Genomic DNA, 72,089 nt, shown 5'->3' with positions numbered 1-72,089 from the left:
GAATTAAATTATCAAATATGTTAATGACTTGAGGTTTTCAATCCCCACTATTTGTTTTCCAATAAATGCATGTGAAAATAGAACTGCAAAACAACTAAATTAACTTTGCTATCCAGATACAAAATCTTGTGAGTAATCCTGATCACAGACTCCCAAGTTCCTCATTTGCTTTTCATTATAATGATAGGAGGGATTTTGGAGAACTAGATATAAAACATTTGCCTTCAACTGACTTGACTAGCAGGTGCAGAATAATAATAAATCATTAATTTGGATGCTGAACTTAAAAAATGACACCCATCCACATGCAATGCACATTGTTTGCTGTTCTCAGTGTCACACCTTTCCTTCTAAGCCCTCCCCCAAACTGCAGGGGAATAAAGCAAAAAGCCACGTTACCCAGAATCCATTGCAGGGAAGGGAGTGGGAAACATTCTTGAAAGTCTGGGAGATGGAAGAGGAGAATTCTGTGACTGGTGTGGGAAGGTGTGTGGGCACCAACGTTATGCAATAGATGAAGGGGATTTGGGGCAGACATAGGAGTTCCATCTGAGAATTATCCACTTCAATGTTCTCTGGCTTAGTATAAATCGGTGCAGGTTTCCTGAGGCTTTCTGGAGTCCGGAAAGTGACCCTCACGGGCACTTCAGGAAGCTCATGTCAATGGTGAAAAACTCCCCATGCTAACTTCATTTCTCAATGCCCTAGAGGTGCTTTTTTCATAGCCATTGCAATAGTTTGGAAAACCTCTACTTATCCATTTAAATCCCTTTCCTGTATCGCATTCATCTCTGATCACCTACGCATGGGGCCCCAGTCTGTCACATATTGTTTCCTCTCGAGTGATACGAATAAGGTAGAGGAATAAGCAAAAAGAAGTCAAAAAATACTTATAGTATTTATTAATTGTTCTTTTAAATTAATAGGAAGATTTCCTAGTCCCAGGATCCTTATGGATGAATCAGATAAACATTTGTGAAAAAATACTGGAAAACAACCTTCTCCCAAGAAGACAGATGAATGGCCAACAAGCACATGAAAAAATTCTCTGGGAAATGCACATAAAAATCTCCTTGAGACATTGCCTAATCCCAGGGAGAAAGGCCAACATCACAATGTCCCAAAACTACAGATGCTGGGTGGGTGTAAGACAGGGGAATGCTTTTACACTGCTGGTGGAATGCACACAGGTACAGCTTTCCTGGAAAGAAGTATAGAAAATCCTCAATCTACAATGTAAAAGTAGACCCCACAATCCCATTACTAGCTGTCTACCAAGAAAATAAAAAATCATCTTATCATAAGAATAGGACATTTATACTCAAATCTTTATTGCCACTTAATTCATAGTCACAAATACGTGGAAACAATCCAAGTGCCCGTCGAGATCCATGAATGGATCAATAAACTGTGGTATATGTATACCTAAAGAAAGATGGAGACTTTATATCTTTTGTGTTTACCTGGGTGTAGCTGAAGAACATTCTCCCTAGTAAAGTAGCTCATGACCGGAAAAGCAAACACCCCATGTGCTCAATACCAATTTGAAACTATTAGATGAGCTGATTGTGGTAGGTCACGCCTGTAATCCTAGTACTCTGGGAAGCTGAGGCAGGTAGATTGCTTGAGCTCAGGAATTCGAGACCAGCCTGAAGAAGAATGAGACCTCATCTCTAAAAATAGCTGGGCATTGTGGTTGGCACCGGTAGTCTCAGCTACTCAGGAGGCTGAGGCAAGAGAATCACCTGAGCCCAAAAATTTCAGGTTGCTGTGAGCTGTGATACCATGGCCCTCTACCCAGGATGACAAAGTGAGACTCTTTCTGTCTAAAACAAATAAAAGAAAGAAAGAAAGAAAGAGAGAGAGAGAAAGAAGAGAGGAGAGGAGGTGAGGGGAGGGGAGGGGAGGGGTGGAGAGAAGAGGAGAGCAGAGGAGAGGCTACTAGATGAACAATTACAGGCCCACATAAGAGAAAAACACAATAAAATTCAAGAACAGAGGAAGGGAGAAGGGGAGGGGCATTCAGTAAGCTCCCACCTAAGGGGTACAATGTAGGGTACATGGCACACCTGCTGAGTGAAGGATTCAACTAACACTCAGACGTTACCTAACAAACACAAACAATGTAACCTAATCATGCGTACTCTTAGATTAATCTGAATTTTTTTAAGAGAAAAAAAGGGAAAAAAAGACGAAAATGTATTAGAAAACAGTATTGTTTTGTTGGTATAGTAATCACATCTAAGATTGTCTTCAAGGCTGCAATATAACAAATCTGTGAGCCTTCAGGAAGCAACTAGGAAGTGGGTATCCTGATCCATCATGAAATTGTTATTAAATTGTCTAAAATGTGATAGCATAATAACAGTAATCATATTGATAGCTAATATTAGGTTTTAAAAATTCTACAGGGTACAGGATACATAATTTTTTCATTACGTATTCAAAAGGAAAGCATTATTCTGTAGTTCTTCCCATCTGTCTAATTATTTTGACATGACATAAAAACTATGAATCCAACATACATGGAACATTTCACATAGTCAAACACTCAACTGTTTATGGCACCTTGAGAAGTGCCAAAGAGTGTAAATTACATGTTTCCTGATTTTACTAGTACTTCAGAGTGATTCATAATCCCTCTGTTCATCCAGCTGTCTTCCAACTCCAAACTTTGTCTCCAATCTCTCTAGTCTATTCCATCTAACACTGTGGTCACACCAGCTACGTTATCCTCATCTTTGCTAGACTTAACTCCTCAGTCCTGCTTCTGTACTTTTTCTCTCCATCCTACCACCACTGATCCGATTTGCAGTCAGCACACAACACATAATCCTGAATGCATAATCAGGATCACATGAATCACTTGCTTTAAACTTTTAGGGCTGCCATTTTCTTCTGTGATAAAATCTAAATTTCTTTTGGCCAGGGAAACCCTGCGAGATAGGGCTCCTGCTTCTCCTTTAAGCCTTGTCACATAACCCTCTGCCTTTTCCCTGACTACTCTGCAGCCACCCTGACCCTCTGTCCCTCCCTCCCTCCTGTGCTTCAGCACCTTGGCATTTGTTCTTTTTCTTGGGTAAATGCTTCATTTGTGTTTTTGGGGGGAAACTTTTGTATTTTGTAATAACTTTAAATTTGCATAAATATTCCCAGAGAATTATTAAGAATTCCCAGAGACACTTTTTACAGGTTAGGACACTCACATTCATAACTAAAGCGAAACAGTCACAATCATGAAGTGACCATGCATCGGATAGTGATTGAATATTGTTTTCCAACCCTTAAATCCTATTCAGATATTTCAACTATCACGATGGTCTCTGTTATATACGTTAAAGGACTAGAACCCAATCCAGGATGCTGTGACACATGTAATTGCCATGTTTCGTTAGCCTTTTAAAATCTGAAACTGTTCCTCAGGCTCTTCGTGTATTTCACATCTTTTGTGACAAGTTCGAAGAGTCTGGGCCAGTTACTTTGCAGAATGCCTTACATTGATTTGTGCTCTCCTCATTCCATTGTGTCAGAAAGTACATGAGGGCTAATTGTCATCTTACTAGTGGTGTAAAATTTTATCATCTGGTTGAGATCAAGCCGGGTTGCTCCACTGTAGAATTAATTAATGTATGTACATATTAACTCATAAACACATGAAAGATTTTTTAGAAATACGCTTTGACACTGTAAATATCCTATTCCTCATTAAAATTTCACTCACCAATTTTTTGATTCATTTATGATTCATGAGGGGACTAATTATTACAATTATGGTTGTCAAAGGCTGATTTTCCAATCCCAGCATTCCTTTTATACTTATTAATCAGTAATCTACTGAAGGACAACTTGCACTCTCTTCCACTTATTTATACGGTTATTTACTTATAGCCTCATATGTACGTATAAATGTTGGATTTCTTTTTTACCCAGAGTTAGAATTGTTACTATCATGATTGGATGATCTGGTTCTCCCATATGTGGTCAGTGGAAGCCCATTCAAAGATTTTGCTGTATCCTTTTGACACATCTCCATCATTCTTTGAGGATTTCCTTACTTCCATCCCAATAAGTTATTCTGAGCTCATTTAGTAGTTTTCCTGTCCAAATCCTGGTGTCAGCCATTTCTTCCAGGAGCCCTGATTCACAGTAATTTAAAAGGATATTTATATTGGGCAGTGTCTGTAGCTCAGTGGGTAGGGTGCCAGCCACATACACCAGGGCTGGTGGGTTCGAACCCAGCCTGGGGCAGCTGAACAACAATGACAACTGCAACAACAACAACAACAAAAATAGCCAGGCATTGTGGTGGGCACCTGTAGTCCCAGCTACTTTGGAGGCTGAGGCAAGAGAATTGCTTAAGCCCAAGAGTTTCAGGTTGCTGTGAGCTGTGACATCACAGCACTCTACCCAAGGCAACAGCTTGAGACTTTGTCTTAAAAAAACAAAACAAAAAACAAACAAACCATAAAAAACAATGGGATATTTATAAAGCAAGATCAGGGCTCCAGTGGTGTTCATTTCAAATTGAGCATCATAATTTATTGGCTGGTCTGTGGAAAGAGTTTGGAAAAATTTGTATTTGCATATGTATGCGTACCTGTATGTCTGTGTCTATTTCTAATTATTTCCCAGTGTTACTTTCGATTCTAGACTTCCCATTTCCATGTCTGTAACTCACATTTTTAACAGTGAGAAGACCGGCTTCCTCTATCCTTATTTTATGTGCTTGTTCTCTTCATCCTCCTCTATTGTATGTACCGATATTCTGACCGTCCTGGAGAAAGTTCAACACCTATGGAGGGGGAAGGGAGACAAAAGGAAAAGGGACAAAGAGGGACCCTCACCACGTCTTCGAGTTCAATTTCATTCCTGAGGTCTCAGCGCAAACATGCAATCATACTTTAAAATTGGCCCTTTTCACAATAGAATGTGCAGGACCTAAATAAAAATATGAGAAAACTGACAACCTAGTTTTTATTATGTCTTATTTTTTAAATGTGTCACCTTTTGGATACATGGCTCCAGCAAACGGGTTAAGATCTCAGGTTCTTTTAGACTTGATTCTGCTTCTTACTAGCTGTGTGAACTTGGGAAACAGATTTTATTTAAACTGGAGGTCCTAGGATGACATTAGCTAACTCGTACACATTTTGTGAATAACAAATGAAATGAGAACTATGAAGTTCTTGGTATGAGCTTTATCTGGCTTGTAGTAAACAGTCAAAAAAATGTATTATTGTTGAAATATCTTTTGGGTAGTACTATTATTGCCATCAAGTTCAATTCTTGTTAGTATTAGACTCCCCTGATTTTTTTTTTTTTCAGTTTTTGGCCGTGGCTGGGTTTGAACCCACCACCTCCGGCATATGGGGCTGGCACCCTACTCCTTTGAGCCACAGGCACCATCAACTCCTCTGATTTTTTTTCTGCAAGAATTTATGTATCTCCCAAGTCATAATCATACACTGCATAGTTAATGTTAAACTATAGGAAGATGATTGTTTCTTGAGAAACATGATACATTTATTGCAATAGAAAATAGTAAATACTTTTAACCATATTATTTAAATTATGTGAATGAGTTTATTTTGTTTGTCTGCCTACAAAAACAGGTTCTATTTATTTTCAAAGATAATTCATGGAATTTTACACATAACAGTGCACGTACATAAACATACAGAAGAATGGCTAATTCATCCTTTAACTACCTATGTTTTAATAAAAGAGTTTTAAAAATAGCTTTCTATTTTCCTCAATTGTTACTGAAATTTTAATGCATTATGTCAATTTTCTTGATGTTTTCTTTCATTTAGGAAAACATGTTTAATGATTGCTTATATTCTATTGTTAAGAATCAGTAACCTAGGTCTTTTCACATATTTATAAAGTTTCTGCATAAAATAAAAATCCATTTCACTTTTAAATTACATGATAATCTTTAAGCTTACACCTTCCAAAGTACCAATTATTACTTGGATATAGCAGAAATGAAAATCCTTGACAACCTATTAATATGGAAATGTACTACTGCCCTCTTATGGAAAATACTTGAATGACACTCAGTGCTTCACCTGTGTTTTATTCTGTTTAAAGTGGAAAGAGATATAAATATGATTGAAACAGTATGATTGAGTTTATTACACTTTGTTCTGTTCGCTTACTATTTCGCTTCTTGATTTTTTGACTACAAAATATTTTTAAATTTTTCCTTTCTAGAACTTTCTTTTTCCTTTAAGCTTATCAGTATAGAATTTTGACAAATTTATTTCTTATGCAGTGTCCTTTAAACTTGTCAGAATTGCAACAATATATTTAGTGATGAACTGAAATATAATAGGTAAGCATTTAAGTTTGAGCATTGGAAAAATACTCGTTTTAATGTGTAAACTAGAGTTGCTTAACACAGAAAACTGGATATAGGTTGAAAATAATAGTTCACACTATATAACATGTATAATTTGACTTGCATTTTTCTAGATACAAAGAATTACCCACTGTTAACCCACTGTAGGGGTTAATGTAGAAAACAGAGAACATCAATATAGTGTGATTGGTACTGTAAGCAGAATCCCTTAAAAGAAAACACCAACTAAGTTGAGAGATGAGTTAGCCAGTTTTCCCATCATTCTTTAGTTATTATTGTGTGTAAAGGAGTGTGTTAGTAAGATGCAGCAAATTATTTTTGAAAACAAATAGAACCCTTTCATCATAGATAGGCTAGCACGATTCATTTATTCACATCATTTTAAATAATATACTCAAAATTACATGCTACATAAATCTAGTTCTTCTAAGGGAAATAATAAAGTATGGCTTTCACTAGTTTTCTTCACGGTTCTAGAGAAAATGCAAATAACTTGAACATTTAAAAGTATAATGCTAGGCCAAGATTGAGATTCTGTCTCAAAAAAAAAAAAAAAAGTACAAGTCTGATTATTTTTGTTAAACATCTAAGGCTTGAGAGTTCATCAATGACTCAGGCAAAGTTGCCGTGCCTGGCCGATCAGGAAAGGACACGGCAGACCAGGACAGGAAAGCGAGCACTCACAGTCCTTCCTTCTATCTAGTGCCTGCCGTTCATTAATCATATCACACAGATAATGCCTTTCATCCTATTAAATATATAAATTTATTCACATACAAGTATTTTCCATCTCTGATGATGTCAGAAATGTATGACTCTATCCATTCTATTATCCAAAAATTATTTTCATCGATTTCATTCAGAAATAGCATCACCTTAATGCCGAGAATATTTTCTTTCTATACCAAAAACGTTTTATGGCCTTGACATTACTTAAAATTGGATGATCATAACAAGAAAATACTTTAACTTTAATCATGTAAATTATTGTATTCCTATAAAGCAATCGACTTATGATATTTTTGGTACTTTCATTCAGTTATGGAAGAATCAAGGCAAAATCTCAGAGTTAGTATTTCTCATGGCTAACCGTGCCTTTGTTATGAGAAAACAAATAGAAAATGGAATTCTTCAACCCATCACCCCATCCTGTAGGTGGGTGCTCACTCTGCCTAAAAATGGAGAAACGGTTTTGTTACCAGGCTCGGTTAACCTGAAAGGCTATTCCATGCAGAGCACTGAGGGTCAGATCCTAACCAGGCTGAGTGAGGCTACGTGCTGACACCTACAGACACTTCATTCATTCCTAGAGCCTACTGTCATAGATAAGGTGGGGAATTTGACTCCATGGGCCCTCTCAAGGACCCAGTGCCCTCTGTGCACCCAGGGAAGTGTTGACTAACTGTAAATTGAGTCTAGAGTAAAAATGCTTTGACGATATAACCACTTTAAGAAAGGAAGATACTGTGTAACTTTGTAGGCTATGAGAAGGAATCTGTTTAATGTATACTCTGATGGGTAATAGCGTTGCTAATATTTACTTTTACAGTGAGAATAAAAGTAACAAAGGGAAAGAGGAGGGCAGAACTGTTCCTTGAGGAGCTATCCTCACTGGTCTCTGGAATTGCTAGCTTTTCTGTAAAGTAGAATATGTTCCAGCTCCATCCATGTAAACATGAGGGAGGTAAAGTCTCCATCTTTCTTTAAGGCTGCATAATATTCCATGGGGTACATATACCACAATTTGTTGATCCATTTGTGGATTGATGGGCACTTGGGCTTCTTCTATGATTTAGCAATTATGAATTGGGCTGCAACAAACATTCTGGTAAAAATATCTTTGTTGTAGTGTGATTTTGGTATTCTGGATATATACCTAGTAGAGGAATTGTGGGATCAAACGGTAGGTCTATTTTTAGATCTCTAAGTGTTCTCCAAACATCTTTCCAAAAGGAAAGTATTAGTTTGCCTTCCCACCAGCAGTGTAGGAGTGTTCCCTTTTCTCCACATCCATACCAGCATCTCTGGTTTGGGGACTTTGTGATGGGGGAGGATGAGTGGAGGGAGGGTGATTGGTGGGACCACACCTATGGTTCATCTTACAAGGGTACATGTGAAACTTCCTAAAATGTAGAATACAAATTTCTTAACACAATAACTAAGAAAATGCCATGAAGGCTATGTTAACCAGTCTGATGAAAATATTTCAAATTGTATATAAAACCAGCACATTGTACCCCATGACTGCATTAATGTACACAGCTATGATTTAATAAAAAAAAAAAAAGAAAGAAAGAAAGAAAAGTAAACCTGTTGATCTCCCATCTGTTTCTCTGTTGTCTGGTTTGTGTCACAGGCGGACTGACTCTTTGGTATGACAACAATATGAGCATTTTAACTTAAATAAGTTGAAAATTTGACAATTTGAAAACTTTAAAAAATGAAAGTTTAGCACATGAACTACTATACCATCTAGAAGAGCACAAAAAGGTAAATAAAAATTAAAGTGATTAAAAATAGGTGTATTATTTTCTTATTGGATTGAATCTGTAGAATTTAACAAGAAGGTAGACTTATTAACCTAACTTGTTAGGTTAATATTTGTTTGAGTATAAATGCTGGTGTAGCTGCAGAGAGAGAGCCAGGCTTAAGCACTGTTGGTGGGACTGCAAATTAGTCCAACCTCTTTGGAAAACAGTATGGAGATTCCTCACAGAACTAAAAGTAGAACTACATTGGACCCAACAATCCCATGACTATTTACCCAAAAGAAAAAAAGTCATTTTTTTCAAAGAGACACCTAAACTCAAATATTTATTGCAGCACAATTCACAACTGCTAAGATGTAGAATCAACCCAAGTGTCCAGCGATTCATGAGTGGATTAACAAATGGTGGGATACGTATAGTATGGAACACTACTCAGGAAGGATGGCTGAAGGTCTTTGCCATAATTTGGAGGGAACTGGAGCCTAAGTGAATTATCTAAAAAATGGAAAAACAAACACTACATATACTCACTATTAACCTCGAACTAACCTATTAGTACAGAGGAAAGTAAAGCTCAGTGGAAATCAAACAAGGGGGAACAGGGAGAAGAGAATGGGTGAAGACCTACCCAAAGGGTACAGTGAACACTAGCTTGCTGATGAACACCTTTATAAACGTGACTCCAGCATAGAAAAAACAATTGATACCTGTAACCAAAAACAGTTCTACTCCCATAATATTTTAAAATAAAAAAAAAACAAGTGATAAAAAACGTGAGCCAGTTTTGGATGATAAAACACTATCAGTTCTTTATGAATGTGAGTTACTATGATGAAGAGTGTAGATTAAAAACATAATAGAGGCCAAGCACAGTGGCTCATATTTGTGTCATCTTAGTACGTTGTCAGGCAGAGAGTGGATGTTCATTTTAGGCCAGGAGTTTGAGACCAGCCTGAGCAAGAGTGAAACCTTGTCTCTACAAAACGTAGAAAAATTAGTCAGACATGTACCTGTAATCCCCACTACTTGGGAGGCTGAGGCAGGAGGATTGCTTGTGCCCAGGAGTTTGAGGTTGGAATGACCTACGATGATGCCCCTGCACTCCAGCCAGGGTGACAGAATAAGGCTGTGTCTCAATCATCATATCATGATATCAAGGTGTCAAAGTGTATGTTATATAAATAGTCAGATTAGTTTTACTGAAACTGCTGAAACCAAGTCCTAGATCCAGCTTGCCGGTGGCCTCAGTTGGCAAAAGAAAAGAAATGAAGAGAGGATTGGGCACAGTAGCATGTTCCAGTAATCCCTGCTACTCAGAGGCTGAGCCAGGAGGATCACATAAGCCCAGTTTGAGCCTGAGCCTGTAGACTGCTGTGATCACGCCTGTGAATAGCCACCGTACTCCAATCTGGCAATCTGACTCCATCTCTTAAAAATAAATCAATGAATCAATCAATAAAAAGGTTGAAAAATACTGCTTTAGAATGAAGGTGGAAAAAGCTATATTTTTGATGGGAGTGTTCTAGAGCAGGGTCCTCAAACTTTTTAAACAGGGGGCCAGCTCACTGTCCCTCAGACCCTTGGAGGGCTGGACTGTGGGCCCTGGGACAAGTTGGCTGCTAAGCAGGACAGGCAGTGGTGGCAAAAACACCAGGGGGCCGGATAAATGTCCTCGGTGGGCCGTATGTGGCCCACAGGCCATAGTTTGAGGACGCCTGCTCTAGAGGGGAATCGCATAACAGGCATCTGTATCTATGAATTCTGGTGACCTTGTCAACAACGTAGATGAAGTCTCGGGATAAAAAGATCAGGTGTGTGCCACATTGCTGTCGTGCTTGAACATTTTCAGGTTGATTCTGTTTTCTCAGGTGAAGGTCTGCTGGGTATCATGTTCTCATGTTCTGCTCTTTTTTTTTTTTTTCTTTTGCTTTTTTACAAACATTCCTCTAGTGAACACTGAAACAATATATTTTTGCAACTTGTAAGGGTCTTTCCTGACAAAATTTCATTCTTTGAAAAATAGATGTCAATCACTTCTGAAGAGCCTTTATCTTTTTACTATGCAACTTAATATACCTTAAAAAAGCAATTGATGGGAAAAGAACAGCAGCTGGGGTATTATCATGCATCTACAGTCCGTGGTTTCTCTTATTTACATGGCACCACATATGGTATTGCACAGGCACCAGATGGGACTCTTCCTGCTGTTCAAATGAATCAGGTGTCTTTGGTTTCAGGAATGGCAATGATAGTGTGTATTTTGATCTCAGTACTAAGGATGATTGTGACATGGTAAAGCAATAGTCAAGTCTAAAGGGCAATGCATTTGGGGTGGTATTTGTCAAAGTCCTCTTTTTCTTTTATGCCACCTGAGAACTACTCCTCAGACCAAGTTTTAGGTAGGAGTGCGTGTCATAATAACCAGAAGATGAGTCAATGTTTGAGTCAGTCATTGTGGCAAAATAACATATGGAGAATTTCACTTCAGTTCCAAACCGTGAAGGTAAAACGTGCTGTACTCAGTAATAGCTGGTGGAAAGTGTGATTCTAATATGTCTAAGAGTTTTCTGAGGTTTTATGTTTTTTTCCATTTTTTCAAAATGGTATGGCTCAAAAAGCTTACAACTAAATTTGCAGAGAAATAAAAGCATGCAATTGCTATAATTGATACTGATTTTATTCATGCTTAACCAATAAAGATAGGAATTTCTTTGGGGAATGTTCAGGAAACACAGTAACCACAGAATAAACTCAAAGAGGGAAAGTTGTTTTACTTTTAAAATAATTTTTAATTATATATCCATCGTCTCCTCAGTAAGTGCTCCTTCCCCCATCATCATGGTTATAGCACTTTCATTTTCATTCCATTTGAGAGAAGACAAGTAAGATTTTTCTAAGCTCACTTTGAGTTGCCGTAAGTGTGGGTACTTTACCAAGAAAAGAGGTTTATGTCGCTCAAAGCTTTTCAGTCTGGGAAGTTCAAAAAGCATGCTCCTGGCGTCTTTTCAGTTTTGGTGAGGGCTTCTGTGATGGTCCCCACGTGGTAGAAGGTTGAGTGGGAAGCAGATTGTGTGAGAGAAACCAAACAGGAGGAGGGATCTTCCTTTGTAACAGCCTCCTCTTCTGGGCCTTAGCCTATTCCCTCAAGAACTAATCCAGTCTCGGAAGACGGAGAACTCTGTACTTGGAGAACAAATGACCCCAAGTCAATCTTGAGGGATGAAGCCATGACCCAAGCACCTCCCACGAAGCCCCACCTCCCAACAGGGCCACTTTGGGGATCGAGTTTCAGTGTGAGTTTTGACAGGGGACAAATCATATCCAAATCATAGCAGGATTAATATTTTATTATCATTCTTTTCACTTTCTCTGAACCCACAGTTTCTAACCAAGAATGCCCCTTAGAATAACTCCGCAGTTCATAAAAAATACTCACATCCTGATCCCAGCCCTGAAAGGATTGATTCTAAATCAGTAGGTGGGGAAATTTGGCTTCAAAAAGGGCACAAGTGTTAGAATGCCTGGTTATGGTTAAGAAACATGGTGACTTCATCTTGAACTTTCTGGAATCACATACTCATTTGTGGACTTGATGAAGAGAGCAGTTTCTGCATAAAAAATGCACATAAACGCATGGAAAGGCAAATATACTTTCATGAAATTAATCCCACGGCCTCACTTCCTCAAGATATTGGACCCCCTCTTGCTGGACTCCAACACCTACTGTTGAGTGCATTTTCTCCCCCATTCTTTTTCTTTCACTCCAGAATCCTGAATTAGCCCTCCTGTCACACTCCTCAGCTTCATCCCCATCTACCGATAGATAGATCTTGGCCACCTCACATCTAGGTGAAAGACAAGGCCACGGTATGTAGAAGTAATGAGAAGTAAAGTGAAAGTAAACCTCAAATTTTAGAGTATAGAGAAGAATCCTCCAAATTAAAATTTATTGGTTAAATACCTACACTGCCTGGGAAGGGGTCTCACTGGCAAAGGGGATAAAATTAGAAAGAAATGAGTAACATTTATACTCTATAATGGTCCCTTGGCTTAGTACTAAAAATAAAATGGAATTTTGGTTAGATGATTAAAAAAAGGGTGAATACATTAATAAATGCACAACCAACTACAGCATAGACTACATGAAAAAAAGCAAAAAAAAAGAGAATCTTATTCATTTTGCTTTAACTTCTTTAGCCTAATTTCTTCAATCGCCAAGTGAAGGCATAAGAAGGGATTTAAATTCTTTTCCACCTCAAAATTAGGATTCCTGTAGTCTTCACCTTATCACTGTGTGAGCAGAAAGGTGAAGACCTATTTCCTAAGGCAAGCACCCAAATGGCAGATTATACCAAAAAGAAATTAAATAAATACCTCAAAGAGATACCTGTGCTCCTAAATTCACTTTAACATAGTCACAAAAGCTGAGATATGGACACAACCTAAGTCACCATCAATGGATGAATAAATAAAGAAATTATGACATATAAGTATATTCACAAAGGTGTGTTAGTCAGCCTTACAAACAACAAAAAAAGGAGACACTACCATTGCCAACAGCCTGGATACAGTCAGAGGACATGCTAAGTACTGTGTTTCCCTGAAAATAAGACCTACCTCCCCCCCAAATAAGCCCTAGCAGGATTTCCATGCATTTGTTAAATATAAGCCCTACCCCGATAATAAGGCAGATACGCTGCATAGCCACACCATGCATTTTGGCACAGAGTGGTAAGGAAGACTGGAATACCTTTTATCTGCCACAGCTCCTTTCTCCAAGCCATTGGCACTTGCAACGGTGCATGTGGTAACTGCAGTCACAGGCATCCTATTGTGCACGTGAGAATGGCTAGGGGCAAGGTGTTCATGCATCACTAGCACCAGCCCCACCAACAAGATCAGCTCCTTGTCAGGTTCCAGAAGATGATGACTTAACTGTATTTGAATAAATGTAGATTGTTGCATTATACTTAATAAAAATAAGATATCCCCTGAGGGCAGTGACTGTGGCTCAGAGAATAGGGCGCTGGTCCCATATGTTGGAGGTCGTGGGTTCAAACCCAGCTCCATCCAAAAACTGCAAAAAAAAAAAAAAAAAAAAGATATCCCCTGAAAATAAGCCCTAGTGTGTCTTCTTGAGAAAAAATAAATATAAGACAGTGTCTTATTTGGGGGAAACACAGTAGTAATAGCCAGACACAGAAATACAAATACAGTGTGACTTCACATATATGTGGAATCTTTAAAACAAACAAAAAAATCCAATACATAGAAATAGGAAGTTGGACAGAAGGTTTCCAAGGGCAGGAAGGAGAGAAAATGGAGAGAATGTCAAAAGGTACAAACTTACACCTACGTCTGATGAATAAGCCTGGAGTTTGAATGTGAAGCATGAATATTTTTGTCAATATTCTTATATACTGAAAATCTGCTAGATTTTAGGAGCATTTATCACACACAAAAAAGGAATTATGGAAGGTGATGGCTAGATTAATTTGCTTAATTGCAGGAATGATAATATGTATATTCAAACAGCATGTGGTACACCATGGATACCATTTTTTGAAAAGATCACTCATGGTGAGAGAGGGAGAGAAGAGGAATGACGCTATTTGGCAAGGCATTATTGTGTTACACTAAAGGTTGGCAGGTTAAGAATTTGCTAGAAATTTTTTTTTTTTTTTTTTTTTTTACTATTGGGGTAGCTTGTAAGAAGGAAATATTGTTTCAACACAAAATAAATGAATTTTATCCTTTATTCTACTGAATATTACAAGGATGACTGGCATCCATCGTTGCTTCCCTGGGATGAATCCAAACAAATCTTGCCTGTTCTCACTCATATGTAGAAAGTAAACATTAAAAAATATTGATCTCATGGAGACGGATAGTAGAATGAAGGTTACCAAAGGCTGTGAAGTGCAGTGAGAAGACAGGAAGAAGTGGGGATGGTTCATGTGTACAAAAATATAGTTAGATAGAATAAATAAGATTTGAAAACGCAACTGAGTTACTATAGTCAGCAGTAAGTTAGGGAACACTTCAAAATAACTTAAAAAGTGTGGAATTGAAATGGTCCTAATACAAAGACATGATAAATGCCTAAAGTGATGGATACTCCAATTACCCTGATTTCATTAATTCACATTTTATTTCTGTATCAAACCATCACATAGGCCCTATAAAGATATACAACTCTTATGAACACATAATAATTAAAAGAAAAAAATAAATATTTAAACATAAAAATAACGAAAATATATATTACTTGAGCTTCTGAAATAAGGAAGCAGAACTGTGAGTCTGTATATGGAACACTGTCCAAAACAAATTATTCACTAAAATAAGACACAGAAAATGCAGAATGCTGTCACTTACAGAACACACAGTATATGCACGGAGCATCAGCAGAGGGATCAGCAAGCTGCTAATGGTGGCTGTCTTCAAGGTGGCAGAAATGTGGGATAGGAAACGGGTGATTTCTGGGTTGGGTACAATGTGCATATATTGCCTATTTATAAAATATTTAAAATTTTTAAAGTTATACAAACTATAACACCCAAGAATATGTAAGGAATTAAAAACGTTACTCACTAGATTTAATATTTAAATGCCATCATGCAGTCTGGTTTCGTTTGCTTTGGTTTGGGATTCTTTGAGGATACAAAGAATTAGTTTACACTGATTGCATTTCTTAGGTAAAGTCGCTCTTATAATGTTTGTTTCTGAAATAGAGTCAGTCACCCTCAGTAGAGTGCTGTGGTATGGTAGCTCAGGGCAATCTCAAACTCTTGGGCTCAAGTGATCCTCTTGCCTTATCCTCCCGGGTAGCTCAGACTAGAGGTGCCGGACACAATGTCTGGCTATTTTTAGAGACAGGGTGTTACTTTTGGGCTCAGGCTGGTCCCAAACTTTTGAGCTCCACTGATCCACCTGCCTTGGCCTCCCAGAGTGCTGGGATTACAGGTGTGAGACACCGAGCTTGGCCTACCCAGCCTGTTAACACTGACGTATAGCAAAGCAAGACTATCTGGACAAATTAAATCAATGGGCATCCAGTTCTGCTGTTTCCACCCTTATTTAAACAATGTAACTGATTTGGTAATAGGAAAATTATGAATAAAAAAGAGTTAACTCGATAACACTCAATGGAGTTTCTCTGCTTTAACTAATTTCATATATTTAACACTTTCATCTTTAAAAATCACATATTTTTTGCATTTCAAAGACAATATTCACTCAACAAGTAGTCAACCTTACACAAGGTTTCTTGGGAAGTTGTATTTTCTCAAGAACTGTGAGACTTGGCTCAGTGCCCATAGCCCAGGGCTTAGGGCTCCAGCCACACACATTGAGCCAGGTGGGTTCGAACCCAGCCCGGGCCTGCTAAACAACAATGACAACTACCAAAAAAAAAAAAAGCCGAGTGTTATGGCAGGCACCTGCAGTCCCAGCTACTTGAGAAGCTGAGGCAAGAGAATCGCTTACGCCCAAGAGGTTGAGGTTGCTGTGAGTTGTGACACCACAGCACTCTGCCGAGGGTAACATAGTGAGACTCTATCTTAAAAAGAAAAAATAATAATAACAATTGTGAGACTGCAGTCGAACACCATTTAATCATAACACTCGATGTTTTCATTGTCTCTAAAGTGATGGTAGATGTATTAATCAGTGTCTAATCCCACGCGGAATGTGAAGATTAACTCTTAGGAAGGAACTGAAGTGTCAGATAATCCAGTTTGGGAGACACAAAGAAAATCAGCGTGAGAAAGGAGCATCGTTTTTAAACGTCGTTTATTTGTAGATTAAACTGTAATGCCATACAATTTTAACAATCACTTAAAAAAGGATTTATATTTGCATAAAACAGAAGCAAAACAGAAGGATATGAAATAAAACGCCAACTTGCTTCAAGTTTTCAAATCAGTACTTAGAGTACTAAGATACATCTATATACATTGCAAGTATATTATATAAATATACTATGAGTCATCTTGAAGCCACAATAAATATCAAGTAGGGTTTTAGGCACACGGCATGAGAAAAATGCAGAATCTGCATATTTCTTGAGAGTGCGGAGCAACTCACTCACAGGTCATTTTCACACATATATTTTACACCAAATATACAGCCCTCACTCACATGATCCCCAGCCACCTGTGAATTCCACCTTTCATCCCAGCATTAGTGCCTTCTTAATGTTTGATGCTATTGCTCTATATAGCTATTATATACGAAAATATTTTGCAGTTGGTTTCAGCTAATTTCCTAAGAAGGTATCAATGCTACCAAAATAATTACAACCTATCTACACGACCTGTTCATGGAAATGTGCTGAGAGGCACCAAATTACAGATCTGTCCTTTTAATACTGGAAGTTACCCTGAAGGCAAACTTGTAAATTTTAAGGTCTGTCGTTTTTGAATTGCCAATACTATTAAACCCAGAAATTATTCGAAACTGAGGTAATACCTGTTTGAGAGATAGAAATGCTTGAAAATACACCAAAAGTACTTGTAAAAATCCTGACAAACCCGGGCCTCGGTCATCATGAGCTTCGTCTGTGACCTTTTCTGCACAAATGTAAACCAAAGAACCCAAAGGAAAGCTCTAGTTGAACTGACAGCTCCTGTTAGGACTAAGGATCACAGCCATGGATCACCTGAGATCGCCCCCGATAAGCGAAGCCTAATGCTTCTCTTCATAGAGCCAATAGAGAGACAGTGTCCGTTGATGAAAATGACCCAAAGATACAGGCAGGGTTTTCCCCCAGCTACAAATCAGATTCCGGCATGTCTGGCATGTCGGCCATCAAGTACCCTATTCCATACCGTCCATTGGGAGCTGTGTCCAGGGTCGGCGATCCACTCTGTTTTCGATAAATATTTTTACCAAAATTTGGAGACGACATCTCGCTGGGTATCTTTCCGTGAATGAGGCTTGCATTGTCTCCTTCTAAGTTTATAGGCTCTTTCAGGACCCGGCCTCTCTTATAGGTCACAGATGCTAAATTCCCAGAACTGTCATCTATGAGGTTGCAGCGACGGACAATGAAGACTACGGGGATGGGGAGGACGGCGAGGACCATGAGAGAGACACAGACCACCATCCCCCACATTGGAAAGCTCAGAAATTCTTCAGATGCCTGGGAAGAAAACGAAAAGTAATGATGAATCATCTACCTTTCTCTGCACACACGTGAAAAAAATTATACTTATCTCCCGTTTGTAAGGCCAGAGACTGGGCTGGCTTTGGAACTTGCTATGACCAAGAGAAAGCAGGGGAAGTGACAGTCACCAACTTCTAGGACTAAATCTTAAAGGCCTTGCAATTTCTCGAATGCTGCCCCGAGTCCATGACGCTTGGAAGAAGGCAAGAATGCATGACCACCTAGAGACAGAAAGCTGGGGTCTCCAAGCTGAGTGCAAGTGTTAGAGTTGGCCCAGGCAAGACCAGGAGAACAGCCATTCAGGTCACCCACAGAACCCCCAGAAATATCAATCAAGGTTGCTTTTAGTCATTAAGTTCTGAGATGGTTTGTTACCAAGCAACAGGTGACTGTTAACTTGTGCCCCATTATCTTTCTAAACTATGAATATATTGATTTTGAAGCACATCTAGCCCCAAGGGATTTGGTAAAAAATAATAGACTTGTTTATGTCTCAGGTGTGACATTAGACATTATTATATAGACTAATTCATTACAGATAAGGGTCAGAGGTATCTCTGAAAAATAAATACAGTCATTTTCTAAAAGCTAATTTATATATCATGATCATATTATTAGGTGGCTAATGCAGCTTAAGCATGGAGATTAAAATAGTCATTGCTAATATAAAACACTTATACTTTAATACAGGGTGGCCATAACGTTCGTGTGTAATTTTTAATTTTATATTGCACACGAACTTGCTGGCCACCCTGTATTTTTTTAATTATGTTTATATGGCTAGTACACATTTTCATTGTTACATAATATCTGGGATATAATTTAATAAGTTGTATATTTACAATATCTCTGGAGTTTGGATTAATGTTTTCCAGAGTCAAAGCCCCAGTAATTTATTGTTTCATTGTGTTAAAATGAATAAATCTGCTTTAATAAGGACAAGGTCAGTGTTTACCATGTTTAAAGAAATTCGGGGGGCGCCTGTGGCTCAGAAGAGCAGGGCGCTGGCCCCACATGCCGGAGGTGGCGGGTTCAAACCCAGCCCCGGCCAAAACCTGCAAAAAAAAAAAAAGGAAAGAAAGAAAGAAGTTTACAATGTATTAAAAAAAAATCATAGATGCCTGGGGTATAAAACATAAATCTCAGGATGCTTCTACAAAAGCAACACCGTTATTAAACAGCAAAAAAGAACTGTGAAGAAAACAAGGAAGGGACAAATCCCTCTACGGTGCCTTTTTTTCCTTTTAAAATCTAACTTCCTTATATTGCATTTTACCTTATCTTCAATCCATGCATTATAGCCAGGAGGACTTAACCCCATATTCACAACACTAGCTGTCAGCAACGATAACAGCATTAAAGGAGAAATGTATTTCCACATATAATAGTAATATCTGCTGGGAGCAAAGCCCAGCATTTCTCTTAGGTCTTCCATAAACCTAAAAAAAAAGAAAAGAAAGTATTTAATTATTCCTCAAATTAACATTACTACACCTTAAAATGTGCATTAATTCAATAGTATGACAGAAACTTAACCTTGAATACACTATAATACATCATCCCCCACAAAGGACTGCAGTAAACTATTCAGTATACACAAGTGTTCATTTCAACATAAGGAACTGGGCCTTAGTACAGTACATGGTGCAACTCGGTCTGTGTGAATTGTGTCAGCGTAAGGAGGTGGTCCATGTAGGGAGGTGATCAACTACGGAGGGTCTATTGCAATCCAATTGGAGCCTCTTCTCTGTCAGAATTCCATACCTGCTTATAAGGCAAAAAACGAGGTTTGGAGACCAAACACCTTTAAAGTAATAGTTCTGACATCTTTTAATGCATATTTTAATCTCTCTAAGGTTAATTTTTTGGTATTTTCAAAACAGATACTATCCTCGTTACTGTTGGAATCCTAAACAACGAATGCAGCTCACACACAGTAGGAATTCAATAGATGAATTAGTGGAATTTTTCCTACTATTGTTAAAACTATTCATATTTGGAACACTATTAAAAAATAAATATTCTCTAATATGCCTATCATAAATGATGACATGTCTAAATGGAAATCTAAATGATGGATGATCTATCTAGTGACAATATCAAATTCCACCATCGTGTGGGTTAGGAGTTATGAGCAGCTCCGCAGACTTCCAAGTCAAGGTCTGGATGGTAGTTGTGGCTCTATAGTTAACAAATGTGTTCTCCATACGAGAAGGGCCAATTTCCTACCTGTAATATCTGGGAGATTTTGCTTACCACAGAGGGTTTTTTTTTTTTTAATATAGACTTTTTGTTTGTTTGTTTGTTTGTTTGTTTGTTTTTGAGACAGAGCCTCAAGTTATAGCCCTGGGTAGAGTGCTGTGGCATCACAGCTCACAGCAACCTCCAACTCCTGGGCTCAAGCAATTCTCCTGCCTCCGCCTCCCAAGTAGCTGGGACCACAGGCGCAGCCACAACGCCCGGCTATTTTTTGGTTGCAGCCATCATTGTTCTTTGGCCGGCCCGGGCTGGATTCAAACCCACCAGCTCAGGTGTATGTGGCTGGTGCCTTAGCCACTTGAGCCACAGGTACCGAGCCTAGATTTTAGTTTTTAAGAGCAATTTTAGTTTCACGACAAAACTGAACTGAAGGTAGGTAGAGTGATGTCCAGTACAGCTCTGACCACCACACATGCATGACCCTCCTCCTTCAGTTGCACCACCACCTGCCAGAGTGATACATTTGTTACAACTGATTAATCTACAGTGACACATTGTTATCACTAAGACCCCCCCCCCCCGCAGTGTGCATTGGGTACACTCTTGGTATTGTGCATTCTGCGGGTTTGGACAAACGTATAATAACACATATCCACCATTATAATATTACACAGTGCAGTTCTGTTGCTTTAAAAACCCTCTGGGCTCCACCTATTCATTCCTCTCCCCACCGCTGATAATCACTGACCTTTTTTCTCTCTTTATAGCTTTGCTGTTTCTAGAATGTTATACAGTTGGAATGTAGAGTACGTAGCCTTTTCAGAGTGGCTTCTTTTCCCTTAGTAATAAGCTTTGCATTTCCCGCAATTTTTTTCATGATTTGATAGATCATTTGTTTTTAGCCCTGTGTACCATTTCATTATCTGGATGTATCACAGTTCACTTCTATCAATTAACCTACTGAAGGGCATCTTGGTTGCCTTCGAGTTTTGGCAATTATGAATAAAGTTGTTATAAATATCTGTGTGGGGGGATTTATTTTTTTGAGTATAAACTTCCAAATCCTTTATGTAAATACGAAGACGAATGATTGCTTGATCATGTGGGAAGAGAAGGTTTAGTTTTAGTACAAGCTGCGAGGTGGTCTTCTAACTAACGCGGCTGCACCGCTCTGCAGTGCCCTCGGCAACAGAGGAGAGTTCCGCTGCTTTGCGTCCTTGCCAACGTTTTCTGCTGTCAGTTATGGAGGTTGGCTGAGCTACCAAGTGTACAGCGGTACTGCATTGTTTTAATTTGCATTTTCTTGATGATCTGTGATGTGTGTCTACATCTTACCTGCCATCCAGTGAATAGGTTTTTATAGGCTTAGACGTTAATGTATATCAGACAGCAGTTACTACTGCTGCTATTTAGTGCATAACTACTAAATTTAAGTTTCCCTATCCTTCCCTTCCTCTGTTTTTGTTTTTTTAAATTTCAGATTAATATGAAAGTGAGAACAATTAGGTTACATTGCTTGTGTTTGTTAGGTGAAGTTCAAGTTGTAGTTGATCGCTTTACCCAGGGTGTGTGCTGTTGACCCTTACACTGTGAACATTAGGTGAGAGCCTTCCAATTTCCATCTCTCCTTCCCCCATCTGGAATTTAATTTTGTTTTTCTCTCATGTGGGGGAGTAGCTGTTTACCTTCTGGTTTCATGTTAGAATTGCACACACTGGACACTTCCTTTCCATTCTTGTGATACTTAACTAAGAAGAATGTTCTTCAACCTCATCCAGATAAATACGAAAGACGTAAAGTCTCCATTTTTATGACTGAATGGTATTCCATGGTACACATACATCACAGTTTATTGATCTACTCATGAGCTGATGAGCACTTGATTCTGCATATTGGTGATTGTGAATTTAGCTGCAATGAAAATTCCAGTGCAAATGTCCTTATGGTAAAATTATTGTTACTTTTTCCTTCTGGGTAGATACCTAGTGAAAGGACTTTAGGATCAAATGGAAGGTTTACTTTTAGCTCCATGAAGATTCTTCTTACTTTTTTTCCCATGAGGCTGCATTAGTTTGCAATCCCACCAGCAGTGTAAAAGCATTCCCTTTTCCCCACATCTATGCCAGCATTTGCTGGTTTGGTTCTTTGGGGATTTTTTGTTTGGTTGGTTTTGTTTTTTGCAGTTTTTTGGGCAGGGCCGGGTTTGAACCCGCCACCTTTGGTATATATGGCTGGCACCCTACTCCTTGAGCCACATGAGGTTTGGGACTTCGCTATGTGGACTATTCTCAAGGGGTTAGGTGATATCTCAGAGTTGTTTTGATTTGTATTTCTCTGATAATTAGGGACGAGGAGCTATTTTTCATTTGCTTGGGGGCATTGATCTGTCTTCTTCAGAGCAGGTTCTGTTCATGTCTCCAGCTGATTTATAAATGGGATTGCTTACTCTTCTCTCGTTAGTTTGAGTTCCCTGGGGATTCTAGTTATTACCCCTTTGTCAGATTCACAGCATGCAAATATCTTCTCCCATTCTGAAGGGTGTCTGTTTGCTTTTGTTGTTGTGTCCTTAGCTGTGCAGAAGCTTTTTAGCTCGATCATGTCCCATTTAGTTATTTTTGGTGTTGGTTTAAATTGCCAAGGGGTCATAAAGTTTTTTCTCAGGCTAAAGTTGTTAAGAGTTTTCCCCATACATTCCTCTAGAATTTTAGTTGTTTCACATCTTAAATTTTAAGTCTTTTATCCAGAGAGTCAATTTTTCTAAGTGGTGAGAGGTGTGGGCCTAGTTTTCAGTCTTCTATATATGGCTAACCAGTTCTCATTTGTTAAATAGAGATTCTTTTCCCCACTCTATGATTTTGTTTGATTTATCAAAGATCTCACGACAATAAGTAGATGAGTTCATCTCTAAGTCTCTGTTTTATTCCATAGATCTATATCTCTATTTTTGTTCCAGTACTATGCAGTTTTGATCACTACAGAATAGCCTAGTTTTTGAAAGTCATTTAAAATTTCTGGGAGCTTTGTCACAAAGCTCATTCAAACTGATAATGTTCTTCATGTTGCTTAAAGGACTTTGGCCTCCACTCCATGTGTGCTCCTTCCTGCATGACACGGAGCTAGTATAAGCTGGAAGGTCTCATTGCCTTTTGTTCCATATATATGAGTTAGAAACAGTGACTTTAAAAATTATGGGACAAAGCCTCTAAGGGTATTTATACCCTGAGATTACAATCATGGTTTATTTAATACCATATGCATATACCTTTCACATCAGTCAAGTACATATTATAGATTTTTGGGCAATTTAAATAATACCTCCACATAAATGGGATTTAAATAATGACTCCACATAAATGGGAAGTTTTGTATATATCATATATATATGTATATATATATATATATGTGGAATACATAATTTCCCAAAATTGTCCTTCTGCATAAGGAATTACAACACATACGTTTATCTCATAAAACAGTTTAGCAAAATACTTAGGAGATAGGCTTTAAGATTAAACATAAATGAGGCTATAAATCCCAGTTTTGCTGTTGTCCAGGTATGTGATAATCGAGCCACTTTGGGTCTCTCTAAGCCTGATTTTTCCCAACTATAAAATATAGATAAGCAATAATAACTCAAAAGAACTTGAGGTTCTTGGAACCTAGCCGATACTCACTGGATCTTTGAAGTGACTGTTTGATAACCAGAATTAAATTAAAGCTTCCGACTTCTAGACCAACATTATAATCTTTACAATTCTAATTATTCATCCAGTAGGAGACAATCCTTTCATAAAATTGTTAATTGAACAAGAACCTGCAAAGGATTTCATTTTCTAAAGAATTCCACCCTCCATTCATTTTCCTCCTCTGAATGAACTAGGTATCAATAATTGGTCTTTTCAAAAGAAAGATAAAAAATGAATGCATGAAAGCAAATATACTTACTTATCTATGCCATAAACAAAGCAGACAGCAATATTCTCCAAAATGACTACAATTAGCAGAGGCAATGTAGCAGAATAGTCGTCAAACATCGTAACAAAGTAATTTCCAGAACGCTGCACAAATATCAGGCCGATACAAAATGCCAGGAGACAACAGATCACTGGGGAAAGTGAATAAATGAAAGAAATGATCCCTTACTGACAGTCAGGTCTTTAAATCTTTATTATAAATTATTATATTCAAACATTTTTAACCTTGTATAACATCCCATGCAATCCTTTCTTCTGATTCTATGGAATATAACATATTTTGGGTGAAATTACTTGCGTTTTTACTAAGCCCACCTTTAATATAAATTTATTATAATACACTAACTCATCTCCTTGAGTTTATTTACCATAATTGATAGAACATTTTGAAAGTATAAATGTCCATAACTTATTTTTCGTCTTAATAACAAAGCCACTTTTTTTAGCAGTAAATATTCATAGGTCATTTCCACTTTCAATAACATTGTATAGTGTTGGAATCTATACTGAAAGTTTGAATTCACTCTGAGATAACATGGCTTATAACCCGATTGAACACAAGTATTTTTATAATTTATGGGATATGTTTAGTTTAAAACATAACTAGAAAAATACGATCAGCACCATTCAATAGTTGTGCATTTATCTTGCCTAAACAGATTAGCTTAGAAACTAATTATGACAAGGTTAAGTAACCTGATTATCCAAGCAACATTTAAGAAAAGTCATCCAAAATGAGTTTTCCAAATAATATTTTAGAAACAAATGTACACATTTCTGACTAGGTACCATTAACATAAAAACTTAGGTTTTTTGAATTCATATGATGTTTCCATATTTTTGGAAACATTTTATTTTGGATTCTTTATTCTCTAATATTTATTAGTAAATAAAATATGACTCAATTCTATTTCCCAACCACATTTTGGCAGAATGAGTAAAACAGAAAGAAGAAGAGTGGGTGACTGCAGTCTAGGAGAGGAGAAAACAGACATCTACAGATTCAATCAGATAAGGGCTCCCTAACAATCTCAACTGAGCATGAGTCCCATTACCTCCGTCTCTTAAGCATCATGTTAGTGCTATGAGTTACATCACACAGAAAAGAGTATCGTGTGTAAACACATAAAGTAAAAATAAGTAGCATTTCCTTCGAAGTCTACTGCATATCAAATTTAAATACTTATCACAGCATAAAATAAATATTATCTTCCTTAACTTTTATTTTTTTCACTTTTTAAAATTTTTTTTTTAATTTTTACATATACATGTGATTATTAGGTTTCTACTTTTTGCCTTCACAGAATGAAAAAGTCTGAAAATTTACCAACCATAACAATGTTTAAGATAAAGACTAGACACAAAAAACCTTGTAATGAATGAATGAAGATAAATACATTCAGAAAAGAAATGAGATGATTGCTGCAATGAAGTATTAAGCAATAATAATAATAGTATCTTACTTAACTTTTGAACAACAGAGTTGAACAATGTATTGCTATTTTAATTCTATAGATGAGAGAGCTGACCCCGAGGAATTTAAATACTGTTCTCAAAGTCTCAGGCTGGCAACAGCAGAGCTAAATTTGAACTTAAGTCTGACTCTATAGCCTGTGTACCTATGTAACTAATTGCATTGTCTTCATAAGGCAAATATGAAGAGAGTATATTCTATGTAGCACAGAGGGTAATAGTTTTGCTTTAGATATGAGATAAAAAGGTCATGAGTAATATACTTAAGTGCTACTGTACTATAGAGGTGACTCCATAGTGACATAACATTGCATTGACATTAATATGACTAGGACTTGAAGGGCAGGTATGATCCCAGCAGGCGGGAAATGAGGCAAGACAGCACATTCCCCTTTGCTCTCCCCAAGTAACTCTTCCAGTACGAGTAAGCAAATACCAGCTGTACACGGTTACTTGTTCTTTAAATCTGCAAGCCCCTTACTACAGGATGGGATGGTTTGGCCACGGAGACCAATACAAGAAACTCAAAGATGACTCCAGCCTGCACGTCAGGCAGGATACTGAGGCTGACAGGAAGAAACAGATCAAATTGCCTTTTGAAGATCGATAGCTATCTATATTTAACAGATTACTGAAATTAACTTGTTTACACACACACACACACTCTTAGCAGAGCAGCTAGTAAGAAAGGCACGTATTTTGAATTATTCACCCATAAGTTATTACTAAATCTTTCATGACTAAAAACAGAGCTTTGGGAGCTTTCCCACTACCGCCTAGTGAGAAAGATCACCAGGGTATTTTTTAGCTAATCTTATTTTGCATCACCTAAAAGACGCTCCTGTACTCTGGTCTGGCTGACTTCCTATTTGTTCCCTTAATCTCCACTTACATATATTTACTGACATTGTTCTCTGACCTCTGAGAAAACCCCTTCCTGTTTCTAATACAATTTCCATCTCGTGTCTGATAGTTCCACCATATACTTAGATGACGTAGCCTTTTCTGAATTCTAAGAACATGCAAAATTGCTATACTGCTGTCTATCAGTATATTGTGGGATGTCTTATCTACCGAACCATATTTTAATTTTAGCACTATCATTATCAGAGAAGAGATGCCTTTATGCCTCTGTTTCTCTTTTGTAATTTCTCTTATAACCTTATATTTCACAAATGCATGGAAGATGTAGCACAAAACCGGGACTCTAATAATCATTTGAAGATTGGACATATTAACAGAGGTCTGTGTAGATATATTGTTTTCTTTTCTAACTAGAGACACTATCAGTAAATCACAATTTAGATTATATATGAGAACTGGATTTAAAGTTTGTCATTTTCAACTATGTACTTTTTGGATTAGAGTATTGCATCTGAGCTGCTCTATTTATAATTATTTGACTTGTAGACAAAAATTACACATGAACATTTTAAGACGATTCTGATGTCATAAGTACTATTGTTAAATTATAAACAAATGAATAACGATAATTAATTAAATATAATTTGAGTAAACATATGCATATTACATAAATCCGTATATAAATACAATGATAATAAGTATTAATAAATAGAGATTAATAAAATTCCAAACATAACACATTCCCATTTCCATCTCTAATAAAACTGCCTGTATCAGTTTGGTGAAAAGAGAAATATGCAAAAACTCACCAGTGAGAAATTCTTTCCTCACTTTGAAAGTGTCCACCACGGGCGTGATGATCCCTTCAATGGTTCCAAACATACTGCCCAGCCCCAGATTCACCAGCATGAGGAAGAACATCACTGACCAGAAGGGAGAGGCAGGGAAATGTGTCATCGCTTCTGTAAAGGCAATGAAGGCCAGCCCGGTCCCCTGAACAGCCTGTACAACACACAAAATAGCAACAGTAAGTAGTCGCTCTAAATGCAAGTGACAAAGGGGTAAAAAGACAAAAATGTGTGAATAATGGCCGGGAGCTACCGGAAATAAACATGCTGACATCAGCCTATGACCTGATAGGTCATGTTCTTATTCTCTGAACCAAGATCAATTAGGTCAAGTAGATCCAAATAATAAAACTTTCTTTAGAATTACTAAATGCAGCCCTCAACTGTACTGCGGACTCAGTATTTCACATAGAGCCTCATTTTCTAAAGCAAAACTAGTACCCTCTGTGCTACATAGAATATACGCTCTTCATATTCTCCTTATACATAATCCTTTATATCAAATAATAGTATTTTTGGTTCTGTTAAAAGTTATCAATGTGAATAGTAGTTTATTCGTACAGATATATTGATACAAATACATACACAACTATGTATGACTCATATATAAAGATGAAAAAAATGTTCAGTATTACCTTACCTCAAAGTAGCTTAATCCACCTTTTAGGGGTGGAACACTATTATGAGAGGGTCTTTATCAAACACAAGCAATCAGTGTAACCTGGTTCTTTGTACCCTCAATGAATTCCCAACAATAAAAAAAAAAAGAAAAAAGAAAGAAAAAGAAAATACAGACTGTGAAAAATAACCTTGTTTTATTTAAAAGAAAAATACTAATGCAAAATAAAAGCATGTGAATAGACTAACTAGATTATATAAAGTCAATTCTTAATATTAAAAATATACATTTATACTTACATTATTTCTACCTTTTAGCTAAGACAAGTTAGGCTGATATGCTAATTTTTATAATTCAAGAGGCACAATAAATTTCCAGCAAAAATTAATTTAAAAATGGATAAAAGATGGCGGCACCTGTGGCTCAAAGGCATAGGGTGCCAGCCCCATATGCCAGAAGTGGCAGGTTCAAACACAGCCCCGGCCAAAAACTGAAAAAAAAAAAAAATGTATAAAAAAGGAAGCACTCAAATTGAGCAGAACAGCACAATAAATTTCCAGTAAAAATTAATTTTAAAATGGATAAAAAAGGAAACATTCAAATTGAGCAGAACAGAATGGGATTACTAGCAAAAATTTTCATGAGTTTACTTTTATAAGCATCTCAAATACTAAGTTCTGAAATGATGACTTACTTTACCAAGGAACTGTACTGCTAATCACGCTTCAAGTCAGCTATACTATCTCATTAAGATCATAGATTTACCAAAATATCTTTAAAACCCACAAGCTTTGAAAGGCAAGGCAGTAATTAATGAAATATTTTGTATGAAATTCAAGATTTTTCATATTAATGATGATAGTATTCATAATTTCTTACATATGATTCTTCATGCTTAGTTTCCAGCATATTTAGCGATCTTAAAACATAAATGGCCAATTTCCAAATTACATTTTCCTTTTTGACAATGGTAATACAGGAGGCGGTGGCAGCCAACATAAGAACTTATTAATGTTCACTTATTTCTTGACTAACAAGACATGACAGTGGCTAAAAACAGAACTTGATCATAACTTTTTGAACACAGCTATTAAAATCAAATCAAATATTCTTCATGAATCAAAGCAATGATGCAATCCATGTATAAATGAGAGTCATAATTCAAATTCTGTATTAGACCAGGAAAACTATCAAACTAGTCATCATTCTATGACTGAAATAACTATATTTATATTCATATTTTAAATTGTTGTGAATCAATCAATGAAATCACTTTATAAAGTAAAATGAAGCATGTGAATTTTGACATCCCCCCCCCTTATTTTTTTTGGCTGGGGCTGGGTTTGAACCCACCACCTCTGGTTCCGGCACCCTACTCCTTTGAGCCATGGGTGCTGCCCAACATTCCTCACTTTTTTTAAAGTTTTTTTTATTAAATCATAGCTGTGTACATTAATGCAATCACAGGGTACAGTGTGGTGTTTTCTTTCTTTTTTTTTTTTTTTTAGAGACAGTCTTACTTTGTCACCCTCAGTAGAGTTCCATTGCATCACACAGTTCACAGCAACCTCTAACTCCTGGGCTTAGGCAATTCTCTTGCCTCAGCCTCCTGAGTAGCTGGGACTACAGGCACCTGCCAGAACGCCCGGCTATTTGTTTTTGTTGCAGTTTGGCTGGGGCCAGGTTTGAACCTGCCACCCTCGGTATATGGGGCCAGCACCCTACCAGTGTGGTGTTTTCATTTACATTTTGAAATACTCTCATCAAACTGGTTAACATAGCCTTCATGTCATTTTCTTAGTTATTGAGTTAAGACATTCATACTTGGCTTTTAGAAAGATTCACTTGTACCCTTGTAGGATAAACCATAGAGGTGACCCCTCCAATTACCCTGGAAAATGTTCTTCTTAGCAAAGTATCTCAAGAATGGAAGAAAAAGTATCCAATGTACACAGCCCTATTTTGAAACAGTCTCCATTTTTAAAGTTAATTTTGCTCAAAGAAAGCCGCTGGACTATGCATATTTTAACAGAGTGATAATTACTGTATTGCTCTAGCATGGTCTACTAACTTTATTCAGCTCATCTTCAATTTGACAGGAGTTGAGATGCAGCACCGGAAACTCCTCTTCTTTCACTTTTTGAAGGATGTCATAAACTAAGTGATAATCTTCCACAGTGACAGCTGAAAGGTTGATGTGATGCGGAACAATGTCCTGGCTAATGTTTCCCATTTTTAGAAATTTGATGATCATCTCTGAATTTCTGAAAAACACAACAACATGCGAATGAGCGCTTACGAGTCCTTTGGTGCATAACTACTCTACAGTCATGCCGTCGGAAGCTAATGAAGGCGGAGAAGTTCCCAGCACAAAGAAATGATGAATGTTTGAGTCGACAGATATCTAATGACACAGATCTGACCATCACATATTGTGTGCTTATGTTAAGGTAGCATATGTATCCCATAGATATGTACAGCTGCTAGGTATCCATACAAATTGTATATAATTAATTTAAAAAAAAACATTTTTTAAAACAAGGGGGAAAAACTAATGGAAATTAATATCCATACTGTGCCACGCATTTCTCATTTATGACATTTGCTTTGAATCCCAGAACTGCAAACACCACCAATGTTGCCAGGACAGAAGTGAAAAAATTGATGAAGGACACCAAGACAGCGTCAAAGTGGCAGTTGTTGTCTCTTTTGTTGTAGCTTGAAAAGGCAATGACGCCACCAAACCCCAGACCTAAGGCAAAGAACACCTGAGTGGCGGCTTCTCTCCAAACCTTGGGCTCCAGCATCATTTCAAGCTGTTTAAAAACAAACAGAACTGAAGTCAGTCGCAAGGTCGTATTTCTGCATAATTCATTTCTATAGAAGGAATCCCATTGTTTACACATATTAAAATGATGTGTATGTACCCATTGCTTATTTAAGCCTGAAGGATAATCTCTACTAAGCAGAAATAAACCTACATTTTTATTTCATTTCAGAAAGAATCCAGACAAATATGTACATGAGAAAGTCTATCAGGCTTCCCCGTGGACCTTTTAACTGCATGGATATTTTCTACTCATGCAGAAGTTTCTAAATATTTTAGGACAACTCATTGAACAACCGTGTGAAAGAGAAACTAATTATCTTTACTTATTTTCCATTATACCATTTATTACAAAGCAAAATCAATCAGTTACCAATACAAGTTCAATAATCACTCATATTTGACGTTTAGGTTTTCTAGTGTCCAACTATGGCTGAAAGAGGTAGCTCTTGGGAACTGGGTAGAGTCCATCTGTTTGTACATTGCATACTGACACATGTATTATACATTTATTCAAAAGTTTGCTGAAAGTCCTCTCTTTAAAAGCACAGGAAACGTAGCTATATTATCTGTAAGCTACCCTTTCAGATCCAAAGCGTTAAGGTAGCACATCTGTGCTAACTGCGTATTTCGAGTAAGATGGTTTGCATTTTAGATAATTATCTCTGTATATAATTAAAGCTTTTAACTAAAACATGAGTCACTACTGACACTGAACTCAGTAAACAGTTTAGTCCAATTTCAGGAATAATAGTGTTTAAATTGGCATTTTATCTCTTTTCACCACGACAATCACCTTTGTGGGGAGCAATGTCAAACACGGCTAAGAACACAAGTTCCACAGAGAGTTTCAGATCTTGGTTCTGCCAATTAACAGTTTAAAAATAGTGCAACCTAGGGAAAATCGTATGCCCTCCCTGACTTTCAGCGTCCTCCACAGAAAGACAGAAGAGAAGTAACAGTAATGTGTTGCTTCCACAGTGCCTGCCATAATCGAAGTGCTCAATAATTGATAACGCATATGATTGATAGTGACAGACACACTGATAAGCACCGTATGTGGTTTTCTCATGAAATAGTCACACTGACCCATGAAGTTGTTGGGGCTATTAACTGAGTCTTAGAAAAGTTAAGAAACACGCCTAAGGTCATACAATACGTCTGGTGGAGAAATACGAACAAGTGTGGATTCCAAAATCCATGTTCTCTCAAATATTAGAATTTACTGCTTCAATTAACTTTAGGTATAATTAAAATACACTAAGTATTCTATGAAGCATAATCATACTTATCTTTATAATGTATGAACAAGTAACCGAGATATTTATATTGTATATTGATAACTGCTACATTTTCATTCTATGACCCATGCTGATCTGGAAAATACACTCAAGTGTCTATCTTTACTTTATCCACTAGATGGCAGAAAACACCTATTTACTAGCGAGATTGGCTGGATTACCAGTAGTTTTAATTTCTGAATTAAATCTCCATGCACTGGCTGTTTCAGGAGTATCTGGAGTGCTTAGACACTTTCTCCCCTCCATAAACAATTAAAAAGTAATTTACAACTTTTTTCATTACTATATTAGCTATCATGTTCTACAGTGATCTAACAAAGCATGTCAACTGTCAATAAAAAGTGAGCTAAAGAAAAAAATACCTTTTTATTTCATTAAATTTTTGTAGAGAGAGGATCTCACTACATTGTCTCAAAATCCTGGCCTCAAAGGATCCTCCAACCTTGACCTCTCAGGGTGCTGGAATTACAGACATGAGCCATCATGCCTGCCTTAAAAAAATAATATTTTAATAATGAACCAGGCCAGGTAAGGTATAACTAATCAAAAATATGAATTTATACTGCAGTGTTAAGTACTCAAGCCATAAAAATGATTACTACTTACCCTAAATATCTAGTTGAATTAAATATTCACCACTTCAGAAAGGGAACACTACATATATTCCAGAAATTCACAAATAATTTGGTTGTTTTGAACTCTGAAAATATTTTTTTCAATATTATAAATATATTTCGGCCATTAAGTATGGCTTATGTGAAGCAGATTTAAATGAATAAACATGGCCAAGACTTATAAATCTTAACTCTTTCTTTGCTGAGGAGAAGCTCCAGCAACTTAAATGTTCAACGGGACTTTTGAAGTGAGAAAACCAGACGCCACTGTCAGCATTTTTTGCTCTGACGGAATGAATACCAGCTCCAAACCAGACATGCAAAGAACACAGCTTCTTTTGCGCAGTGTCAACGCAGCCGCCAGAAGGGACAAAAAAATTCCGAAGAAGCTAATCCCGTCTGTCCAAATCTCACAATGCTGGCTGCGCATTCATCCTTCCGAGAACTCCCTGTTTCTAATTATGAAATTATCTTTATGTCTGCCCGTGATGGTAGGAGCGAACTAATGGTGATGTGTGTCTTCACTGTAGTGAGTAACAAAAAAAAATGCCTACACCTCGAAACTTATTTTTGTTTCCTGTTAAATCAATATGACAAGTTACAATGAAGTCGACCTTTAGGCTAAACCAGTTTTAATGTGCCCAGGGTTGAGCTGAGCCCTACTGAGTTGAAAGACAGAATGTAAGTTTCCAGCCCTCCCTGAACTCTAACAGAAAAGTTCCTAAAATGGATCTACATCTATAAAGTTACAGAACTACCCAAAAGGATCACTGTAAATATTATTCCAGTAAGGTGTAAGACCTCAAAACCAAACTAAAATAAGAAAACATTTATTTTTTCTGCAATACTATTTTATAATACAGTAGAGGTCTTAGCCTGGGTCCATGGATTTTCAATAATCTGTGAAACTCCTGAGACACTACACACATTAATATATCCATTTACTCTTTCTCTGGTAAGGACATCCGATTGTCGATCTTTTAAAGGAGTTAAGAACCTCTGAAATGGAGGGGAAAAGTAAACAAAGACTGCAAAGTTCTCAGATGTAACGTGTGTAAAAACTGGGAGTTAATTTATTTTAAAAGAGGAAATTTTGAAGTTGAATTACTGACAGTTTTACTCTAAAGCCAAGAGGGAACGTTTAAAAGTGGAGATAGATGGACACAAGTTTTATATGTAGGAAAGCTCTGTTTTTTTTAAGTCGGCTAACATAACTTACAAGTTTAATGCACGTATGACAGTTAGCTCTGACTCTAACAGGAGGAACACTTCAACAACAAACAAAAGGCTTTCATGATCTTAGAAGCAGGGCACAGACCTTAGGGGTAAACATGTGGCGGATGCCGTCAATGGAGCCATTTAGAAGGAGTGCTCTGATTAGGAAGCAAACAAGCACCACATATGGGAACAGAGAGCTGAAATACATGATCTGCAAAAAAAGAAAAAGAAAATCAGTGAGACACTGTGGCAACTTTCATTTTTCCTTTATAGTTAAGATTACGCATGTTCTACTCTGTTCCTTGACAGTCACTGTTTTTAAATTATGATTAATAACACTGTTAATAACTCCTAAAGCCATCTTTTAAGAGTGACTGGTTAGGCTTGATTTAGTATTATTTAAGATCCTATTGGAGGTGGAATGAAAAATAAGAAAATTTAATTTAATCTCCTTTGAAATAATCCACAGGTATGATGTAGCTTGAATAGTTTGATCCCTTACAGTTCATAAACCAGCAATATTTACAACAGCAATATACTGGCAGTAACTAACTCCTCAAAACACTCCTATTCTTATTGTTTTAAGTAGCCAAAACAAAGTCCCTTTTTTTTTTCTTTTAACTGAAGTTGTGATTCTATAAACCTTCTACAGGGTATTCCCTATGCTAAATTTCCTCCTGAGCAATTAACCACATGAAGGTTTTGCCTGTGGCTTCATCAGATTTTTCCATCAAATTAAACAGTTTGGAAGATATCTGTCGTAGAAAAGGAACTGTCCCACCTAGACATTAACTGTCTCCTTGACATGTTCGTATGGATGCATAATAGGTATCTAATATTTCTTCTTGTATTTATATTTTTCTATACTTAAGCAACTCTAACCTATCCTAAAGATGTCCCTGTTTCCCGTATCCCAAAAGCCAACTCATCACGCGAAGCCAAATTGATTCTACCAAAGAAATCTCACATTGGTCCCATTGTGGCCACCCTCAATTACACATCACTTTTCACCATGAAAATAGCCTCCTGCTCATCTTGCCTCCAGATTCTGTCAGCTTTCCTTTACATCCCAGAAATTCATTATCCACACTACAGCTAGTGTGATCTCTCTGGAGTACAATGTACTCAATTCTAATATGAGGGCAGTAGATGACCTAATACCAAGTGGGGGGAGGGCAATGAGGAATGGGGTGAGGGGAGGCGGAAGGGGATGGGGGAACACTGTCTGGCACACCTCCTGGGAGCAGGACACAATTACAAGAGGGACTTTAACAAGCTCAGTCAGTGTAACCTAATTCTCTATACCCTCAATGAATACCAAACAATAAAGAAAAAGATCTGGTGGTGTCACTGAACTACTAAAAATCCTCAAATGTTCCACTCTGAGTGCCAGGTGACAGTCCAACCTTTACACGAGTGTCCTTTGATTTCTGCAGTTAACTTACACATCCCACCAGCTGCACAAATGGCAGATAAACGTCGGAGTATTCAGCAATCACAGAGCTTTGCACCTGTTGTTTTCTGTGCTTTCAATATTCTCTCTCTGGAATTTTTGGAGAACTCCTTCTTCCCAACCATCAAAGCCCAGACAAAGTTCTCTCTCCTGTTAAGGCTTCATCTAAACCCAGGTTAATATTAATCCCTGCCTCTCTGCTATCATGCACTTATTATATGCCTCTGTCACGTGATAGGCCACATCCACTTGATAAGTTGAATTATCTGTATTTCCCATTAGATTATGGCTTCCATGAGGACAAAGACCATGGTCTATCCATCAGTGCATGAGATATCATAGATATTCAACAATATCATATATGAAGGGAGGAGTTACAAACATTTGTTCTCCTTCCTATACATATTCCCTAAAAAATTATTCTATAGTATTTTAAAATTTATATCCTAATTATTTAATCATACTTAATTCCATTTTCATGATCACGTCAGCAAATACTTGACTTCTTAAAGACACTGATCTGGATTCAGTGGAATAAAATATTCCAATCACGTAACATGGAGAAAAATGACAGTTAAGATTGGAACCATGAAAAGTGGTTATGAGAAGGTCACAGCCCAATTTTATTCTATGCACAGGAAAAAGGACAAAATAAATTACTGAATTCCAACATTTAAAAAGATACGTCTTGAAACTCACCATTTTATAGACTTATCTGTGCTGTTTCGAAACACAAACTCTTTGCATTTATTTATATGGCTGCAATCTTATTATACCAAAACAGTCAATATTAAAAGTGGGTTAATTTGAACCTAACTGGCTATATGTACCCCAAACACTTTCTCCTTAGCACACTTTATTTTATGTCATTCTACTTGTAATTATTCTATGAGTCAGTTTTTCATTTGCTGCTTCTGCCATTGAGATAGAAACACCATAAGAACAGCCCTATCCACCTTGTACATTGCTCTACATAAAGAACCAAAAGGTTTATTATAAACATACCTTCAGAAAAACGCATTCTTTTTTTTTTTTTTTTTGCAGTTTTTGGTGGGGGCTGGGTTTGAACCCGCCACCTCTGGCATATGGGGCTGGCGCTGCCCCAAACTCATTCTTTTTGAGGATTTCGTAGCCCAGCTTTATCTCTGCTTGTCATTCATGAGTTGTTTAATTCGGCCAATTATTTACTTTTCTTAAGAGTGTCAACTTTATATAAAAATGGGGATAAAATATGCAAATCATCCGCCTGATATAAATATTAAACAAGCTAACATATGCAAAGTACTTAAAACCACAGAAGTAACAATGGGAAACTATGATTAGTATTAGTAGAAAATATGACTTAGAGAGTTAGAAGCAAGCTAAGAGCTCCTCATGTCCAGCCGTCACCTGCAGGCGGGCATCCCCTTAAGAGATGGGGTAGGAAAGGGACTTGCCTGCTCTGCCTGACCACCCTGGGTGACGCCGAGTCTTCCCCACTGGGGCAAATCATTTCATGGTTTCTGGTTTGATCCCTGAAAGGCATCGTTTTCCTTGAAGATTTACCACCATCCCACCACCCACCATGATCCCCAATATTTGATATAGTTCTGTTTTCATTAGATACACAGAACAGCCTTGTTCTTTTGATTCACCCATTTGAAGATCATGGTCAAGGGGCTGAGATTTCTCTTCTTTATAATAAAGCAGGTAGTAAGCAAATTCAGTAAAATCGGTCCATGTGGCCCAACTGAGATGTGTCCTAGTTCATAGGGCAATCACACTACCTGACTCCTCTTTTAATTCATGGAGTCCCCAGTTAGCATTTCGATGGAGGGTTTGCATGGAATTTCTATGCGTGTGTGTGTTGACCAAGTACATCATAAGTTGATTGATTGACTCACATTCCTTGTATAGCTGCTAAGTCTCTTCAGATGTCTATACACACAGTAGCCTGAAGTTGTATTTCTCTATCCTGTACTTGTCTGACTGTTTGTGTGGAGGCATTTTTGTTTGGTAGGCAAATGTAGCTTATTGTTCGTAAATCCCCTATCGTGTTTAGTGCATTCTTTAGACTGAGGGATGGTGATAATTTAGACTGCCTGTCTTTGTTCACGTCGCTTACCGCCAGCTTTCTCCTCATCTACACCTATTTTCTTCCTTCAAATTCTGCTGAAATGCTGCTCTCTTCCTAAAATATTCTCATTGAAATAACACATTTTACATACGACGTAAGTTGTATGACATTTTTCTAGATAAGGTCATATTACACCACATGAGAATAGCAAGCCCAAGATGGTATAGTAAAAATAGGATGCATAATTCTTTAAGTAATGATAAGACACAGACTAAGAAGAAACAAAACATGACAGTCAGATCCGCTGAGTGTAAGAAGGGGTTGAACTCTTCTGGCTGGCTCACCGTTGGTTCCCTTTCTACCAAATGACATTATCTAGAGACTCATATACATGTGCTAGGTCTGGTTTAAGAATCTATTCCTTTATTTATAAACGAACTATAATGTGAAAACATAGTAGAAGACACAGCCCGTTATACCAAATGACTGAAGTTATCTGCTTATGTAACACAGTAACACTTTCCAAAGATTTAAAGATAATCAGAAGCGTTATCTCTCATATTCACTTCTTCAAAAGTAAAAATGATACTTTCCACTAGGAAGCAAATATAAGATCAGCCACAATCTTCAAGCTAAAAAAATCATCAAAGATTTTTAATTAAATATGAAGCAACAGGAAACAGAGGTGAATTAGACAGACTTCTGCACTCTTTTGATGTGAGCAGAAGTGATGTGAGCATGATGGTAAGTGATACTGTGGAGTTGCGGTACCTGAACATGGGCTCTGCATTGAGACAGGCTGCAGAACTAGGACTGACCGACCATGAGGCTTCGGATGAACTTCCCAATTTCTCAAACGTGTTCTTTTACACATCTATAAAATAGGCCTCAAAAGGTCAATTACCTTTTACTGTTGTTTATAGAATAAATCGGATAAAGTACATAAAGCACTTATAGCAGTGCCTAGAGAAGAATAAATATGTAATAAATATCAGCTTCCATTATTGTTCTCGGTCTAGCCATTGTCAGGACCATCTTTATCTTTTCTTTTTTTTTTTAGATGGAGTCTCACTATATCAACCTCGGTAGTGTGCTGTTGCATCACAGCTCACAGCAACCTCAAACTCTTAGGTTAAGTGATTCTCTTGCCTCAGCCTCCCAGGTAGCTGGGACTATAGAGCCCCACCACAACACCTGGATATTTTTTTGTTGCAGTTGTTTAGCTGGCCTGGCTCAGGTTCGTACCCGCCACCCTCAGTGTATGTGGCCGGTGCTGTAACCACGGTGCTGTGGGTGCTAAGCCCCCATCTATATCATTTCCTGTTCTTCCTAACCTTACTGCTATTCTACTACTACCACCCCAGCTAGCATATGACGGTGAGTGGTAATAAGTCGACCTGAAAAGATACCTGATCAGAGCTATGCTTTGGAAAGAAAAACAGCAGAGATGAATGGTTCAGAGACGGAGTGCAGAACAGACACGAACCTCTGTGATGATTCAGCAAAGACATGCAGAGAGCTTTAAAACAGTGGCAGTGATAATGGAGGGAAATCAAAATGAAAGCAAAATAGTGCATAGGTGTTACTTTCCTAACACATCCTTTAATAAAACGACAAACCAAGGTCCCTAAAATTCATTTAATATCTTTTTCAACTACAGCCTTTTTAATGTTCAGTTTTCCTTAGCAGAGATGATCTTAGTCTTTTGCATCACTCTGAGTTCCTGTTAGGATTTTCATCACCACATAATGATGTTAGGAGCTTTAAGAAACACAGCATGCATAGGCTATATTAAAATTCTTTATGCAACTGTTCCTTAAAATACCTACAGCAGAGGGCAATGAGTAGGATAAAATAAACAAAACGAATAGACTCTTTATTCTACCACTTTTCTTACTTTCCATAATTGCAACTAAAGACAGAAAAACTCAAACAGTAGAGTGAACTGAATAAACAGTAAAAAGAAAAGACTTTTAAGTATTGGCAAAAATTTTAAAGATCTTGTTGAGATAAGCAAAGATTATAAATGACATTAGATTTTACTGTAAGGCAATTATGTCTTTATTTATGACTTTTTCTTAATTTTAACACATTTTTAAAAGCATCACTTTTCACCAATCTTTAATTAAGTACCTAGAATGAAGTGTTACATGCACTTTGCCCCCAGAAATTCGCAGTAGAAACTGAGGGAGGGACGTTCATTCACAGGAATGGGGATTAGCAGAATGGACAGGGCTCTAACATACTAACTTTTCCAGAAGACTGGATGCCTTTGATCATAGCCAAGCAAACCATGACCCAGGCAGCCAGCAAGCAGACCGTCATCTTCCAGTTCAAGCCTCCACTTTCAGCAATGGAACTGGAAATGTTCAGCGCCTCTCTGTACCAGTAATAGGTCGTGGCAGAACTTTTTTCACATTCTGGTTCTACGACTATAGAAAGAAAGGTAACACGCAATCATTTCAGACTAAAAAGAGCGATAAGATAATTCTTAACATTTCCTAGAAAACTACCACCATTCTACAACAGGCTGTAAATTCAGAATGAAGTATGAAAAGATCAACTATGCAAACATTTGAAAACACAACATACTGTATATCCTCCTTGATATTTCTTATCATTCGTTTCTGGGGTAAGAATATGTGAGCTGCTTATCAAATTAAATTTTTAATTTTTTTTTTTTTTTAAGAGACAGAGTCTCACTTTGTCACCCTCGGTAGAGTGCCCTGGCGTCACAGCTCACAGCAACCTCCAACTCCTGGGCCTCAGCCTCCCGAGTAGCTGGGACCACAGGCACTTGCCACAATGCCCGGCTATTTTTTGTTGCAGTTTGGCTGGGGCGAAACTGGTGGTGAACCCGCCACCCTCAGTATATGGGGCAGGCGCCCTACTCACTGAGCTACAGGTGCTGCCCTATCAAAGTCATTTTTTAAAAAAACAGGTTTATCCCCCTTCCCATCCAGGCTCCTTGAGATAGCCCTGTCAAATAAGCCACCTGCTTACCACATGCAGCTTTGAAGTGGGGCTATTCTAAAGTGTTATGTGCTACACATGTGAAATTCAAAGTGGATTTCAGCTTTAGGACAAGAAAAATAACGTAATTTAATGCATTAAGAATGTTTATAGTAACTGTATTTTAAAATAATATTTTTGTTATGTTAGATTAAGTATTCCACTGGCTTCTTTTTATTTTTCTGCATGTCTACTAGAAAAATTTAAACTACACACTGAGCTGCATTCTGTGTTTATTGGACATCACTACTATAAGGAAACTTTTTATTTGCATTATAGAATTTTTTTAATGATGAGGAAACTGTAAAGCAACAGAACCAAAGACATAAAAGCAATTCTTTTCATTCAGATTCTTCTTTGGATGACTTTTTGTTGGCTTTAATGAAAATGTAAGGCATCAGTAAGGGAGTACAAAACACTGTCAAATCTAGTAACTAAAGACTTTCAATATTTTACCCTGGTCTCATATGGCAAAATAAAGTGACTTGAAGAGAAGTGGAAAAATGAGATGGCCCCCAAAGTCTTATATTTCAGAGAACGCCAATCCTAAAAGTGAGGAGAGTCTGTTATGACAATAACTTTGAATGATTTTTCCTGATATCGCTGAAATAATTCTTGAAAGCTTGTGCTTTTACTCTTCAGATGATCTTTAAATACAAACAAAACAAAATAAATCACAGAACTACATTTTCCACATCTTACAGGTATGCGAAGCGTTTTTCACCAAAGGACACTGATCCCACGGTAGGGGTTGCTGAAAAGACTGAGAAAAATAAAACAAGCTCCAGCCAATGATGACGTTGTAGTAGAGAGCCACGAAGAAGCACACCTGCAAAATAAAACAGGCGCCCATTACACCCCTCAGGTTTTTTCATTTATAACAATGAGACGAAACGCATAAGGATCCACTTCACGTTTTTTAAATCCTCATTTGTTTTAGTTAAACATATTATTTTTCCTTAAAAGGTGATGTCTCTGGGGGGCCTTCGAACACGCATTACCAAGAGTGTGCTGTATCAATATTTACAGCTTGTTTTGGGTATTAGTCCAGACTCCAGTCGTGTTTTTTGAAATACGGTTAAACAGGTGCATAGAAACACATACTCAGAGGTTTTACTTAAACGTGAATCGTATCACTGCAAACCCTGTAAAGATTATAAACATACCCCCCCACCCCTACCAAGGAACTTACTACGCAGCTTGCGAATCCAATCCCACCCAGTTTAGGGCTTATGTAATTCCATACGCCGATGCTGCCGCGCCGAATTCTTTGACCCACGGAAAGTTCCAGGAAAAAAAGGGGAATACCTATTACCAGAAGCAGTATTAAATACGGTAAAAGATACGCACCTGCAGAAATGAGGATAAAATAGGTTACGTTTTTAATAGTTACGGTAGAGATTACATTTATTTGGATTATATCATTAAAAGATCATATTTAAGTTTCTGTATGACATATAGAAACTATTAGTAGAACAATATAATTACAGAGAATTGTAAAGAAAATGCAACTTCATTATTTTAAACTTGAAACTTGAATTTGACTGCTACAAGAGTTTCTGATAATCATAATTATGATAAAAGAATAAAATTAAATAGTTTTACGTTAATTTGATTGAAAGACCAAAATGGCTTCATTTTTCATAGAAATATTTGATTCTTTCACTTAATTATTTGGCTCAGTGCCTGTAGCTCAATGAGTAGGGCAACAGCCACATACACTGAGGCTGGTGGGTCTGAGCCCAGCCCGGGCCTGCTAAACAACAATGACAACTATAACAACTAGTAGACAATAGCTGGTAGTTGTGGTGAGTCCCTGTATTTCCGGGTACTTGGGAGGCTGAGGCAAAATAATTACTTAAGCCCAAGTTTGAAGTTGCTGTGAGCTATGATGCCATGGTACTGTATAGTGAGACAAAAAAAAAATTACTATTTTCAGAAGTAGGTTTTACAAACTCCCTAGAAATATTATTTACACAATGGTTATAAAGTTATTTTCAAAATTTTATCTCAACTCACTGAAATCACACATTCTAAATATGATAAATTAAAATGAATGAGTTTTTATGGTATTAATGTGGACTTTTTTTCCTACATAAAATGCCATCATGGGAGAAGAAATAGCTGCCAACCCTGAAAAAGAAAATAAAGCAAAATAACTTCTACCAAAGGCACATGTCATTTTTCCTACATATAAAAAGTACATTTAATGAATCATAATATTATTTGTTTTCCAACATTCTGAGAAAAGGTGGTAAAATCGATTGATATTAATTAAAATTAATGTTTAATGGCTATTATAAATATATATGTCATATTATCCTTATAATAAAGTTTCAATATTAGAAAATAATTTTAAGCTAAATCACAAATGAAGACATGTAAGTAGTTATTTAAAAAATAAACCTTAATAGCTCAACAAAGTTAATATTAAATTATACTACTTAGATATAAAAGATAAGTATAAAACCTGTATTTATTTCTACCATGAAAATTCATATGCAAATTATTATTAAACAACCTCTGAACTAAGCTTCCTACATTCAGGTTTTTAATCTGGAGTTTTGTTCAACTAGATACTGTTATGTGTAGCAGTTTTAAGTAACTGATGGTACTAATTCTCTTTTTTTGTAACAAACCATTTATTATCCTTGCCCTACTTTAAAAGTGTTTAATTACATTGAGTAGATTTTGGAAGCTATTCAAATTGTTTTGGTAGCTTTTCATCTACAGAAATCACTAGTCCTAGATTTTTTCAAATTATTTATCTCAGTATCTATATATCTTTATAGCAATGACTGTGTGTAAGAATCTCCCTTCAAGAGTAGTTGATACATAATCCCATTTTCTTATGGCTGATCTTCAGTCTTTCCTACTTAGTTGGTTCTACAAAAGTGTATGTCATATAAACTATTAATGCATGAGCTTGTAAAAGAAAACTATTGAAATTCTAATTCTAAAATGATTAGTAACATTCAGGAACTGCTGACCTGAAAGTGTTTTCCAATGACTGACACTGAATGTTGATACTTACATCAAATCTTAGAGTATGAATGGGGTGTATGTGTGCATGTCAAGGACTAAGGAACAAGAGAGAGACAGAATTAAGACCGGAGTCACTGGAGATTCTTCTTCAGCGACATGGGCAATGACTGACGTGCTACTGGACATTAGCCTTTTCTTCTAACTTGAATTACTTAAACATTAGTCTCCATATTAAAAACAGTCCTAGCTAAAATAAAACTGAACATTTACCATTTTCCAGGACATATTACATATAATTATTTGTTTATAAGACTCTGGTGAAACAAGTACAATTGCTAACTCTATGGCTATGAAAAGTAGTCCTGAAGAAGCGAGGCAACTTGTGAAAGGTCGCATGGTGGTGGGAAGAGTCAGGCTTCAAGTCGACTCCAAAACCTGACCCGGTAGCCTCTACGCTATGGCACTTGTTAAACTTAATAATTGTAAGTATCATGTCTTTAAGTGTAATCATGTAAGTATCATGTCTTTAGACATAATCAACTTATATTTACTCAATTAGTTTTGTTTATTTTTTAAAAAAGTGCTTCAAAATTGTTCTTGCTAAAACTAAATATAAAATCCTGTATTGCTCTCCACCAAAACAGAAATGGTACTAAGTGAAAGTCAATCTGACTTTTCAGATTGACAGCACAGCCTTCTTCCTAAACAGTATGGCCGGTAGGGCTGTTAGTTAATTTAACTTTGGGTTTGATTCTGATGTAATATGGAACTAGTGTTGTACATGAACAATTTATATTTTTGTATAGATTTTTTTTCCCTAGATTTTTAGGATACTTTTTGCTAAATAAGCTTGGCAATTACATGCACAAATACAAGCAAGAAAAACAATGATGGTACAGACATTTTGGCTTAAAATTAAGGATGCTAATTTCTTCAAAATTTTCTTTGAAATAGAACATGGTCCCAACATACTACAGCATTTGAAAACTATAATAATTCTCAATTACATGGAAATTTCTGCTTTTCAGGAAAAGTGAGGCAACTTAAAATTGAGTTAATTAATCATCTGTCTTCCTTCACCAGCACTGTCCTATACTAGGGGCTTGAGGTTATTCTTTAAATGGAATAACTGGCACAAAGGATGCAACATTTGTTAGAAAAGTTCCAGTCAGTAATTCAGAGATGATTCTAACACTCACAGAAGAATCTGAGAATGTGCTACTCCTAAGCAATCCCTGAGTACTCGTAGCAGGCCAATCTGCTCCTATGGAAACCTAATCTGAAAACAGAGCTGGGCTCACTTCCCACAAACGAGTCTCCCTAGTTTCACAATGGAATTCATAGTTTCGAAATTAAGAGTCCACCACAACAATAGGAGCTATTTGAGAAAATCAGTTTGCAATTTACTACAGTAATTTATCACTTAAAAAAAAAAACATAAACAAAGAAACAACTTACCACCCCCATTCTTCTGACACAGGTAGGGGAATCGCCACACATTCCCTAAACCTACGGAAAATCCAACTTGGGCCAGGATGTACTGTACTTTACTGTTCCAAGCTGGTCTTTCATCTTCAACTTCAGATTCTTCTTCAATATCTATATCTTTCTCCTCTTGGACATCAACGATTAGTTCACTCTTTTTAAAGGCATCATCAGCTGAGTCTTCATTGGAAAGAAGGTCTTTGACGGACTCAATAACCTCATCGTCTAACTCTCTTTTTACTACCTTGCTATTCTTAGGCATTGGAAAGTATGGAAAGTATTATTTTTAAAAACTGTCTTTTGGCAAATATTAGTTCTTTTTTTAAAAGAAAAAAAAATGTCACTTGGGATGAAGTAAAGACCGAGGATGATACCAAGTAAATTCCTGATTCAAGGTGATAAAGTCTTATGGGTCCTGGGTCTGTATGTCCACTGTTCTGTAGATACCTGTAAAATAAGATGAAATGTGACAATATTTAATGATGAAAAATATTTAAAATACTGAATCATCTTTTCTTGTTCATTTTTATGATGTACAAGGATCCCTTTCTAGAGAGTATGAAACATACGATTGGTTTTTGGTCTTAATATTAACATGAGTTTAACTTAACTTAAAGAGTTTAAGTTAACTTTGGTTTTAACTCTTAATATAAGAGTTTAATATTTCCAGAAGAAAAGGTAAGAAACATAAAGCCCATATTAATTTTCACACACATTTTGGCCTTCTTTCAAAAATCTCATACTCCAGTGTGTAACGTATACTTTGTTCATTAGTAATTAAAATTTTGTAACTCTTCTTAATTCTTTTGTTTCCCTGACTGAAGTAGATCTTTTATTATACATCCCTTATTTTGTTCCTCACAGAATTATGTACACAACTGCATGCCAACACTGTAAACGTGTCTTGTACATAATCTCTTCCACTCAGGTATCATCCACTCACTCATCCAATTAATTGTGATGGACCTTCTGGAATACAATCATAGTAAATCTCATGTTATATGCTTTTAAGAATCCTGTGTCTAAAATAACAATTGTGTATCTTTTAAGAAGTCTTACTTTCAACTACAGAAGAACTTATTAGTTTGGAAGAGTCTACTTCATTGTGCCACATTGAAATATTACAATAAAACATTGTGATTATAGCACTATATTGTTATAAACCTAAAAATGAGTGACATTCAATTGTACTTTGTTGGTTTATCTGATAATACCATAGAATGGTAAGTGGGTAAGCATTCCTGGAATACATTTTTATAAAGTCCTATTAGCCTCAGGAAAATTAAGCTGAGACTAAACAGGGGGAGGATTACAAGATAAATAAAAAATAACCTTTGTTGTCAAATAACCTCTGTCCTAAAATCATGAACTTGAAATTTGTGCTGTATACAAACTAGTTGTGGGAATTTGGGCAGTGTTCTCAATTTGTTTGTGACTCAGTTGCTTTAACTGAATTTAAAAAAAAAGAATCCTGTGTCTAACAGAGAAGATGATATATCTACAATAACTATACTACACTGCAGAATTTAAATGACCCCACATAGGAAATATCAGTAATGTTAGATAAAATTAGAATTGTGACGAAAAGTAGTGAGGCTACACTAAATACCAGGACATTATAAATGAGGCAGTACATGGGGAAAAAGTCACAAGGTATATATGAACGTTCTCCTAAGCAACTCAACCAAACACTGCCATCACTTTTTAGATTTTCCCTCCTTTTGTTAGTGTGTAAAATCTTCTATTCTTTTTTCCTATGCAGACACTGACCAAGTAAATGGACAATGCATGTCTACAGACCAAAGGCAATGTCTCCTTTAAAAAATGACTAAACATGGTAAGTACTTCTCCCCCAAGCTGGACTGAGAAGCTTTCGAAATTTTAACCTAAGCATTCTGCTATTTATTGCTATAACAAAAAGGAATTTATTGATAGAACTGCTATTAAATTTACATGAAAGTAAAGGAAAACAGCTGTCATACTTCAAGCTGTAACATGAGCAGGACCGTGCTGGGTAAGACATGAAAAAAATATTTAATTTATCTATGTAACTAATTACTTTGTTGCAATTAGGTCTGGATGATGTATAGTTGTTTGCAAAATTATAATATATACGCTAAGAGAAAACATACACTTATGCAGGGTTTGTTACAGTTAAGAGGAAACTGAAGGTAAATTGGGAAGAGACGCATTCCCAAATGAATAATAGACAGATGTATCTCTAGAATAAGTGAAAAACTTCTCGCAGTGATTATTTTAAGGAAGCCAACAAGGTTTTGATGTGAAAATATTCATAAAGTTTAATATTGTGTCTGCTTAATTTGTATTATTTTCCTTCACAGCTCAGCATGTATTAGTTGAATAAATGAATAAATGCAATGATTAAAAAACTATAGTAAGTTATTATTTTTTTTTTGAGACAGAGCCTCAAGCTGTCGCCTGGGTAGAGTGCTGTGGCATCACAGCTCACAGCAACCTCCAACTCCTGGGCTCAAGCAAGTCTCCTGCCTCAGCCTCCCAAGTAGCTGGGACCACAGGCGCCCACCACAACGCCTGGCCATTTTTTGGTTGCAGCCGTCATTGTCGTTTGGCGGGCCCCAGGCTGGATTCGAACCTGCCACCTTAGGTGTATGTGGCTGGCGCCTTAGCCGCTTGAGCCACAGGCACCAAGCCAATAAGTTAATATTTTAAAATAATTCCTGCTTGAAGAAAACAACCTGACTTTGAGAAACTGTGTATTGTGAGACATGAATTATCCAGATTAATCTAAATTTATTGAATTATCTAAAGATGAATGTCCTTGGCATAATGACATGTGATAAATGGGTCACAGCATTGATTTTAGTCCAAAAAACTTGGAAGTTGTGTCCTACCTCTGTTATTTATTAACTGTGCAACTGCTGGTAGTTATACCTTCCCTTACCTCAATTTCCATAATAAACATGGTCTCTTATTCATTTTTTATGCAAATATACAGGGTAAGACTATCTTAGTTTAGAGATATTATTAATATTACAACAAAATATTCATCTTTTATTTAAAAAAAGTTTTTTTGAACTGTCTTAATGATGAACCTACCTCAAATCAATTATCACAGAAATTGGATCTCTTCTATACATTTTTGCACTTTCAGGCAAAAATACACAAAAATACCCGAAATGAAAAATACCACCTTTGGATACTACCACGTTTTTACATATCAAATGAATAATCATCATCAATGTATATAAATTTTACATAACGTATAAATTTATATTGGAAAACTTTATACTTAAAAATTCTGATCAGACTACGGAAAGGTCATTATTTTCTATTTCAAAAAACCAGTACCTAATGTAAACAAAATTTAAATGCAATATCATAAATAAATATACATAAATGCACACACTCATACATATCTAACAACCCCAAGAAACCTTTATCCAATTTAAATAAATCTATTAAAAAGAGAGTTTAAATGTTTTTGCATAAATTAATTCAATCCCCCTCAAAATGGGATGCCACATTAATATTATAAGTAAAATAATTTAAACTCCCCTTTCTAGTCTGTTCCTTACCCTCTTTTACTTCCTGATCTTTTCTGCAGTAGTTTTCAGAAGCTATGGGAAGGGAATATATTGGGGAATTTTCACAATAACGTGTAATAAAAAAATGTCATTGCTTAGCGAATAACTTTGTGTATCTATCTCACTCTTAGAGTCTCAATGTTTAAATTTCTCTATCAAATGAATGAACCAAAATAAATTTAAAAGAAAATTTGCTATAACTAAACATCTACATATACATCTATGTGTGTGTGTGCATAAATATAGTTTTTGTTTGTCATTTTCCCCCAAGACCCTGTACCCACTGATCAGGGACATTTGCTTCAAGCACACAAGCTTCCTGTAGCCAAAAGTAAAAAGATATATTGGGTTTCTCATGAGATTTGTAAAAACTAAGTATAGAGACAACAATTTGGAAGCCAAATCAATTTCAAATTTTCAAGATCTGCCTTTCTTTTTTTTTTTTTTTTTTTTTTTTGAGACGGAGCCTCAAGCTATCCCCCTGGGTAGAGTGCCATGGCATCATGCTCACAGCAACCTCCAACTCCTGGGCTCAAGCGAGTCTCCTGCCTCAGCCTCCCAAGTAGCTGGGACTACAGGCGCCCGCCACCACGCCTGGCCATTTTTTGGTTGCAGCCATTATTGTTTGGCGGGCCCGGGCTGGGGATTCGAACCCGCCACCTTAGGTGTATGTGGCTGGCGCCTTAGCGGCTTGAGCCACAGGCGCCGAGCCAAGATCTGCCTTTCTTGAAAGATGACATTTGAATGAATTTAGAAATCTTGCCTAAATAATTTAGTCCATGGGTGTAGGCCATAAACAAACGGAGAGAGGGTGAGAAATGAGCCTGACTGTTGCCAGAATGTATTGCAATTGCTGTATCTGGGAACAGAAAAAGAAAGGAAGCAGGAATGTCAAAGGAAGTGAAGTAGAGGGTGATAAAATATCAACATTCATGTGGTAGAATCGATATCAAACAACTGCATAGCCTCCTCCAGGTTAGCACCATTCATTCTTGTGACAGAGAGTCAACTGGAGGCTAAGCAATCACCCACCGTTTTCATCTGGAAAGAGGAGTTGCATCAGCTGTCCTCATTATGATCTGCTAAGGGCCTCCTATTTGCTACTGCACAGCAGAACAGGGGTCAGAAAAAGATGCCCAGGAGCCAAATACAGTCCACTCTTTGGCTCTGTAACTAAAACTTTATCGGGACATACCTATGTCCATACACTGATAAGCCACCTGTGGCTGATTTTGTGCTGCCACAACAGGGTTGCTTTTACTGACTGCAAATCCTATCATATTTACTCTTTATTGAAAAAGTTTTCCAACCTCTCTTTTGGAGAACAAATCTGAATTGAAGTTGTGGAGGTCCCTGGCTTTATCTATTTCCCATTTGCATGGTACTATTTTCTCTATCAACAAAAATGTTGAGATAAAACTATCTCGATTCAAAGATGAGTACAAAGAAGTTCCATAGAGGGCTAGAGGGCTACAGTGGAGGGAAAAAAATCAGGAGCAGAAGACACGTGTGTCATATAAACTTACACCATGAAAAGTGCTCCAGGGCTACAAAGAGATCACTTGTTAGAAAAAAAAAAAACTCATAAAAGTGAAATTAAAGGTTAATTGGAAGAAAATGTTAGATGGATGAATACAAGTAAGAAATGGGGGAATTCATCCCAGGTATGAAAGTTACGTCAGAAACAACTAAAACTCGAATTAAAAAACTGTTAAAACTAAATCCAGAGACGTGGAGCCTTAAAGGAGCTTTACAAAAGGTAAATTTTCATCTATTTTCATCATCTACATATAAATTTGCTATATACTTCTACATATATAGAAGTATTTTAAAGAGAAAACTAAAGGAAACTGAAGTTAGATGAAGGCGATCCAACAACCTTATCATTGGAATACACAAACAAGAGAGAAGAACTGATAGAAGACAAAATATGAAAAGATGGAAGAACAATCAGTATACTTGAAGACTTGTATTTTCAAATGATAACAATGCAGAGAAGTAAACACTAAGAAATTACTGAGATAATGAATTCCTAGGGATTTCAATCAGAAGCACAAAGGGGAAATAAAAGGACTTCTCAGAATACTCAGTAGCTTCTATAAAACTAAGAGAAAAATACGTGATCTCCAATTTTCATACCCAATTGATTTGTTTTCCAATTATAAAGGCCACAGGCATCTCTTCCTACTCCACAGAAAAGTGATTAACCCTATCCTTTGAGTTGAGGGAGTGGAGGAGGCTGGGAGGGACAACCTGATTATGAAATTCAGCCAGCCAGTGAAGAAGTAAAGACCTCAGTAACAGACAAGCCAGGGTAAGGAATAAAAGTGAACAAAGAGATAAGGTTTTCAATCTGTAGAAGTCCTATTGAGGGGAAAATATAAATTAAGATTTAAAAATAACAAACAAACTCAGGAATTGAAATCAGATAAAAAAGAAAGGCATATAAGGTTGAAAATGCCCACACTGTTCGTGCAAGGAATCAAAGATACTATCTAAATACGAAACTCTACAATGGAATCTCCTGGGAATTAATATATCTTGACAAAGAGATGCATTGGTGTCAAATATTTATAACTGAATTGTAGAGACAGAGTTCAAATCCTAACTCAATCAATGAGGTTTTGTGATCTTTGCCAAGATACTTAACTGTGCCTCAGTTTCTTCACTTAGATAATGAAGACAATAATATGCTTTTCTAGTAATAGGGTGCTTGAATAAATGCCAGCACACTGAGAGCACTCAGTATATATTCTTTTTATTACTACAATGATTATCACTCTTATCATTGTACTACATTGCAAGTAACTTATTGTACATTATTCTATAAAAGAGAATATTGAATTCATGAGACTTGGTTTTGCTGGTTTTTTTCTTTTGAGACAATATTTTTCTGTCAGTTATCTATTGCTATGAAATGAATCCTCTCAAAACCTAGTGGCTTAAAAACAATTTTATTTCCTTATTATTATTATTTGGGAGAGCAGAGTCAGCTAGGTTTAGACAATGAGCTATTATTCTGCGGGTCTTGACTTGGGTTCCTCCTGCACTGCAGTTCTCTCTCCAACCCAGTGAGGGTTGATTGTCTTAATTATGATCTAACTCACATTCTGGTAAAAGCCGGGGGATCAGCCAGAGCACTTTGGCTCTCCCACGTAGAGTCTCTGCAAAATGCTAACTCCAGCTTTTTCACCTTATAAGCTCAATCTACAGATTTCCAACCACACCTAAAAGAAGGTTAGCACGGGGCACAAGTGCTACTAAAGCCTCTGTGTCACATTCGCCAGTGTCTCATTGGCCAAAGCAAATCCCAAAACTCAGCCCACGTTGATGCAAGAATACAGAGAGAAGCCCCACTTCTGGATCAAAGGACCAACAAAGACAGATTGCAAAGGACATATGAAAAGGCAAGAGAAAAATAGCGTCACACGCTTTAAAAATAATTTTCTACATTTGCCCACTTAGTTCCCCACTCCCTTGGAATTTGTTGGGAAAGAGAACAAAGAGACCAAGAGTTGGCACCTAACTTTGCCCAGGCTGCAACTGCTACTGTAGGCAGAGCTCCTGGTTCCCGGTTTTCAGAACTATTTTCATTCTTGCCCTTTTCCATCTCATCGCCAGGCACCTCATTGTTTCTTTGAATGCCTGTGACTCTGCCAATCTTATTTCTTTTCTGCCTAGTACTCAGCATCAGTTTCTACAGCTTGCAAACAAGGAATCCTAAATTATACACCAGTTATAAATGACAAACCACTGTTATATTTTCATTCTTCTATCTCTGTGTATAAACATTAATGCATAAGAAATGTTGGCAACTTTACATTATTTAAATGTGAACGTGAATTTACATTTTATGCATTCTCCTTTTTTATATTACTGTAGTTCTGTTGTCTTTTTCGGATTAAATCTATGGAAACTATTGAAATTAGACCCAACACTTTTTCAAAGTAACATAAAATATTTCGGACTCAGGGGTCTTTAACCCCAACTGTTTTACATGTTGTTCTTTTTCAAGGTTGTTTCACCTATTCTAGGCCCTTCTCTTTCCATATACATTTTGAAATCGGCCTGACATTTTCCACCATAAAAAAATGAGACCTTCTGGGGTTTTAAATGAGATTGCATCAATTTTATGGGTCTATTTGGAGAGAAATGGTATCTAAAAAACTGAATGTTCCAATCCATGTAGTAGTCATATCTTTCTTTTATTTATGCATTCTTTATTCTTTACTTCATTCAACCATATTTCAAAGATTTTCAGTATACTAGTCCTTCACATCTTTTGTTAAATGTATCTCTAAGTAGTTTATGTTTCTGAATATAATTGTAATTTATTTGTTTTAAGTTTCAGGTTGTGGTTGTATTTTGCTGGTATACGAAATAAAACTTTTTTTTTTAAATGACAGACTTTCTTTCCTGCAATGGTACTAAATCAAGTATTATAGTTTTTAAAAGATCCTTTAGAATTTCCACTTAAGCAATCACACCATCAGTAAATAAAGATAACTTAACTTGTACTTTTTAAATCATTTACCTTTAATTTCTTTCTCTTGACTTATTTTTAAGGCTAGAATACTGCTAAAATATTGAGCAGAAGAGCTAAGAGGAAATGCCTTCATTTATGGCTCAGCATTGCTGGGAAAGTAGTCAGTATTTCAGCTAAGTACAAAGTTAAATTTTTTCATAGATCTCATTTATCTGTTTAGTGAAGTTACTATTTATTTTAAGTTCAGCAATGGTTTTTATTTTGCATTATTAATGTACTGAATTTTGACATATATTTTTCTGGCTTTATTAAGGTACTCTTATAACTTGTTAGTCTTTTGATATAGCATATCATATTAGTTTTGTATCTTAAACTGGTGTTTCATATATGGCGTACACCACAACTAGTCACAGTGTATTACTTTTTAATATATCACTAAAATAAATGTGCTAATGTTTTGTTATGGGCTTTTTCAACTACAATCATTTGAATCTGCGTATGCAATTTTTCTCCTCTGATTTTGGTGGCCTCATAGAAACTTTTGAAATGATTTCCCTTTTATTTTCAGAGAGAATATGTGTAGGATTAGTTTTATTTTTTTCTTTAAATATTTGGCAGCACTCACCAATCAAGCCATCTGGGCCTGGAATTTTCTTTCTGAATATATTTTTAATTAAAAATTCAATTTCTTTCATTGATATACAGCTACTTAGATTTTCTTTTTCTTGTTCGTTTGGTAAGCTGTCATTTTTGAGGAATTTTTCTATGTAATCATAAAGGTATCAAATTTATTGGCATAAAGTGTTTCACAATATTCTTTATTTTTTTTAATATACACAGGGTTTGCATTTTTCTTATTCCTGATTTTGATAATAGATCTTTACTCTGCTTTTGTTTTGACCAATCTTGCTAATAGTTTCTTTGAAAAATTTACAAGACTTTCTACAATTCTTGATTCATCTTTAAAAATATTTTAGCTCACAAACCATGGTTACAATTTGTTTAAAACCATATTATATCACATTTTCAGTGAGGACATACAAAAGCCTGAGATATCAGGCAAGTGCTTGCATCTTTAAAATGAAGAATGACTCAAACACACTTGCTTGCCCTGAGCTTGACATTTGTCACAAGCTTAATATCTTGTGACAAAGTACTAAACCACCAGTAAGTTATCTCCATAATTTTGGATAGTGCATTTTACAAAAGAAAGGATTTTTAAATATTAACTCCTCTAACATTGAATATTAAATTTAGTGTGGATTCAAATGAAACATATTTTTTAATTTCTACATAACACAAAGAATATCTGAATAAAATAAAAAACTGGACCATATTGCAACATTCAAGAAAAGCTGGCACAACATGTTGATTAGTGTATAGTTATTCAATAACTGCAAAAGGAAATAGACAAGAGAATTGGTGAAAGACTAAAATAATGCTCTTGACAAATAATTTGAAATATTTTCAATGATACACAATTCAACTCCCAGTATTTACAAATTAAGTCACTTTTTATGTAATTTTTTGTGATGAGCAAAAAGATAACAATACTCACAGAGCTGATCAAAATGAAGGGGACATTTCTTACAAATGACAATACGAAGTCATAGTCTATATTTCATTCAATACATGTTTTGCCCCAAAAGATGTTTTACATCTTTCAGGATGGCTAAATGTTTTATAAAAAAATAGTAACACCAAATATTCGTGAACATGGGAAGAGCAAATCAATAATACATTTCTAGTGGCAATGTAAAAGAATACAGCCACTCTGAAAACAAAATAGCTAATAGTTACTTTTGTTATGGAACCAAACAGGGTTAGAAAGCCAAACACCAAATCACCAGGTCTTTATAGAGAGAGATTTTTATTACAAGGCAGCCAAGCAAGGAGACAGGAGTCTGACTCAAATGTCTCCCCAAGTGAAAGGCTAGGACAGGTTTTATAGTCAGAGGGTAATGAAGCATGATCTGAAATGTATCTTGCAATGGGATAATCCCAGGAGGCATGATATGACTAGATGGTGTCCTGGGGTGACAGGCTCACGAATTACAACTTGTTAATTCAGTCTCCATTCCTTCCTCCAAGCACTGAGATTCTGCTGGTGGTTGAATGCTTGGTTCATCTGGGCATGCCTAGGTTACATAACTTGCATTGCCAGGGTCCATGACAACTAGGAAACAGTTCCTGGAGAGATTTCAAGATGGCTGACTAGAGGCAGCTTGTGTTCATCTGTTCTTCAGAGAGCAATCAGGATATTCATGAAATGCTCATATTTGGAACAGCTCATTGGAGGGGAAAAAAACATTTAATAATAATAAAAGCAACAAGGAGACACCAAGAGTGAAGGCAGAGGCTGAACTTCCAGTGTGCAGGCTGTTGAGAGCTTGGAGTGGCAGGTGTAAAGGGGTAGGCAGCAGACTTTCAGGACTCTGCACTCGTGGTGTGGGAAGTTTGGGCTCCAGGAGAACTTCTTAGCCTCCACAGGCCATCACAGAGACATGGGGAGATGCTGAAATATCACACTGAGGCTCTGCCTGAGCTCAGGTGGAGCTTCACAGGCTTTGGGACTCCAGGCACCTGCACCGAGAGCCACATAGGGAGCCCTTTTCCCTATGCTATAGGTCCTACCCTAAAGATGCTTCTGCGTCATGCTGGGCCGGGGAGACAGGGAGAACCTGGGCAATCCCCCAAGCCCCAAGGTCAAGTTTTGCAGCTGTAGTTATAGGCCACTGTCTGATGAGGGGTGTTCAGGTTGAGCTCATTAAGTGAGCACAGTAGGACATACCCTGCCCAACCCAGGGCCGATCCATGGCAAGAAAACAGTTGGCCTGCATTAGTGCTCTGCTAGCAGCCTGGGACCAGCCTGCATGTACCTGTGTTGGTCAGAGCTTTAACTCAGGGATCTGAGGACTTTCCACTGGTCCAATCCCTTGTCCTCAAGACTCTGTGGCATTTATAAGGGTCATGGAGGAGAGATCAGTGAACTATCTTGAGTGGGGAGTAAGTCTGCACGGGCAGAACTGAAGGTGAAGTGTGATGTGGGGCCCGTGCTGCTGCCCATGCGCAGAGCACCCCGGCCCAACAGGAAGCTGAGAAAACTGCAGTCCTGGGTGGGATGTTTACTGGGGAAGATGACAGTCTGTGGGAACATTGCTTTATGAACACTACTACCTTCTGACTCTCCCAGTTCAGGCTGCTGTGGGTGACCAGATGCCAGACAAAGGTTCATGAGGCAAGGAGAGTGACAGAAGAGTGAAACTCACTCCCACCTGCTGCACTGTGAATTCTAGACAGCCCCTCCATCACAGCTAGCTTCCCTGGTATAGTGGGGCTGCTTCTAACCCCTCCATGAAGGATTTCCTCAGTGGCCTCAGAGCTGAAACCCAACCCCTACTTAGAAAGCACTGTTCCTTCTTTTAGGGAACCTGAAAACAGACTTGCCTGATCCAGCCCCCATTAGCTTCACCCGCACAAGAAAGGGTCCCCAGGGAGTTCAAGAGCACCATCCACTTCCTGGGATGTCTGATTGCTTCTCCCGATTGCCTAGAGACAGACATAAGTCCCACAAATACCAGCTGGCTCCCTCCTGCAAGTGCCACCTACTGGCACGGAGATCAACTTGCATAGCCCATTACAGCATTTCCTGATTCAACTATATAAGGCTTGGCTGTTACCTACAAGCACCACCTGCTGACCTGGAGATTAAACTGGACATCCCAATATAATTCATACTGTTAGAAGTCCACAGAGATGAAGACAGTGACAAAATTTCAGAGACCTTCATCTCCACTTCTCAAGAGGATGCTGGGAATCTGCCAATAGGCATAGTATGCCACTGCTATAGCCCACAAGTAACTAGCAAGTGAGAAACCACCACACTAAGGCTATGTCTAACCAAAGCATTGACTTTGAACACAGCCCTCCTAAAAGCACCCACATGCAAAGCCAAAGATCCATACTTAACATACTTTACAGTTACCTCCTTACAAGGGGAACAAAGTCCCATCGAACAAAACTAAAATCAAAACAAGAAATGACAGCCTCTCTGCATGAAAAGAAATAAGCAGATGAACTCTGGGCGTATGAAAAAAAAAAACAAAATGTAATGACACTCTGACAAAAATTATACTAGCTCTCCAGCAAGAGACTCCAATCAAAAGGAAAATTTCAGATAAGAAACTCAAAATATGGGTGATAACTAAGCTCAATGTGATCCAAGAGAAGATCAAAATCAGCACAAAGAAACAAACAAAAATGCAGGGCATGAATGAAATGCAAACTAAAGAGGTAGATACCATAAAGCAACAATACTAATGATACGACTTCTAGAAATGACAGACTCACTGAAGGAATTGCAAAATACAATGGACAGTTTCAAACTCTAGACTAATAAAGAAAGAACTTCAGAGTTCAAAGACAAGGCTTTTGAATTAATCTGGTCAGTAAAAAAAAAAAAAGACAAAAAAAGATTTAAAGGAAATTAGCCAAGTCTTCAAGAAATATGAGATTATGTAAAGTGCCCAAAGCTAATAATTATAGGAACAAGAAGAAAAAAGAAAAAAAGCACAGAAAACCTATTTGGGGGAATAGTGGAAGAAAACTTCCCTGGTTGTGCTAGAAACTTAGATGTACAGATTCAAGGTCATCAGGCTCCTGGAAGATTCTTTCCAAAGCGACAGAGTATCCAAAGGAAAAGTGGCAGAACAAAAGCATCAAGTAACTTATAAAGGAACACTCATCAGACTAACGGCAGAATTCTCATCACAAACTTTTCAAGCCAGAGGGATGGAGTCCTATCTTCAGTCTTCTTAAACACAACAACTGTTAGCCCCAAATTTTGTATTCTAAAAACCTCTGAAATGTAGGAGAAATAAATTCTTTCCCCCTCCCCCCTAAAAAAAAACACTAAGGGAATTTGTCAATGCTAGACCTGCCTACAAGAACTGTTCAAAAGTGCTCTAAGCAATGAAAAGAATAGTCAATACTAATAAAGGTAAATACACTCTAAAGTGGAAATTCACAGCTTTTATAAAACAATTAACACACGGGAGAAAAAAAAATCTACTGGTTAATAATCAACAGGATGACTAGAATTGCATCTCACATATGAATATTAACTTGGATATGAATCATCTAAGTGCTTGTAAGAAGGTATAACTAGTGGAATGGGTAAATAAACACAAGCCAAATATAAGCACTCTCCAGTAAAAACATTTAACTGGTGAAGATTCTCACAGATACAAGGTAGAGGTTTGAAAAAAAATATTTTACTCAATGGAAATCAAAAGCGAGCAGTAGTGCCTATTCTTCAGACAAAACAGAATTTAAATCTACAACAGTAAAAAAAAAATTGCAAAGATGGTTATTATATATTGACAAAGGGTCCCATTGTCTCTGCTAAAAGATTGAATGCTTTTGAATGCTTTTCCTATATGATTGGGAACAAGATGAGAAGCACCATTTCCACACTCTTATTCAAAATACTACTGGAATTTCTAACAAGTGGAAATAAGCAAGAAAAAAGAAATACAGTCATCCCTTCGTATACTTGGGCGATTGGTTCAAGGACCTCCCATGAATTTCAAAATCTTCATATTCTCCAGTCCCCTATCATCCCTGAGGAATCCTTATATACAAAAAATTGGCCCTCTGTATCCATGGGTTCTGCATCCCACAGATCCTACATTTTGTATTTGCATTTGGGTACATCCACATATGGTGAATCCATAGCTACAGAAGGGCTGGCTCTATAAGGCATGTAGATAATAAAGGTAGAAATCAAACTTTTCACATTTGGAGATATTCTAATGTTAAGAATAAATATAAATACTCCCTCCTAGAACAAATGATTCAACAAAATCATACGATGCAAGATAAACACACACAAATCATTTGTATTTCTAAGTGTTAGCAATGAGCAGGTGGACACAGAAAATAGAAAGGCAATAGCATTACCTTCCCTAAAATAATGAAAGACATGAAAATGCAATGAAACACGGACAGTATTATTTTTACTGATAACTATCCTGTCCTGATTTAAAAAAATGAAAGATACAAATATATAGAAACATACTATGTTCATGGATTGCAAGACTCAACATAGTAAATATGTCAGCTCTCCTTAACTGATATATAGATTTAATACAACAGCTACCAAAATCTCAGAAAAATTTTTTGTATAAACAAGACTTTTCTAGAATTTATATGAAAAGGCAAAACACTACATTATAGCAATTTTAAAACATAAGAATGAAGTGGGGTGCACTGTGAAACTTTTACTCTGTGAAAGAACCTACTAGGAGGATGAAAAAACGAGTTAAAGACTGGGAGAAAATATTTCACAGTCACAAAGATACATAAAGAAATCATATAAAATCAATTATTAAAAATAAAACTAGAAAATGGGTAAAGTACATAAAAGGACATTTCATTGAATATTATGTAAGAATAGCAAATGAGCTCATAAAATGGGGGTTAATATTATTGGGTCTCAGAAAAATGTAAATTAAAACCACAATGAGATGTTACTATATACCATCAGCATGGCTAAAATACAGTAACAACCAAATTCTGATTAGGATGCAGAGAAAATGAACCATTCAGTCATTGCCGGTGACAATATAAAATTGGGCAACCATCTAGGAAAAAGTTTGGCAGTTTCTTAAAAAACTAAACATGCAACAGCCATATAACCAAGTATTAATTGCACCCCTGGGCATTTATCCCAGATAATGAAAACCTACCATCCATAAAAACCTGTCAGGATTACCCATTCAGCTTTATGGATATAAATAACCCACATTGTCATCCAATGGGTGAATGATTAAACCCCAGCTCATCCATACTACAGAGTACAACTCAGCCAAACACAAATAAATAAACTATTGTTATACACAACTCAGATGAATCTACAGAAAATTATGCTGAGTGAAAAAAAGCTAATTGCAAAAAGTTAAGTATTATATGGTTCCAGTTATATAACATTCTTGAAATGACTAACAATAAAAGGGGGAGACTAGAGGTTACCAGGAGTGAAGGAGAGCTGGAGTGAAGTGGTATTGGCTATAGAAAGGCAGCACGGAGAATTGTTTTGCATTAAAACTATTCTGCAATTTGCATTAAAGTCAATATTCTGATTAGGATGTTGTTTAGTTATTGCAAGATTTACAATTCTGTCAAGAGCTTACAAGAACAATGTGTTATTTCTTAAGAGTACCACCTCTGCCTCTCTATAAGTAAACCAAGTCTTAAAAAATATTTTATGTATAATCAAGCTTATATATATATATGTATATGTACATATATCAAGCTAATATGTTTTCTGTCTATCCCAACCTACTTATTTTTGCTAGTACACTATGCATAATTCTACATCTTAGTTTTTGAAACATATTAATAACTTTTTATCTCAATATGATAGTTATCTTTCTAAATAACCATATGATATTCCTCAGTGCAGGCGCACCACTTATTTAGACCTCATTTATGATAATTTGTTACTACAGCCTTTCAACAAATTACTTTCTATATGTTGCAATGCCACATCTGCATCATAAATTCCTAGAAGTAGAATTGCTCGACTGAGGGGTATGTGCTTTCCTCATTGTAATAAATATTGCCAAATGGCCCTTTGAAAAAACTGTGTCAATCGACACTACTGCAAGTAACATGGCGGGGCTTGTTTTGCTGTGCTCTCTTTAATACAGTAAGTGATCTCTTTGATCTTTGCCAATTTGATAGGTTAAAAAGCTTCCAGAGTGAGTGCTCTATTTAAAGATAACAATCAATCTTTCGTGAAAAGATACCCTAGCACATTAATCACAAGTAAATAAAGTGACCTTCAAGGCTGAAAACAGCTTTATCCTGTATCAAGTGATTTCATGCATTTAAAATTATCCTGTATCTCAGTTTATCATTAGGGGTTAGTCTTCACAGAGAAAAAGATAATAATTATTGGTCAAAGTTAATAGTTAACCAGATGAATATATCAAAATTTATTTACTAAAGACTGCCAGAGGAGTAGTAGTATAAGCAAACTGGTATAAATCTAACAATTCCTGCAGTGTAACCTTTAATGTTTTTCATGTATCAGACTACGTCTGTGGATTTTTGTTAATAACGCCATCTGCTCAGAAACCATTTCAAAATCTACTCTGCATATGAATATATTAATATATCCCATCATGCATATGCATGTAGTAATAAAAAAATAACATTTTCCATAAGAAATTGAGAAGTGAAAGCAAAGTTTAAGTGAGATTTTGATAACCACCAGGTCTGTCTGCTTCAAGTCTGTCATTCTAAGTAAATGGTTCTTTTCATTGCCTGGATGAAAACCCCAGAGAGTTAAAAGGAATGCAAATTTCTTACTGATTCATACATAAATTTTTTTTTTATGACTGGAGAAGTACATTGTCTAACGTGCACAGTACAATTTGAACTCTGTGATCAATGGGTAATGATTATCAAATAAGGGGTTTAGGCTTTAGTAACTATTCCAACTTATTGCAAATGTTTCAAACCTCACAAGTAGGGCTTCTCATCTGACTGTTGTTATCTCAAATAGCTAAGTTATCCGATTTTTAAATTCTTTACTATTTCTTATTAATTGGGTGACAGAGTGCTTTTATCTGTTAGGAACATAAATGAAAGATACAAATATCTTTCATTTCTATATGTGAAATGTATGAAAGGACATAAACCTTTCTTAATTCCATATAAATCTTAAGACTGAAATTATAAAATAATTTATTGAGTATATAATGTGCAATCAGAAGAAAAGCTTATCAACAAACAGTACAATATTACTCTTTCAAAATTGTAATTTCTGCCTTCCAGAGGAAATTTTGCTTGGAAAAAAATAATAGTGAATTCAATTTTGACTTCAGCTGGTTGGGTTGATATATTTTACTCCAACCCATATACCTGGCTCATTGATGACAGAAAGCCAATACACAGAAATAAACTCTTCTGATTCTGTGATCAAACACCTAGAATTTAATAAGACAAATACACGTACTGTTCAAATAAAATTCAGTCCATCATCAAGTATTATGTACAAGTTAAGCCGAGTACTGGGCGCCTAACACATAAGTAGGTCTGTTTTTGCAGAAACCAAGCTGGGCGAGGCGAGGAGCTTCCTGGGGCTGCGTCTGCAGAAAATACAGTAATTCCTCCAAGCCAATACTTTGTTCCCGGTACGTGAGATAAGCAACCGGGCATTGACAGGTATATGACAGAATGGGCGATGAAGAGCCTACATGCAGCATGCAGAGCAAGAGCAAATCCTTCTGTCCTCCCAGACTTAGGTAGTGAACCGCAAAAATGGTGTAGACTAAGCTCAGGTCTACCTTTAAGACCTGGAGGGAAAAACAGCCCCCCCCCCAGGAGAAACGGTCGCAGTCTCATTTGCATAAGCACCCAAACACTGCTGACGTCACCGCGCCGAGCCCGGACCCCGCCCCGTCGTACTCCAGCCCTGCCCTACAGGCGAGCAGGGTGGAAATGGAGAGGGAGACCCCAGACAGCGCGAACCTGGGGGCTTCGCTCGGCTAGAACTCTCATCAGACGCCTCTCCTCGGCGCAACGGAAAAGAACTCAGGCCCCTGCGGCCTCTGCTACTGGGTGGGTCACTCAAGTTCCAGGGACGCCGCCGGCGTTTTGATTCATTCATATGCGTAATAAGGCTGGAGCGCAAGTTAAGATTGAAAGGCTTTCACCGTATTTAAAACCTTCTTCTGTCCTCCACACACAGACCAGCCAAGTTGATGAAAAGTAGAAACGACCTAAGTTTCTAGTTGCTTCCCATCCGCTCCTTAAAATCCCGGGCATCACTGCCCTCCCCGTCACACTCTCCTGTTCCAGGATGGGCAGAAACGCCCAAATTGTGACTTCTCCAGCACCCACGTGCGCTGCGTGGGGGAAAGGCCCGCTCTCGGACCGTTTATCACGGGATGCCTCAAGCAGAAGGAATTTGTAGTCACGTGAAAACACTCTCCGTTCCGTAGTCGCCTCTGCAGTTGCAAAAGCTACCAGAAGCGAATGAGGAACGAGGCTCCTTGCTCTCCCCGCCCCACCGCCCACCTGCACGAGGTTTGGCTACCAATCACCTCGAAAGCGCCTCTTTCCACCCTGACCCTCCCAACTTTCCTCTCGGACTTCTCTGGTGTCGGACCCCACCCTACATCCCCGACTTGACTTGGAAATGAGTAGGTCTCTGGGGATGCCCTGGGCAATTTCCACGACAGGAAGGAAGGATGGCGGCACGTTCCGACCCATGTGCTTCCTCCTACTTGTGCAGCCTCTCGCCCCCTGACTGTGCACGGATGTAGAAAGCAGATAAGAGAGGGTCGCCCGCCAAGCCCGGTTTCTCCCTCCCAGGGCTTTTGAGCCATCCTTCCTCCATCCGTCCCAGGACAGAGCCCGGGATCCATCCATCAGTTCGTTTCCAGTCCAGCTTCCCCGGTATCCTGGATGGCTAAATGGCGAGCCCCAGCCGTGCCCTTAGCATAGGAACGTGTCATTACCGTTAGTGTGTCTTGACCCAGCGCCTCTTGCTGCTTCCCGGTACTGGCAGCAGCAGTCACGAAAGGGTCCGGTCCGGGTGGCTGCGACGGAGGCCCCAAAGGAGCTGCTATCCGGAGAGAAGCAGCTGCTTGCCAAGGGCGGGCCCCGGGGCTAGGTTTGCGAGGTCGCTACCCCGCAGGCTTGCAAAGAGAGACTAGTGAGCGCCGGTGTGTCTGCCGGGGAAACAGCACGGGATGCAGGCGCGCGGGCGCGTGTGCGCGCGCATGTGTGAGTGTGTGTGAGTGAGGGTGTGACGGAGGCGCCCACGTGCCCGGCCCGCCCGCGTTGCGGCCGCCGACGAGCTGCGAGGGAGCGGGAGCGGCCGTGGGCGGCGGCGGGGCGCAGAGGAGGCAGCCGGTGCGCAGGCTGGCGCTGCACCTCCCCGCCCTGCCACCCCTTGACGCAGAGGCCACTGCGGCTGCCCCGCCGCGTCCCACCAGCGCCGGTGGCTGAGCCAGTGAAAGGCTGGATGGACCTGGGGAAACCCTCTCCAGATCAAAACAAAACATTCCCCAGGCATCCGATGTTTCCTCAACCCGCTCAGCCGCAAGGATGGGCACCAGTTGCCAGCCCGAGCCTTTTGTCTCGGAGAGGATAACAATAGGATTGATCCAGCCTCTCATCCTCTGGGTGTTCTCCAAGAGTCCCTAACAAGACTAGAAGAAGAGGATGACCCAAAGAACCCTTTCCCCTAGCTTTCTCCCCCAAGACAGCCATTTACACCTTGGGGCTTCTGGGTGGCCTGATTGCAATCTGGCCAGGTTAGGAAAGGCGGTTTTAAGGAACCGGTCCTCACCCTTTCTGTGTTGATCCCTAGCATCCTCCTCTTCTCCAGGGGTAGCATTTCAAGATGAAGCCCGGCTGACTTCTGACTGTTAAGGCGTGCTCCTCGTTAAGCTACTTGGAGAATTCCTAAAATAGATACCGCTAAAATACAAAGCCTAGCCTCCTATTAAAAATGGCTGAACCGTTCCCTAAACAGGACATACACTCTAGGAATTCATTTCCCACCCTTGAAACTTTAAAAAGGTGAAGAAACTGCCGAGTGTTTCTACTCTAGATTACAGCAGAAAAGGTTCAGTAACGTGGCAAAGTACATTTTTCACTCGCGGATGATTAATATTACCATTTGGAAAATACCTTTTGCACTTTTAGACCTTCCAACAAGCCCTAAGATTTTTTACAGTTTGTATCCAATTAAGATTGAATTAAATAATAAAAAAAACAGCAGACAGGTTTTACATGCAGTGAAAAATCTCCTGGAAAGAAATCACAAGACCTAAATTTCAGGTCAGAACATTGCTACTAATCCTTTGCTTTTAAAACAGCCAAGAGAGCGAGCTTGCTTGCTTGCTTTCTTTCTTTCTTTCTTTCTTTCTTTCCCTCAGCCTCTTTTCCAATCCTATCTTTAAAAAGTTAAATGTTGAAAACATAAAGTAAAAGGTGAAAAAATAAATTAGCTTTGATTCTTTGTCAGTTCCTCCCCTGCCACAGATTAATAAACGCTCTTTGACAGATATACCACTGGGCGGGGGGGGCGGGGGGGGGCAGTTAATTAAATTATTTCATATAATTTGCCTATCCATCACTTTTTGGTGAACAGGCAAATATTTATGTTGATATATAAGTATAGCGTTCTATAGAGAGAGAGAAATTGAAACACAGTACATATAGTATCAATAATTTAAGAAAATAAGTCTTTCCACACTCAGGATTAGACCTATCTGTAGGAAACAAAGTTATCTGTACACTCGCAGCAATATTTTACAGTAGTACCAAGAAGTACTAAAAGTATTTTCCCCTTACACTTTTCTGATCCCTACCTCAAATGCTTATGCGCGGCTATGACTCACAAAACATTTGTAGAGCGATGCCCTTAGTAATGGCTGATACTAACACGTCTTGATGCCAACGCAGAGAAGCTGGTGAAAGCAACTTTTGTACTAAGCTTCCCGCTAAATACCTGAGGCTTTATAATATCTTATCTAATCTCCTTAGCTAATTAATGAGGTGATTTTTCTCCCAATTTAGAGATTAGAGAGAGGTGATTCTCAGGGAAAGAAAAACTGTAAAAAAAAATTACACAGCTTATTTAATGATGGAATGAAGAATTAAACTCAGATCTGCGGGTCTCAGAGTTCATAGTTTTCATAACTCCTTATAAGGAGTTATAATGAAGAGTTATATCTATAATGAATTTGTAGATTTTTATGAGGAGGAAAGGGTAGAATCTCAATACAAGTGCCAGGCCACTTTGAAAATAATAAGCAGAACGAGACTAGAAAGACTCCAAAAAAAGAGAGACTGGCAAAACTCCAGTCACAAGGGAAATGTATTCTTTTTCAAATTTAAACAACAAAAAGTCTTCAAAGATAGAGCGTTCCATTGCTGCTATCTTTCAGGCTAATGATTATAGAGTACTTTCTCTGTCACACTGTGGAAAAAACGACCACATGCTATTGGTTTGGGAGGGGGAGGCAGCAGATAGATGGGAAAACAAAGAACTTGGAAAAGTATTTCCACAAGTTCAGGGACACTAGTCTTTCTGGCCATACTGTATTTATTAATACTGGCAAGGGTTGATTTGTGGTCAATTATGTATATTTGTAATGTGCAGAATAATTATTTTTCTTAATCCTTATACCAACCCCATAATATTGGTCTAGTTATTACCAAACATCACAGAAGAAAAAACTGAGACATTGGTTTTTCAAGGTCATACAGTTAGGATGCATCCATTAGACAGTGTAAAAAACAAAAAAGCCTAGAAATTCATTTTTTTATTCCAACTTTGAAGATTTTATTATCACACTCATAATTTGAAATACATCTAATAAAAGATGAGGAGAAGGAGAGAAATATTTCCCTTGACTGGATCATAGAAGGAATCTGATTCCTAGAGCCTTACTACTTTAGTATTTTTTAGTATTTTTAAATAAAATCCCTTAAAATAACAATATTATGTAAAACTCCAAAACTGTGATGTATCATCACAGTTCAGAAAAAAAATTAAATATTTACTATAGAAGAGATTTTAAAACTATAATACTAAAGGGAACTTCGGTATAAATTCACATTATAAGATTACATTAATTCATTTTCTATATTTCTATATACATACAGTACAATATGGGCATTCCTTTTTGCATTATAATAAAAATTCTTCTTAGAGTGTCCTCCATATGAACTGTTGTCTAAAATATGGTTTCAGAATTTTTATGGAACCAAACCTGTACGACCCCAAAATATCTATTGACCATTCTGTTCTGTATCCAACTGATGAAGAGCTTCGAGGTAGATGGAGGAAAAAATAACTAAGTTATCTGCAGGGGTTCTCAGACTTTTTAAACAGGGGGCCAGTTCACTGTCCCTCAGACTGTTGGAGGGCTGGACTGCGGGCCCCAGGATGAGTCGTCTGCTAAGCAGGACAGGCAATGGCTGCAAAAACGCCTGGTAGGCTGGATAAATGTCCTAGGCTGGCCGCATGTGGCCTGCAGGCCATAGTTTGAGGATCCCTGGGGTAGAGGATGGGTTAACTAAATTGACAGTATCAAAACAATCAAATGAGTTTTTTTAACTAATTGGCTAAGATAGTAAAGCATTCAAAACAAGGTAGAAAAAGATTGATTTTGTTTATTTGTCTATACTTTGTAGACATGTAATGATTATGATCAGTGCTCAAAGGCAGGGGTTGCATTTTGTTGTCAAGAAAATGATGGCTTGTGTTCTTATTTTTGCTTGCCACAGCCATTTAGACAGGGATAGTTCCAGGGAGAGATCAATGAAAAAGGTCTTTTCAGACAGTGAAAAATCCTTAGGATCACTGAAAAAACCCTAGAGGAAGAGTTTACCTGGCATGATGGAGGGTGAGAGGAGACATAGAAAAAGTTTGTCTTACTCCACAGAGATGAACTTACTTTTTTTAACATGATTTTATAAAATTTATATTCATAGATTTTCTGTTATTGAACCATGCTTGCATTCCTGGAATAAAGCCTACTTACTTATGAGATACTACTGTTCTTTATGTAAGTTGATGAATCCAACTTTTGCATATTTTATTTAAAGAGTTTTTCATCTCCATATGTAAATGAAATTGATATGTGACTTGTTCCTGTTCTTACAAAGTCTGTTTTGTATGTATCATAAAATGTGATCCATAGCTAACATTCTTATTCCAGTTTCTCAAATACCATTTCATGAGATAGAGCTTGTTTATTACTGTCCTGGGAAATCAAGGAAATTAGGAGGGGGAAAGATAGACTTATTTTATCATTAACTGTCTTATAATTAATCTATATAAGTTAACATTTTTGTCTCAAGTAAATGAGTAAATTTTGGAATTCATTTCTTTTAAATGGTTCATTTCACCTAATTTCCAAGATTTTTGTTTTTTTTCTTTTCTTGGCTGGGGCTTGGTTTGAAACCCCCACCTCTGGTACTCCTTTGAGCCACAGGAGCTGCCCCATTTCCAGGTGTTTTAAAAAATGTGTTTAAAAACAAAATTATATTTGTATATATGCATTTCTCCAGGATATTGTTTATTTCAATCTTCTCTCCACATCTTTTTAAATGAGTTGAATGCTAAACTATCTTTTCAAAGAACAAATTCTTGATAATATTGGTGATGTATAGGTTTCTTTCTTAATTTTATATTCTTATTTATGTATTTCTTCTACTTTAACTTTACATATTGTTTTTTCCAGCTTTTGTATTTGAATAACGACATTATATTTTAATTTCTGCATTGCTTCATCGTTATGATTTACTTTATAAGTATGTATAGCTTTAGCTACACACTAGCTATACACTAAAGTTTTTGGTTATATATTCAATCCTTTTTTGTTGTTGTTGACTGAAATAGTCTCAGTCACCCTGGGGTTGAGTGCCAGGGCATTATATAGCTCACAGCAACTTCAAACTCTTGGGCTCAAGCGATCCTCTGGCCTCAGCCTCCTGCATAGCTGGAATTAAAGGCACCCAGCACAACGCCCAGCTTTTTTGGAGACAGGGTCTCTCTCTCTTGCTCAAGCTGGTCTCAAACTCCTAAACTCAAGCAATCTACCCACCTTGGCCTCCCACAGTGCTAGGATTACGGCAGTGAGCCCACACGGCCTTAATTTCAATTCTTAAGTGTATTTTGAATCCTTTTGTTGTCAATTGTTTATATTGCCAATTTAGTCCAATAACTTAATCTTTATCATATCAATTCTTTTGTCATTGTTTAAATGTTCTTTGTGTCCTATACTTTCTTCATTATTTTTAATTATCTATGATCATCAAAGAGTACATATATTTTATTTGTTATATTTAATTTATTAATTGCGGATTTTACATCTTCAAATATGCAGCATAGACGTTTAAGATAGATCTTAAAGTCTTCATAATTCTATTCCCATTAGATTTTTAAAAAACCAAGGATAGACTATTTTACTTGTTCTGTGTTGTTTTGACTCTTGACCTCCCTGGGAAAACTTCGGCTGTGCCGAATCATGATTCTACACCATAACCAGCTAAGGTGGCTTCAGAAGCGAGGTTTGTAGTTTCATAGCGATCACCTAGAGTGGAAGAAACCTCTTTCACTGGAGAAGACACTATTAGCAGAGGGGGGGGAAGAGGTAAAGACATTTTAAGTAGCCAAAACCATGAATTAAGAGGAGAGTTCCTGTTCCTCGTGGTAGGAAAATAATTTCTACAGGGAGTATAATTACAGTAGATTTTAAGAACCAAAGATTTCGGGTCATTGAACGAAAATTTGAGAGTCTGGCAAGTGATGCTGCTGACAAAAGATTGACGATAGGCCTGCCTTTTTCAGCTGATGGTGGGACTTATGAGTCATGGGGACTCAAAGATGAATGAAGATCATCACGTCCAAGTAACAGTAAACTCTGCCTCCCAGGGTTGTTCCTGGGCCTCATCTTTGGCCCCCACCCTACAAGCAACATAATAGAGCTAGACTCACAGGTCACTAGTCTACTGATTGAGAAGTTGGCTTTAGAGTAGGAAACTTTGGATCCTGGTCATGGAGGTACACAGGGGTTCAGTATTTATGCTGCTGGGGAAGTGTGAATAGCTGCTCTCCTAACTCCTAAATCTAAATTTGCCAAATGCTAGAACTTCACAGGGTAATTCTCTATTTATCTGACCCCATTTTTCAGAACACGAGTCCCCCCTTATCTTGGGAGGATAAACTCTAAGACCTCCCCCATTGGATACCTTCAGCCCTACATAGCACCAAACCCAGTTACTGCCACTTGGAATATACCCACAAATATAATGCCTTTTCCATCCGTTAAGCGCTGTGGCAATAACTTTTGCAGTTTAACGTGCAACTGCAGAACTAGTGCAAATTTCTTTTCCCATCTTTACAATTACCTAGATTTTAAAAAAGAAATCTTACTCTAAATCTTAGCAAACTCAGCATATAATTGTTTTTTTCCTTATTAAGTCAGGAACTTTCAGCCTTTCCCTTAAAGGAAGCATTTCATTGCTTCTCTTTGGAATGTCTTAATTACTAGCATCACTACTCTAACACTTTAGAGCAGTCATAGGATCAAATAAATGTGACTTGAACACAAGCATTGCCTACTGTGAAAGTCGATACAGTAACCAAGGCTACTAAGTGACCATTGGGAAGGAATATATACAACTGAGTTTCCCAATCCCTAGGCCTGTTAGAAGCCAGGCTGCAGGGTTCCACCTCCTCACTTTCTGTACTTCAACCCAGGTTTGCGGAAAAATTGCCTTTCACAAGACTAAGGAAGTGAGCCATACAGTAGGAGGTGAGGTCTGGGCCATCAAAAGAAGCAGTTTCATTGGTATTTACGGCTGCCGGCCACTTCCCAGCTTCCCATCCCTTGCATTATCTCCTGAGTTCCACTTACTCCATCCCCGGCCCCCCACATACACCTTGTCCAAGGGGAAATTGCCATGAAGTCAGTCCCTGGTATCAAAAAGGTTGGGGATTACTAGTACACAGCATGGAGACTGGACAAAGGGGTCATTCATGTCACTACCAGAACAAACGATGAGAAATCTCATGACTCTACTCAAAACAGCATGCAATTTAAAACCTATGAATTACTTATTTCTAGAATTTTCCACTTAATATTTTTGGACCATGGTTGACCCAGTGTAACATAAACTGTAAAAAGTAAAGCTACAGGAGGTGAGGGAGGCCTACTGCAGTTACATCTCTTATTTCCCCCACATTGACTTTATTTCTGACCCTGAATTCTCAAACAATTTAGCTGGTCAGGAAACATTGCATCTCCTTCATTCTTGGGGCTTGCTTATAATCCCCAAGCAACCTCTGTGCCCCCAATTCACTCCTTTATCTTCATATCAAGGATTTGGGGACTTCGTGTATGGACCAGGCACAGGAGGTGATATCTTGTAATTACTGGATTTTCTGTGTGACTGTTATTCTCATTCCGTGCTTGGGGTACAGGAATCTGCTAAGACAGAGAAACCTGTGCCTAACAATCCTTCTAAGCTAAAGTTAATCTTTCCTGATTCCCTGCTGTCTCTTAGATTAACAGATGTTAATATTAAACCAGGAGGTATTGAGGGTATATTAATTACATAAGCAGTTTGCTTACTATCAAATAAATACTACGTGGACCCTTCGCAGACCCCTGTATGTTGCCATGTGGCCCTCCCTTCTCCACCCCAGTATTTCTTCACTGGAAAACACGTGCAAAAAGAGTGACACCTACAGAATTACAAATCCTGAGAAAGTTTCCTTGATTTCCCCCAGCCTTCCCCAACAGGAAGGATAAGTACCTAAAATTGCATTATAACGATCTTCCACAAAGAATTGTTCAAAAATCATAATGATGACATTGTAAATTAATAAAATATGTCTGATCATCTCTATGGTATGCAAAACTCCAAATTGTGAGCGGCACAGTTACTGTAGGAAAATGAGAGGTAAAGGGAGGACGCTTGCTTCAGTAAGCAAGGGGTGATGTCATTCAAGGGCATCTAAGGAAGTGAAGAAACAGTTAAAATCTAGATCAGATATTTGTACAGTTCAAGTGTTGCATTGGCAGCCCCCATTTCTTACGTTCAGTCTCCCAGCTCACACTTCAGTGACACTTCTCAGACTCAGTCTGTGTCACCGTTCTTTAGTCACTTTCCCAATACTGACTATTCAAATCTCATTTGCCAACACTGCAAGGGAAACCACTCAAACCTTTCAATGTAAGCACAACCTGAAATCAACTCCAGACTCTTTTCTATGAGACCTGTTCTCCTAAGGAAGCATTCTAGTGTGAACATTTTTATTGGTCTTGGTTTGTTCAGCAAAGCAGAGTAAAGATCTGGAGCGCTAAGAAGAACATTTTCCAGTTCCACCCATGTAAACATGAAGGACATACAGTGTTCTTCTTAGCAAAGTATCAGAAGAATGGAAGAAAAAGTATCCAATGTACACAGCCCTATTATGAAACTAATTTATAGCTTTCATATGAAAGCTATAACCTAATTATAGCCTAAAAATATGGGGGGGAGG

General features: G+C 37.5%; 1 protein-coding gene across 1 annotated transcript; it reads right to left on the bottom strand.

The window, feature by feature from the left end:
- Nucleotides 1-16,633: 16,633 nt before the first annotated feature.
- On the bottom strand, nucleotides 16,634-63,801 carry SLC6A15 (solute carrier family 6 member 15). Its single transcript, XM_003783381.2, has 12 exons — nucleotides 63,535-63,801; nucleotides 44,924-45,397; nucleotides 41,673-41,830; nucleotides 41,183-41,309; nucleotides 39,719-39,900; nucleotides 34,060-34,170; nucleotides 30,574-30,815; nucleotides 30,071-30,263; nucleotides 27,342-27,534; nucleotides 24,167-24,326; nucleotides 19,299-19,461; nucleotides 16,634-17,998 (listed from the first exon to the last, which is right to left on the bottom strand). The coding sequence occupies exons 2-12, from the start codon at nucleotides 45,210-45,212 to the stop codon at nucleotides 17,627-17,629; spliced, it is 2,190 nt and encodes a 729-aa protein (XP_003783429.1). The 5' UTR covers nucleotides 45,213-45,397; nucleotides 63,535-63,801; the 3' UTR covers nucleotides 16,634-17,626.
- Nucleotides 63,802-72,089: the final 8,288 nt, after the last annotated feature.

Source organism: Otolemur garnettii, unplaced genomic scaffold (assembly GCF_000181295.1).
Source record: "Otolemur garnettii isolate 467f Iridium unplaced genomic scaffold, OtoGar3 scaffold00007, whole genome shotgun sequence".
Classification (NCBI taxonomy): Eukaryota; Metazoa; Chordata; class Mammalia; order Primates; family Galagidae; genus Otolemur; species Otolemur garnettii.
This window is presented reverse-complemented; position numbering and strand designations above follow the sequence as displayed.

Bases quoted from the DNA above. Each gene is read 5' to 3' on its own strand.
- SLC6A15 (XM_003783381.2), bottom strand. From the start codon at position 45,212: ATGCCTAAGAATAGCAAGGTAGTAAAAAGAGAGTTAGACGATGAGGTT. The intron at 41,310-41,672 runs GTAAGTTCCTTG...TTTATTTTGCAG, and splicing joins TTGGATTCGCAAGCTGCGTA to GTGTGCTTCTTCGTGGCTCT. The intron at 39,901-41,182 runs GTAAGATGTGGA...TTCTTTCTATAG, and splicing joins GAAAAACGCTTCGCATACCT to TCGTAGAACCAGAATGTGAA.